General features: G+C 38.4%; 4 protein-coding genes across 9 annotated transcripts in view; all 4 read left to right on the top strand.

Annotated features, from left to right (window-relative positions):
- The first annotated feature begins 10937 nt into the window (after positions 1-10937).
- LOC132699682 (peroxidase-like protein 3) lies at positions 10938-12549 on the top strand. Its single transcript, XM_060666530.1, has 3 exons — positions 10938-11810; positions 11867-12282; positions 12342-12549. The coding sequence occupies exons 1-3, from the start codon at positions 10938-10940 to the stop codon at positions 12547-12549; spliced, it is 1497 nt and encodes a 498-aa protein (XP_060522513.1).
- Positions 12550-18131: 5582 nt separating this feature from the next.
- LOC132699490 (chorion peroxidase-like) lies at positions 18132-22109 on the top strand. 2 transcript variants are annotated; one of them, XM_060666239.1, is made up of 8 exons: positions 18132-18576; positions 18637-18923; positions 19639-19799; positions 19854-19986; positions 20048-20274; positions 20333-21315; positions 21369-21784; positions 21844-22109. In XM_060666239.1, the coding sequence occupies exons 2-8, from the start codon at positions 18916-18918 to the stop codon at positions 22049-22051; spliced, it is 2136 nt and encodes a 711-aa protein (XP_060522222.1). In that variant the 5' UTR covers positions 18132-18576; positions 18637-18915; the 3' UTR covers positions 22052-22109. The 2 variants fall into 2 exon arrangements, with proteins under 2 accessions (XP_060522222.1, XP_060522221.1); XM_060666238.1 differs by lacking the exon at positions 18132-18576 and having other exon boundaries at positions 18878-18923; positions 19636-19799.
- A 9020-nt stretch (positions 22110-31129) lies between these two features.
- LOC132699685 (chorion peroxidase-like) lies at positions 31130-34390 on the top strand. Its single transcript, XM_060666534.1, has 7 exons — positions 31130-31170; positions 31903-32072; positions 32127-32259; positions 32337-32563; positions 32622-33604; positions 33658-34073; positions 34133-34390. The coding sequence occupies exons 1-7, from the start codon at positions 31163-31165 to the stop codon at positions 34338-34340; spliced, it is 2145 nt and encodes a 714-aa protein (XP_060522517.1). The 5' UTR covers positions 31130-31162; the 3' UTR covers positions 34341-34390.
- Positions 34391-41103: 6713 nt separating this feature from the next.
- The window catches only part of LOC132699217 (chorion peroxidase-like), a 17701-nt gene continuing 7929 nt past the window's right edge, over positions 41104-50875 (top strand). For 4 of the 5 annotated variants that reach the window (XM_060665812.1, XM_060665810.1, XM_060665811.1 and 1 more), the window contains exon 1: positions 50813-50828. Coding sequence is in view for 1 of the 5 variants with exons in the window: in XM_060665814.1 (XP_060521797.1) it covers positions 41282-42295; positions 50681-50779 (1113 nt within the window). In the remaining 4 variants the exon portion in view is untranslated. Of the gene's footprint in view, positions 42296-50680; positions 50829-50875 lie in introns of those variants that run through there. The other variant, XM_060665814.1, reaches the window with a different exon arrangement.

Below are 50875 nucleotides of genomic sequence, written 5' to 3'. Positions count from 1 at the left end.
TCGTGGGCGCCGTTCTCATGGCGCCCGTTATGCCAATCTCTGCAGTCTGTCAAGAAATAGCCTTGCTGCCGCTCTTTTGGTCCCCGGCCACCATGCCACTGCCCCATGCGTGAGCATAGGCACCACCATGGTACCATAGATCCACTGCATGATCTTCGGCCCCAGGCCCCAAGTGCCCCCTACCGCTCTCCGGTACGCCCACAGAGCTCCAAAGGCCGACCTGGTCCTTGATCTTATATGTTCCTCGAAGGTCAACTTAGAGTCCAACCATACGCCCAAGTACTTGACACTTCCGCTTGCAGAAAGAGGCACCGCATCCATCGAAATGTTGAGGTTGCACTCCATCTTCCTTTTCCTAGTGAAGATGACCATCTCCACCTTGCTAGGATTGACAGCCAACTTGCTGTCCAGGCACCATTGTGAGAATCTTGCCAATGCCCCGTTCAGGAGCCCCTGCATCCTCCTCACGTCCGTCCCCTGCGTCATTATCACAAGGTCGTCTGCATATGCCTGAGCATAGACCCCGTGTTCTTCCCTCAGAATATGCAAGATCTCGTTCACCACCAGGCACCACAGGAACGGGGACAAGACCCCGCCCTGTGGACAACCCCGTGATGAACCGATGGAGACCTGCTCCCCACCCAGTCTTGCCTCGACCCTCCTGTCGGTTAGCATGGAACGGATCCACCTTACAATGGCCGTCCCCACTCCAGTAGTCTCCACCGCCCTGCAGATCGAGTACAGGGCCGTGTTATTGAAAGCCCCTTCGATGTCAGCGAACACGCACACCGACAGCCGTCCCGAGCCCATACCCACCTCCAACCTGGAAGTCAGATGGTGAAGAGCTGAGCCCACAGACCCGCCACTTCGGTACGCATGCTGAGCTGGCTCTAAAGGGGCCTCCAGCTCCACCCAGTCCCTCAGATACCGGTCCACCAGCCTCTCCAGAGTCTTCATAATGAAGCTGGTGAGGCAAACAGGCCGGTACGACTTCGGGTCTGTGTAGTCACTCTTCCCTACCTTGGGAACCCTGCTGTGTCTCCACAGCTCGGGCCCGTACCCCCTCGCAATGGAGGCCCTGAACAGGTCCATCAGCGGGCTGGTCAGGAGACCTCCGTCCCTTTGCAGCAGAGCCGGAAATACTCCATCCCCGCCCGCCGACTTGAAGGGGCCAAAGCTGTCAATAGCCCACCTCAGCCTACTATGGGTAACCACCCTCCTTGCCGTGGCGTAGTCGCCTCCAAGACGACCCCCGGCTTCAATATTCCCCCCTGTGTCCGGATCAGCAGACCCTGGGAAGTGCGTGTTCAGCAGCTGTTGTAGTGTGTCCGCTGGTCCCGCTGTGTAGCCACCGCCGGTCCTGCGGACCACCCCCAGTCTTCCCGCAGGGTCACTTCTGAGTACCCTAAGGAGCCTAGCCGCGTCCGGTGTATTCATCACTCCGTCGCAGTAGCCCCTCCAGGCCCTCCTCTGTCCGTAGTTCTTTTTTGTACTGTCTGCGGACCTCCCTATAGAGATCCCAGTCCGCACCTTGGCTGCTGCTCCTCGCTGTATTGAACAGCCTCCGCACTTTCCTCCTGAGACGCTCCAGGAAAGAGCTCCACCAACGAGTCCTTCCCGCCCTATGCTCCTCTGTCTCAGGGCAACTATTCTCGAACGCCCGCATCATAGCGGAGCTGACTCGGTCGGCGGCCTCGTCAATCTCCTCCATTGTGCGGTGTTTCCTTAGTAAGCCCCCTAGGCGCCAAGCAAGTTCCTCTCTATAGAGTTCCCAGTTTGTTGCCCGGGGGTTCCTAAATCTAACGGGTTCCCGAACACCCATCTCCAACCCAAAGGTGATGTCGCCGTGCCGAGTGGGGGATCTGACCAGAATTGGAACCAGGTCCCTGGACGCCTTATCCCTTAGGAAAAAGGCCTCCAGCCCCATGGTTAGAATACAGGCCCTGGGACCGCCCTCTAAGGAGTCGACACTATGCAGCATCGATCCTTCCAGAGATAAGCCCCTAACCCTTGATTTTACAATCCAGGGCTCTTGGATCAGTACAATAGATGTACCGCCCGCCGAAATTTTCCTGCATAAGTAGGCCGTTGCAGCCCTGCTGTGTTGCAGGTTAGTCTGTAATATCCCCGTGAAGATGTTATTGCGGGAATACCACCTGCGGGTCACGATGCTAGCCTCAGCCCGAATCCGAGCCCGAGGTAGCACCTCCCTCCGCTTCCGCTTCCTGACTGGTGGACCCTGATGGGATTCCCCGGTCAACTTCCATCTGAGATACCTCCTCGGTTCTCGCTTCCTCGGAGGGCCCTCCGGAGGTCTCCTCCACAGAAGCCGTGGGCGCCGCCTCTCCGACAGGCCCGCCAACCTCCATGGACGAGCCCTCCTCACGTGAGCCCCCCGCGGCCACCTCATCCCCCTGCGGCCTCGGCGCCGCCAGATTCACTTTTACCTGTGTCGCCAGGCAGAAGAGAAGTGAGCCCTTAGCCGTGATGGCGCTTGCCGATTTCTCGTCCACGCCCACCACCAACCTTGTGCCCCTTACATCCTCCGTCCTCTGCCAGGACGGCAATCTAGGCCATTCTGAGCTGCCAGGCAGCGGACTAGTGCTTCATTCGAGACACCCGCCCCCAGGCCCGGAATCCATATCGCCGCCCTTCTCAGTCTCAATCCTTCCGGATCGACCTCCACCAGGTTTGCGAGCCCCCAGGGCCTGACGTTAATCAGCTCCCTGCGAACCCACTCCCTGGTTTCTTCATCCATCATCTCGATCAGGATGTGGCTCCTCCACAGCCTAACCGAGCGTATCCGGGGAGGGGTGTATTGCCCCCCCTGCATGATATACATGCTTATGCGGAGGTTAAGAGACCCTATGAACCGCAGCAAGTCCTCGGAAGACAGGTCAGTTTCCTGTCCTCTGAGGCCCACCACCAGTTCAGGCCCCCCCGCCGCCGCTTGTGCATAGGACCGAGCCCCCCTCTCAGAGCCCCCCGGGACGGCCCGCCTTTCCCGGGCCTAGCTTTCGCCGGGCCACGTGTCGGCCGCCGACCCCCGGCAGGTGCCCCAACCTGGGTGGTCTCTCCCATTTTTCTTTTCCGCTTCCCGCCTGCCGTTTCCGGTGTGCCCCCTATGGAGCCCTCCGTTGACGGCGTGGCAGGATTCCTGGGCGCCGGAAGAGAGCCCGTCTGCGGTTCCGAAACCGTCACCGCGAGTCTCTTCTTCTTCGCCCTCCTTTTTTCCGCCCCACTCCTATGTCTGGGGCGGTGTGTCATCGAGGTGGTGTTCCCGGTTTGTACCGAGCCCTCCACCCCGCTGGCGACCTGGGGATCCTGTTCGGATCGCCCTTGGAGGGGGCCTTCCTGAGAACGCCCCTGCTTGCTGGAGCCCCCCTGGGTCCCCTCCTCCTTCTTCATTACTTCGCATTTCAGTTTTGGTTCCATAAAGGTCCCACGAGTAGCTAGGGAAACATAACGGTCCACCTCTGCAGAGCCCCGCATCCAGAGGTAAGGCTTCCTTCCCCGAGGTGCGCCCGGTGCCTCGGGGTTGGGATCGGTAGAGACTGATCTTCTATTCAGCCATGCATCCCCTAGGCCCGACCCCCCAGTAGGATTTAGGATTTTTATTGAGGTTTACTCCTCTTGGTCCAAGTGGTGAAGTTCAGACCCCCCGCGTAGCGTGCCCACTCGTCGAGCCGGCCCCGACGCCTGGTTTATCAACCGACTACAAGTCAGTTGGCACCGTTATGCCCTGTGCAGGCCCTTAGCCACGACACGACAGCTGGGCAGGGTGAGCTGGTCCACGACTGGTTATTTGTCAGCCCTATTGGATTTTTACCTCCTCAAGCCTCCTTATTCCCAGCCACCCAGGCCCGTGAGGGCCTGGGCTCCCCCATCCGCCACCCGGGGGACGCGCCTCATGGATTGCTCAACCACAGAGGAGTATAGGATGTAACAAGTTAACAAATTGCTTCAGTCCCTCGTTAATTAAACTTGTGACTAAAGTATTGTTTATCAAAATGTACCCAAAAAGTAATGGTCATAAAAAATTATAACAGCTTTATAAACTTCCTTAGATATTCGCTTCGCTCGTGTCTACACTACTTTATGACCAAAGTGTCGTTTATAAAACTTGTTGCTTGTGGACTAAGTGACTTAAATTAGAGTTACTATTGTTAACTTTGTTCTTGTTTTAATTCATTTGCTCGGTACTAACACCGATGTTACATATGTTTCCGATTTAGATTAGGAAATTTCAGTCAGGAATGTTGTGTAAGCCATCGTTGATACACACTATTTCACTTTTAACATCTGAAAAATTATCTGAGTTAAAGGTTAACAATTAATATACAACAACTAATGTAAGGTATCAACGGTGTCTCTAGCATCAATTGTGAAGAAACTTGTTTAAGAAAGCAAATTGCAGTTGATAAATTCCGAAATGTTGAAGAAGTCCGCCATGCTCATAGCAATAACTGAACTATCAAAACTTTTAATTTAAATGTCAAAACTTTTGTTTTTGTCATCACGCTGGCAGATTCAAGTATCTAATACCATTTTCCTAACTAACCAAACCTTTTCTAATTTAACCGGCCCTATATCTCTTACGGTTTCCATGCTACCACATCCTTATATGGGACACACTGTTTACGGGGATTGGTTCACTTGTGATTTTTTTGTTCCCTTCAATATCCAATCTCTAGTTATGATTAAAAAAATTAAGAGTAAAAGTGCAAACTAAAATTCTATTAAATTTAAAATTACAATATATTTAGTTGATTATTAGTATTGTAGGTGTCGGCATTAACTCTTGTAAGTAAGGGTTGATTTAAAAAACACACAGGATTTGTAATTTATGACATGTTCTATTGTTAGGGTTACTATAGGTACTTGATTTTAATAACCAATATTAAGTACAGATTATATATTATCAGCGATCGAACTACTACTGTAGTTCTCTCGTCTAGGATACTTCAAAGCGATATCAATCTAATCTAAGAACGAATTTCAATTTACTACTTAATATAAGGCAATTTAATAAGAAAACAATATTAACCTTCAAGAAAAAAACTAAACCATTACATAAATATTAATGTCACTATCACTTTCACTTTCTTTTTTCAAAGTTGTTTATTTGTTTCTCAGAGGATTTTCGCTTGCAAGAATGCTGCTTTCAGAAAAAGTCAGAACGTAAATCTCCATATTTTTGGAATCATTTTTTAACAACCCGTCTAGCGGCTTAAATAAATCCATAAAAATAAACCCCCGTATTCATCGAAAAGATAAGGATTATAGGAAATTCTTAAGAGAGGATTGAATTATTTGTTTGCAAACCCCATGAGAAAAAGTTTTTCACTACTACTTTATCGGGATGTGGACCAATACCAACTTTATGGTAAAAATAAGCAACTCCTTTGGAAGATGTTTGTTAAAGGTTCAATACCCACTTATAATGAACTAAACAAATTCCATTTTGAAACCTAGTCATTTTTGGAAAGTAGTTGGCAGTATCAGTAGGAAAACTGTTTTTGGAAGACATTGCGGGCTCTCTCATGTATTGAAACATCTTGAACTTTTCCAAATTTTTCTGGCATGTCCGAAATATTAGGTATCACAAGGAGATTTTCAGATTGACTGTATAGTGCGTTAGCGTTCGACTTGACTGGTTATTTAATGATGTTAAACACATTATTATAAAATTTCAGTTTCAGTTAATAGGTAATAAGAGAAGAATTCGATTTTATTTGAATAAATAAATGTAGTATTAATTGGACATTTTGGGAATTTAAATTATTATTAGATTTGGTTTAGATTATCTTAGGATTTAGTAGAATTTCCAGAAATTAACTAGAGCACCATGTTGGGGATTAGTGTTTGCCAGAGTACGACTTCTGAAAATCGAAAACCCAAGTCTATCGAAGACCTGTACACACTAATATTTCCGATCGAAGTCTTGCTTTTATAGAAGGGATGGTCCCTAGTACTGCTGGTCGGCTGTACTTATGGCCTTGACGAAATAACCTTGAGGAAAATGGACGACAACCCCGGAATTAGGGCAATGAAGTGAGGAATTGAGAAAATGATCGAAGTTTCACCAATCACAGTCTTAGCTACATTAAACTTTTAAACATTTTGGAAAATAAATATTCTGCCTCATCCGAAAGGATGGAAACAAGGTTTGATAAATGTACTTTAATATATTTTTGACGTAATTACAGGAAACTTTGATGCATCTGATGGTGAGTGCTTGAGCATCTTATTAAAACCTTGCCGCGCAACCAAAACAAGTGAGCAGCATTTTTAAATCAAAATTCTTTATCTCTTAACATTCTCATAAAATTTAACCAAACATTGCAGCAAATGCGACAAAATGAAAAACACTTAAAATAAAAGGTGCTCCTAGCAACGGTGTAATGAGCAGATTGATATAGAATGCTTGTATCGCTTGTATAGCGTTTTGCAACGTCATTATAAATAAAATTTAAAAAAAATTAAAAAAATTAAATACAACTTTTTTTGCAAAAAAAAATAGTCATAGAGTTTAATTTTTTTTTGCCTAAGCTAGAATATCATTATCATAACAATATCATCTTTGTTCGTTCGTTTAAGTGTCAATCATATTAAGATGAAAGCTATTTGAAGTGTATTTTGGTGGCCTTGTTTGTAAGAAAAGTTCCACGTGTAGTAGTGCTTGACATATTTCGTTTTTTTTTAACTTTTTATGATACAACGTGACATTATTTTGTATTTATTCATCTTACCGATAGTTTTGCGTTTATTTCGTTTTCGTGTTGAACGATAAGCAATATTCAATCATATTGAAGAGTATTCATTATTATTATATATTTTGATAAAGAACTAAAATTAGGTTTTAATAATGGCAGGTATAATGAAAATATTCCCAAAGATGTGACATTATTCCAACTTTTAATTTTTTTCTGATATTATAGGTTCATCCCTTATTAAGCAAAAACTAATCTACGCAAAAGAATACAATTTAAACTAACTTTAAAATGGTATGAACTTCAGTTATCTGGATTATAAGATTATTTTTCAAAAAAACTGATTTATCATTCCAGAATGCGATTACGTTCCCTGGCGGACATTTCAGACATTTAAAAATCCCAAATTTTTACAATTGCTTTTCAAAATAGCGACAGGTGGCCTTTTTAATTGACCGTCTGGAACGTATCGACAATTTGCAATCAATAATATATCCTGTAAACTACCTAGCTGCTTGTTAATAGTTAATAGTGTTAAATAAATATTATAAATACCAAACCTAATAAAATTATTAATTGTCAATCATCAGTGAATTTTTATTGACAAACATCTAAAAAATTATAAGGCAGCTGTATTTTGGAGTACATCTGAATGATATAAATACAATTAATTTTCTTTTAAATACAGCCATATATGTAATACATAATACATCCATATTATGATAATACATGGGTGCCACAAAAGCATAGAAGACCAACCGGACAATCTAATACTTTAGGAACATTCAAAGCTTTGGGTGTTATATTTGAGGTACCTATTGGAAATTCAACACGAAATAGCAAAGAACTTACTTAACCTAAGGTTATTTATTATATATTATTTGCATAAGATTCTTTTCTAGTTTTTGTATCTACATTTACTCTGTATGTTTACGAGGTTGAAATCTAAGAGTAAAATTTATTTACTAGGGACAAAATCTAAATTATCAATGTTTCTTCTTTTCTTTTTCCTGTATTTTTTCTTTTTTTTTTTGATTCTACAAAGGTTATTAAAAAATGCAAAGCTAGAGTTTTAAGTTGTCGAAGTAGTTTATAGTTTAGCTAATAGTATCCGTGGGAAGTATTCAGTATGTATGATCTTTCTTCCACTTGGGGGGTCACTCTTGTCGAATGAAAACTGTATTTGTTATCTTCATGGGATGTATTGAACTTGTTTTATAACATTGTATTTGTATTTTATGACAACGAATGCTATATAATAATACTAATGAGTTATTAGTCCGCTTTAGATTGATTTTCAGATACGCTCAAGGAATTTCATAAATAAATAAAAATGCGGCCATTTTTTGTGCATATTAATAATGAAGATAAAAATAGCATGAGGCCTAGGCCGCATAAGATACGTCCGACTTCCCCATGACCCGTTTACGAACTGTCAATGGTATGAGCGGTGCAAAATCCTATTTTTGACTTATGTTAGAACAAATTTTGGACTGACGAATTGGTGTAAGAATTGTCAATGGATTGGAGAATTATATCTGCAACCGCACAAGCTCTCGGTCATGTTTATATATATTATTTTGTATGTTGTATCCCGAACTGTCCTTAAATCTTGCCCAAAACCGAAAAGTTGAAACTGAAAACTATTCTGGAACGGTTCACAAGTAAAAAGAATAACTTATTTAATTATTATGACGGCATCGTTCTCCTCATTTTGGACACATTGTGTAGGAATATATTTGTGTGTGTAGGAATATATGTATATGATTTCTGCGGTGTTGATGACCATGTTGAAAACTTTAGTAAATTGTAAATAAAAATGGACCAGATTACACTAACAGCACACGCGCCGCCTAGTTTTGGCTAAGATGAGTTGAGATATCGACTACCCAAAAACATTTTGCGAAATTCACAATTATCTCGATGAGATTAAAAATATTTCAATATATAAGACCGACTTTCGGCTACCATTTCAAAGTTTGGTGAACTGTTCAACATTGCCGAAGCAAAGCAGTTATGATGAGGTGAGAAACTTATTTATATTTGACTATTTGCTTTTAAAAAAACTTTTTTTCACGTGCTTAATAAAATATCCTTTTCCAAAAATACTTTCATAAAGACAATTTTGTGTAAAAATGATCTAAGTTTTTCGTTTAAAATGACAGATGTAGACAAAGCTTTTAACTGTTACTGCATCCATCCTCAGTTGACCGTTGTAACCCTCGGTCGGATAGCGGACTGAGCGGGTGTTAGTACGGCCCACCGTCTTGCCGAGTTATTCGTGTACGGTTTCGTGTGTGTGTTTTTTTAGATGTTTTGCCATATTTTATTTACTTGTAGCCCTTCCTTTCCCTCGTTAAAATTGTCTTTTTGTTTACATAATTCGATGGTCTCTAGATGTAGTTTTGTACTATATTGTTTCTAAGTTGACAATTCTTGCGTGTTTTTAAATCTGATGTTGTGATCCCCGTTCGAAAACACGTGCTTCGCAACCGCCGATTTCTCTACTTGTCCCAAGCGTGTAGTGACCTACGTTTCGTTGTACCAATATAGAGGTCTCCACAGGAACATGCGATTCTGTATAGCCCGGCTGGCGTTGTATTTGTCTTTTGTGTTTGAAAATTTATTTTATATTATGTTTCGCCATTATTTTACGCCTCCGATGTAAGGAAGATCGTCCGGTGGCGTTTATCTATTTGGTTTTTTCGGTCGTATGGCCCGTTATAGTTCATTAGTGTGGTAGCTATTGATGTGGAAAAAAACGCTTAAGTAAAATATCTCCGCTTATACTGAAATAGAAATTGTTAGAAATCAATATATTAGGTACATTATTAAAATAATACATTTTCCAGTCCAATGGAAAATTTCTGTTGACAAGCCGTTAACATAAATAACAAATACTTTAGATTTTACATTATTTGATTTCTCCCAGCATTGCCTAAGATATTTGGTAGAATCCTTTATCAAAGCCTTACGACTTTCGTAAAAAAAGTTCTATTCAATTCTAATGTTATGTCAAGATGGCAAGTTGAACCTTAACTCGGATAATACAGATTGCTTCCATTTGTAAGTCTAGTAGTTAAATACGTTGTCATTATTATTACATAATTTTATTTTTGTACATATTGAATATTTAATATTGTTAACCCTAGAAGCTCGCTTGACTAAATAACATTTAGTACAGAAATGCCGAAACAATAATGGAAACATGGAAGTATTCGTATATGTCAGTCTAAAAAGTTGTTAAAATATAAAGAGTGATAACATCAAATCTTAATTTTGGAAAAATTACACAACACTGTTCGCAAAGTAGACGTAGACGTAGTTGTTTTCTGATTTTGCCTTTTCTTTTGAACTGCCAAATGGTGAAATTTTAGCTGATATTTTTCAAAAATTAAATGCTTATTTGTAGGTTTGGCGGTCCCTCGTTGTGGGCGCTCTGTATCTTTTCCATCATAAGCATAACATTCGTTCAAGGCAAGAGCAGTCTTATAAGTGACGATCTCCTCAAGGATGCGGTTTCAAAAGCCAAGGAAACTCATTTGGAAAGGATGAAATTGCAGTATCGTGTTTGGGCAGCAGGTTAACTAAAGTTTTCGATTCTATCGAGTATATTTTCCTACGGTAGTATTACAGGTGCTGGTCTTGATCCAAAATCCCATCAAGCAACAGCTGCAGCATTTGGCAAAGCAAATCAACACGCCATTCGTTTGGCAAATACGTCACTGCTTTACGAATTGGCTTCGAAAGAGATATTAAACGCACTGGGGTGAGTAATCATGAGATACTGTTAACTGGATTGGTTTAACAATCAACACTCCATGCTTAGGCACACAAGAAGGCCAGAAATTTTATCAGAACTAAAAAAATTAGACGTATCTGATCTGCTTCCCGCTACCAAATTCGCAACAGACACCAACTGTAGCGACTCAGGGCCATGCGATGAATCTTCGCCATATAGAACTCAAAGCGGGTTCTGCAATAATTTGGACCAACCTGATTTGGGCACTAGTTTGTCTAATTTTAATAGGTTATTGCCTAGTGATTACGAAGACGGTATGGCTAATCGATATAAATTTGTATTGGTTTCCTAAATAATTGTTGTTAAATGCAGGAATTTCCGAGCCAAGAATAACGGCGGTTAGTGGAGATCCACTACCAAATCCCAGATCTATTTCTACAACTGTCCACCCCGATGTTTCCCATTTGAGTACAGAATATACGATGTTGATTATGCAGTTTGCACAATTTTTGGACCACGACATTACCTTAACACCCCTAAATCAAGGATTTGCAGAATCTATTCCATCCTGTAGACCCTGTGATAGTAAGCAGACCGTACATCCTGAATGCAACCCCTTCGAAATACCTCCAGATGATGACTTTTTCCCTCAATTCAATAGTACCACCGGCGAACAAGCGTGCTTCCCTTCCATGAGAACGTTACAGGGGCAAAGTGATCTAGGCTCGAGAGAGCAAGTTAATCAAAATACTCCGTATTTGGATGGATCAGTGATATACGGAGAGAATAATTGCGTCCTCCAAATGGTTAAAGGAGAGAACGGAAGATTAAACGCGTCAGATCTCGGGGATGGATCCAAAGATTATTTGCCCAGAACTACTACTAATTCGGAATGCAGATCGGCTTCAGGATTATGTTTCTATGGCGGAGACGGCAGGGCATCGGAACAAGCAGGCTTGACAATGATGCACACGATTTTCTTGAGAGAACACAATAGAATAAATGATGCTTTGCAAGTTTTAAATCCATCCTGGAGCGCTGATAAGCGCTTTAATGAAACTAGAAGAATAGTTGTTGCCATCTTGCAACACATCACTTACAACGAATTTTTACCGAGGATTTTGGGTGACGATCAGTTAGACGATTTTGGACTTCGGCTATTATCCGACGGATTCTATGAGGATTATGATCCGACTTGCAGCCCAGACACGCTTACAGAGTTTGCGGCTGCCGCATACAGAATTGGTCATTCACTTCTGCGAGCTAGAGTTCCCATGTTAGACAACAATTTCACAAATGTGGATCCTCCACTTCTATTAAGAGATTCGTTCTTCCAAACTGACAGACTTTTCGCTGTAAGTAGTTTGTAGATAAGTTAAATTATTCTGATTAACGGTTACCCTGTTTCCAGCCCAATATCATTGACGATATAGCCCGTGGTATCAGTTCAACGCCAATGGAAGATCTAGATCGATTTGTTACGAACGAAGTTACAGACCATTTGTTTGAAAATACACAAATACCTTTCACTGGAGTAGATTTAGTTGCTTTAAATGTTCAGAGAGCAAGAGATCACGGTATTCCTCCCTACAATGACTATCGCGACTTCTGTCTTGGAGACCGTGCCGATACTTTTGATGATTTATCAGACACAACCGATGCGGATGCCATACAACAATTGCAACAAGTTTACCAGAGTGTGGACGACATCGACCTGTTCCCCGGTGGATTGACCGAAGCTCAGTTACCTGGTGGTTTGGTTGGGCCAACTTTTGGTTGCATAATTGGTATTCAGTTTGGTCGTTTACGACAATGCGATCGATTTTGGTATGTCACCGTCAATACAAATATGCTGATATGTTAATCCAAATGCAAATGTATTTTAGGTACGAAACCGCAGATCCTGTAGTAGGATTCACCGAGGAGCAACTGGCTGAGATACGAAAAATTACATTTTCCAAATTGATATGTGATAATATTGATGGTAATAATAACATACACGCCATTGCTTTTAATATACCGTCGGATTCATCAAATCCGAGAGTACCATGTGATTCACTTCCAGCACCCGATCTTTCGGCTTGGCAAGAGTAATTGTTGTAATTATGTGATTGTTGTAATTATGAGATTCATTAATAAATAGTAACACAACATTCTTTAACGTGTGTTCGTAAACTCCTTCGTAATAATATGAAATATTGCAAGCTCCCAAATAAATTTACGATATAAGTGTTTGGTGGGTTTTAACGTAGGTACACGTTATTTGCTGCGCTGATTCTTGTTCGATTGATTGGACTGTATTTTTCGAATAACTTTATTTTTTAACTTTTACAACTTAACAAACTTTTACAACTAACAAACAAAGGAAAAAACATATGAAAATGAATAACGAAGCTTAACGTTTGCTAGTTTGCGTCTCGCGGTCTCTCTTAAGTGTCGGCAGCGCCGATCCCTTTTTTGCAGGCAACCTTTTTTTTACGGTGCTCGCGATGTTGCCGTTGCTGGGCAGTTTTGAAGATTGACCAGTGTTTATTTTGCAAAATCCATTTCAAAATATCTTTTTCGGAACATTTCGACATTTTCGATTTTGTGTGCGTTGCTACTTTGATTCTGTTACATGGGGTATCAAATCAATCAGTTTCTTATACCAATTACAACATGCCGTATTCTCTACAATGTGTGCTAAAAGTTTTTGTTTGTTGATGGTGGGCCTCATATGCCTTTCTGCAGAGCCTCAAAATAGCGTTGTGTTTCACACGGGCAAAAATTGCAGTTGTGGGAAAAAAATAAAAGTCAGTGGGGTTCTCGAGTAAATAAAGAAGTTAATTTCGTTAAACTCAAGTTCTCAATGTACCTATGCTCTTACAGTTTTGTACACATACACTACTGCTACTCGAAAAATGCGGGATAGTTTTGAAAATGTATCATGGGCTAATTTTGCGACTGCAATACAAACAATTAAACTCAAAACAATTAGTCTTGAACTGTAAGAACATTTGTTTTCGAATCCTTTCGTTTTTATCACCCAACGCACCAACTAAATATCAAGACTTAGTGGGTAGTTTAAGAATGTTAGAATCGATATTTTTTAATGTATGTTTGACTTCTCCCAAACACGCATTGACTGTGAACCCGAATCGATTAAAGCTAGAACATTGGTGTTTACTGCTCCCATATAAGATTCGATCCTCGGTATCTTTAAACCGTGTTCATTAAGTAAAAGTAAGAAAGTGGTTTGATTGCACACTCCTCAGCCACCCGATACATTTGTGTTCTATGTTCTCGGAACGTGACTGTTTTACGTTGCGGTAGACCCATTGCCAGAAATTTAGTGCCAGTTACTACAATAATCGGCTAGATCCATTTTCGTATTGCAAAAATTTTAATTTTTGAAATAGTTCACCCCTCAGCAACGTTCTAAGAACATGTCTTTAAAAACAACTAATTAAATAAAATCACTTTCTTATTAGTAGCGGGTTTGATGTATGAAGAAACATATCTAGTAATCGAGTAGTTTTACAGAGAAATTCTTTTCCAAAACTTGACAAACGGCAGTGCAGAAAAATATTCGTCCAATAAATCGCACCATTGCTTGTGTCGTTGCTTTTATCCTGGGATTGAAGACATGGAGCGGATAATTCCCAGAATATTTTCTTAGTTCAATAGTTGTTTACTATTGGACTTGGACGACACGAGATAAAGAATATTCTGCGACTGACAAGATATTACAACGTTGTCACTACCTATAATCTTTTCGCGCATAATTACAACGCAAAAGTAGGTTTTCCATAACATTGTAGATTATTACGACTTTTAATCACCCTTCGCTATTCAGTACCACCGATCATATGGCTCTTTCCCGTAATACGCACGAACCATTAGAAAAAGAAAATACTGCTCGCTCACGAAAAAAAACTTCTATCCGACTAAGGACTGTAAGACGCATATTTCTTTTAAGTTAAAGTCTGTTCATAGATAGATATAAGAAAGTGACTAACTGATACGAATTAAGGAAAGACCCGGGCAAGCTGTAAGAATGAAATATGGCCGAACAGGTCCGTACTTTGCTTAGAATTTAATTATTTGTGGTTTTGTTAGGAAAGATATTTATGTTTAAATCTAATAGAAAATTACAAATTATTTTTATTACCTACTTAAATTACTTAAAATTATTCACATAATATATCCGTATCGCTATCGCTATCATCGCCTGTTCTAATTATTATTTGTTCTATATTATTTGCAATATGGATATACGATTGTTCTGCTTTTTCTATATGTTTAGCAGAATTTGCCTAACTTTGTGGAGGGATGTTAAAAACTTCGGTTTCTATAAGTTTGAGGACATTGGAGTTGACACGGGGAAAAACATTGTTAAGACAAATGGCAGATTTCAGTTGATGCCAAACATGTTCAATGGGATTAAATATACAGTGGCAAGGTGGAAGTCTTAAAACTGTATGCCCTAGATTTTTTGCATAATTATTACAGACGTATTCTTTTTGTAGTTTCTAGCTTTGTAGAACCTCAATTAACTGCTTTTTAGTATAATCTTCGTGAAAATAAATGTCGTTATTATACATTTAGTTTTGGATTGTTGCTTTTGTGTCACAGGGGGAAGGGGTTTTAGTCAACTGTCTACTGTGATAACTTGCATTGTCCATTACAGTGACGCTATTAGGGGGAATGTTTGGAACTAGCTTGTTTTAAGTAAGTTTAGCCACGTAAATAATTGGCCTTTGTTGTTCTCTGTAAATCCTAATTTTTTCTACATACTTCAGACGCCATTTCCGAATTCTAAAAGATTCCATGCCTTTTGTAAATTTTTTAAAATGTAAAAAGCATGTGTTGATGAATACACTTCCATAAGGTAGTTCTGCCACATTTAACACCGGTTTCATTTTTTTCAAGCCTCCTAATTAAGATATCTAATGTAGGCACGCTTTGTTCCTCGTATAACTGGTAAATTTTACGCCGTATTATATCTTGATCACTTTCATCTACACTCGTTTCTTTTTTTCCTCGCTAAAATGGGATTATTCACAATTTTCCATACATTTGATGTTGGAATTTCGGTCAATGTCGCCATTTATTCTAAACATGCTTGCTTGCTGGCACCACATTCAATAAGAGTCAAATAAACATTGTTTATAACTTACTTAGTCTCAATAGAATAGTGTTTTCTACATTTGGGCGGGAGCATCTCCTGAGATATACTAGACTCGCACATATTTTGCATAATTCGCACACGATTATTTACGCTGTATCGCACACGAAATAAAAATGATTACTAATAGATTTAACTAAGTAGTATACCAAACCGAAGAATATTGAAGACAGGTAGGTATTAAATTATTTTCTATTACGGACCACAATTTTACCTGAACATAAATTCCGAAACTTTAGGTAATAATCTTGTTGCATTGTATGTTAATGACCACCCTTGGATAATCCCATTCAAAAGCAATTGGTCACTTTCTTATATCTATGAACAGACTATACCCTATAAAATTTTTGTATGAACAAGGAAATAAGCCTGATAGTCAGATGTTTTCTTAAAACCTCAGTTCTCGCCCTTCGCTCTGTCAAAATATCCGTTAGTAGAATATAGTAGATATATATTAGTATAATAAATATAGTTTTGGGATGCAGTACCATTTTAAGAAATATCTTGCAGGCATTTCTCGGTTAACCCTGCATTCAAGTGTTGCTGGTTATTGTTTGAATTACGTTAAATTGCGAAGACTTTTAACGGTCAGTGTTCTCGCGAGTACAGTACTTGAATTTCATAATGCTTTAGTCTTATTGTTCAGAATATCAAAGTACCAAATGATTAATTGATCGATTTTATTTTTAATTTATAAAATATACCCAAGGAATTTGATTAAATATTAGTGTGTCCTCTCTTTGAATAAAATTATTTTAAACATTGTTGCCTTGTTGGTTGAAAGTTGGTTGGGATCTCTGTCCAGTATATTATGGCCTTACTTGGTATGGTACGTGGTGTGTTCTACCCTTCAGTATATTAACATATGTTGTTTATTGCACTGTCGCGTATTGCTGCCCTTCAGGGTTGGTGCGGAGACTTCCTCTGTCTCCTTAGTATATATTGCATGATCGGAATAATCAGCACTTGTAATTGAAATAGGTACTATGTGTGTTCTGCCCTTAGTACCAATAGACTGATGTGGCTCTGTCCTTCAGTATATTATGACTTGTTACTTATTGCACTGTCACGTGTTCCTACCCTTCAGGGCCGTTGTGATTATTCGCGACAGGATACTTCGCGTGTGTCCGCCCTTAGTATCCATTGCGTGATCGGAATAATTAGCACTAGTGATTAAAATAGGTACTATGTGTGTTTTGCCCTTAGTATCAATATACTGATGTCGCTCCGCCCTTCAGGATATTATGACGTGTTGGTTGTACTGTCGCGTGTTGTTGTCTTTCAGCGAAGAATCACTAGGGATTGAAATAGGTGGAATGTGTGTTCTGCCCTTAGTACCAATATACTGATATGGCTCTGTCCTTCAGTATATTATGACCTGTTACTTGTTGCACTGTTACGTGTTGCTGCCCTTCAGAAATGGTGTGATTATTCGCGACAGGATATTCGTGTGTCTCTTCCCTTAGTATCTACTGCGTGATTTGAATAATCAGCACTAGTGATTGAAATAGGTACTATGTATGTTCTGCCCTTAGTATCAATATACTGACGTGGCTCTGCTCTTCAGTATATTATGACCTATTTTATTTGTTATGTTTATGTTTATGTTTATTGCACGGTCGGGTGTTGGTGTCCTCAGCGAAGTATCCATTGTACGATGGGAATAATTAGCACTAGTGATTGAAATAGGTACTATATTTGTTCTGCCCTTAGTATCAACATTAATGTTAATTATATATTAAGTTTATTTAGTTATTTTTAATAATCTTTTGGTACTCAGGTTTTTTTTTTTCTTAGTTTCAGATGCAAACCGTGTCATCTCGCTGACGAACTGATCAATTTTCGTTTTGACGAAAATAGTTACCCTCTCTTGCAGGACTTGTAAGGTAAGAAAAATAAAACACGGAAGATTTTCACAAATGCAATTTATCGAATCTAAACTCCAACTTTTTGTTCCTTGAAGCTGTATAGGGTTACGAGGAATGCATATACCTAACTCAATCAACAACTATTTGTGTTAAAACCATAAGTTGGTCCATTCTATTGTTCGGCCTGCGTACTCGATATTATAACGCAAACATGGAATACAGCACGCACACACAATTATTCTAAATATTACAATTGTCTGTTTACTCCGACTCCGTCTTAATTAAGTACACTGTTCATTGCGTCAATCGATACTTGACAAAGACTGGCTTGTTGCGCGCCATATGGTGTGTTCCACACGGATAAAAGTTGCAGGTGTGACAGCAAAATAAGAATCGGTGAATTCTCGAGCAAATCAGCACGTTTTTTCCATTAATCTCAAATTCGTAGTGTACTTATGTACTTACACTTCTAGACACATACGTTACTTAATAATATTTGAAGTCGAAAAATGCGGGAGAGTGTGTACATTGTTTCGGTAACAATATTCTAATATTATATAGGGTGATTCATACTGGATTGGACATGTATGGTTAACGAGGCGTAGAACCCTTCTTGGTCGTTTACATAAGCGAGGACGATTTATCGATCGACATTCTTTTGCCAAGCACGTGTACAAAAAATTCGTTTTTATCGATATTGCACGGCATGGATCCATGGACCGTCGAAATAATAAACGATAAATCGACTAAAGCGTTTGAAATATGAGAGGAAAGTCAGAAAGACAAAAACAGAAGGCAAAAGTGGCACAGGAAGTAAAATTGCAAAAACCACTGAAGACCTTGTAAACACTGCAACAGACGGTGTAGCGTAGACAGATGCGACCGTCAATATCCAATAGTAGTTGACGAGCTCTCAGAATCATCATCTCAAAAGTAACACATTAACTAACTCGCAACTAAAGTACCAGACATGGATCGGGGCTGTAGATAAAGAAAGGGATGTCTAAAACTTGGGATGTCTACATATTTAATTCTTGTGCTACTTTTTAGTAACAATATACTAACAAGAATCTCTTACCTAGTTGTGTAAGTCATAACAAGACACGTAGCACTAACCATGGTGTTTTATACCTCTCGTATTTTCAGAAAGAGAGTACTAACGTGACGTACACGTTGAACGATACGAATAAGTTTGGTGGATTGTAAATAAAAGAGGAGCAAGTTTCCAAACTTCCAAACGCGTACGCGCCATTTTTTTTTGGAGAATTGAGATGAGTTGAGATATCACTTTCGTAAAACACTCTCATGGTTCAATTATCTCGATGAGATAAGAAATTTGGAATATATAAGGACTATTTTCGGATACCATTTCTAAGCTTAGTTAACTGTCCACATTCGTGATACATTTGCGAAACTAAAGCAATTATGAAGAGGTAAGAAATTATTATTTAAATGTTTACTTGACAAGCTATTCCATATGATTGAGAGAAAACTCATTAATATTTAACAAATTTTACTCCTGGCTAGCTTTCTAATACCTGCTCGTAACTTCTTCAAAAATAAATAAATGACCACAAGTAACCAATGTACCAGAATATCCAGAGTATCTAAGAGCCTGAAATTATTTTCGCAATAAAATGTTTGAATGAAATATGTTTTGGATGAATTTAAGTTATTTGCCCTATGGATTGGTTAAATCCAAATACTCTCAATTGGGAAAGTAAGTGAAAATAGTAATTTATGCTCATTCTCCTGCGTATCACCTCAACTAGGATAATTTGGTACCAGAAGTCGTTGTTAATTACCAACAATTCTTATAAAATTAATATTTAATGCGTTGTATTAATATTGAAAATAATTTATAGAGAGGCTTATAAACCAACAAACGGAAATCTAAATATACACAGATCCCAAAATATATCAAAATAAATCTAAACAAACAGATTTGTTCAATAATTGATAGCACGTTAGTTGAATATTAGACAAAAGAGGATGTTAAAATATTACTGTATTTAAAATGCATAAAGATGTCGTATTTAATCCATCGCTTCGGAAGGTTTGGGTGTTCATTCATAAAAAAATTAATGTTGAAAATATGTTATAAATCGATCAAATGAAAGAAAATAATATTTGTTTTATATTAAGCAGCTGCTTAGTGTGGGTACTCTGTATCCTTTCCATTATAAACGTGACAGCCGGTCAAGACAAGAGCAGACTTATTAGTGAAGATCTTCTGAGGGACGCAATATCAAAGGCCAAAGAAACACATTTGGAAAGAACGAAAATGCAGTATCGTGTTTGGGCAGCAGGTTAGCTAAAATTTTTGATCCGTCTGAGCATATTTTCCAGCTTTAGTGTTACAGGCGGTGGTCTTGATCCAAAATCGCACCAGGCAACAGCTGCAGCGTTTGGCAAAGCAAATCAACATGCAATTCGTTTGGCAAATACGTCGCTACTATACGAGTTAGCATCGAAGGAGATTCTAAACGCCCTGGGGTAAGTAAAGGGAAAGATATTACCTATTAAATTGGTTTAACCATCAACAATCCGTGCTTAGGCATACAAGGAGGCCAGAAATTGAAATTGAACTAAAAAATATAGACGTATCTGATCTGCTTCCCGCTACCAAATTCGCAACAGATACGAATTGTAGCGACTCGGGACCATGCGATGAATCTTCGCCATATAGAACTCAGAGCGGATACTGCAACAATTTGAATCAACCTGATTTGGGAACTAGTTTGTCTAATTTTGACCGGTTATTGCCGAGTGATTACGAAGACGGTAGTACTTATGGATATAAATTTTTATTGCTTAATTGAATGATTATTGTTTCACACAGGTATTTCCGAGCCAAGGATAACGGCAGTTAGTGGAGATCCACTACCAAATCCCCGATCTATTTCTACAACTGTCCATCCCGATGTTTCGCATTTGAGTAATAATTATACGATGCTGATTATGCAGTTTGCCCAATTTCTGGACCACGATATCACCTTAACACCCCTGAATCAAGGATTTGCGGAATCTATTCCATCCTGTAGACCCTGCGACAGCAAGCAAACCGTACACCCCGAATGCAACCCTTTCGAAATACCTCCAGATGACGACTTTTTCCCTCAATTCAATAGTACCACCGGCGAACAAGCGTGCTTCCCTTCCATGAGAACGTTACCGGGTCAAACTCTGCTTGGTTCCAGAGAACAAGTGAATCAAAATACTCCGTATTTGGATGGATCAGTGATATATGGTGAAAATAACTGCGTACTTCAAATGGTTAAAGGGCAGAATGGAAGATTAAACTCATCAGACCTCGGAGATGGATCCAAAGATTATTTACCAAGAACTACTACTAATTCGGAATGCAAATCGGCTTCAGGATTATGTTTCTATGGGGGAGACGGTAGGGCTTCCGAACAAGCAGGTTTGACGATGATGCACACGATTTTTTTGAGGGAACACAATAGAATAAATGATGCATTACAAGTTTTAAATCCATCCTGGAGCGCTGATAAGCGATTCAATGAAACCAGAAGGATAGTTGTTGCCATCTTACAACACATCACATACAACGAATTTTTACCGAGGATTTTGGGTGAAGATTCATTGGACATTTTTGGACTCAGACTATTATCCGACGGATTCTATGAGGAATACAACCCATTTTGCAGTCCAGACACGCTTACAGAATTTGCGGCTGCCGCATATAGAATTGGGCACTCGCTTCTGCGAGCTCGAGTTCCGATGTTGGACAACAATTTCGCAAATGTTGATCCTCCGCTTCTGTTAAGAGATTCGTTCTTTCAAACCGATCGGCTTTTTGCAGTAAGTAACTTTTTAAAGTAAAATTATTTGTGTTAAATTTAAATTGCCTCCAGCCAAACATCATCGACGACATAGCCCGTGGCATTAGTTCGACGCCCATGGAAGATTTAGATCGATTTGTTACGAACGAAGTTACAGACCACCTGTTTGAAAATACAAGAATACCCTTTACCGGAGTGGATTTAGTTGCTTTAAATATTCAGAGAGCAAGGGATCACGGTATTCCACCCTACAACGACTATCGCGAAATTTGTCTTTTCGAGCGTGCTGGATCGTTCGATGATTTATCAGACACAACTGACGCGGATGCTATACAACAATTGCAACAAGCTTACCAGAGTGTGGACGACATCGACCTGTTCCCCGGTGGATTGACCGAAGCTCAGTTACCTGGTGGTCTGGTTGGGCCAACTTTTGGTTGTATTATTGGTATTCAGTTTGGTCGCCTAAGACAATGCGATCGATTTTGGTATGTTTTCCTCAACAGAAATGTAGTAATCGATAAATGCAAATACAAATTCATTTTAGGTACGAAACCGCAGATCCTGTGGTAGGGTTTACAGAGCAACAACTCGCTGAAATCAGAAAAATCTCATTTTCGAAACTGATATGTGACAATATTGACGGAAATAATAATATACACGCCATAGCTTTTAATATTCCGTCAAATTCGACAAATCCAAGGGTGCCATGTGATTCTCTTCCAGCTCTGGATCTTTCCGCTTGGCAGGAATAGTTTATTTAGCAATTAATTTTTTATATTAGTTATTTTGTATTGAAATTTATAAATAAATAACCGCATAACAACAAATTTGTTATCATCTTTCGCTACTGCTGATTTTTATAGAACTATTGGCAAAAATACTTTTGGGTACTCTTGGACTTCAGCAAGGCGTTCCATAAGCTAGATCATAGTGTACTTCTTAAAAAGCTTGAGTATTTTCGGCTGAGCCATTCGGCTGTGAATTTTTTTAAAACTTGTTTCGACAGCCGATGCCAGAGAGTAGTGCTGGGTATATTTAGTTTTATTGCTACTAAGAAAGGAGTACCACACGAAAATGTGTTGGGACCGTTATTATTTTCAATATATACAACAGACTTTTTGGTTCAAGTCAAATATTGCATTTTATAAAAATAACGTAGACTAAACTACTTCTTTATAGAGAGAGCGTCCGTTACCATTATACTTTTAATATAATTTTAAATAATCTTAGGTTAGTACCTGTAGACTTCTTGGTAACTATGGAATTATGGTGAATGTTAATATGAAGACCATGTCGCAACATAATAAAAGAAGTCATTTCTTAAAATGAAAATGCATGTTTAGGAACATTCTCACGACGAACATTCGACTAAAACTGTGCGATAGTTTAATACTATCGAATTTGACATATGGAGAGATTGTTTATTGGCCGTGTCTTACTTTAGAAAATAAAGGATGTCTGCAAAAAATTCAGATTTCTTGTTTACGTTATTGCTATAATATGATTATCATAAAAAATATAATAAGTCGTTTATAAATAAGTTCAAAGATGTATTGTCAATGAGAGAATAAGTACCTTCATTAACTGTTTAAATAATCAAGTTTCTTTTTTTTTTTATTTATATATGATTCTTAAATTAAAATTCTTACAATGTTTTCTTAAGGGTGGTTAGATGAGCAGCTAAGTGTCTTATTTATTATATAACATATCCCCAGAGTACCAATAATTTTGAATTAGATTCAATTGAATCAGATGATATAAATTTGTTTTTTAAGTCGATTTTTACAAAAGCTACTTAAGTACTACTATTACATATTAGTTCATTAATCGGGTTCATACAGGTTCATACGGTCTTCTAGCAAAAACTGATTTGAAATCGTAGGAAAAGACTAAAGGCAGGCAGTTTCCCTTTACCAATAAATGCTTGAAAATGAGCTTACACTTTCTCACTCAGTATGCAATGTAGAAATTCTACATTTTCAATTGCTTTCGAGAATAAATTGTGACGGAAAGTTTGCAAGTTAATTTTTGAGATATTTTACTTACTTAATTTGATTAAGACTATTGCCGGTGGCAATTATTTTCAGTCAGCTTAGCGGACGTACAATGTTTACTGCGTTTATTTCTTTTATTATTTCCCGTTTTATAAGTTACCCATGATTTATTAGACATAGTGTACGTTGTAGGCACTGCAGAAAGAAATACTCTTTTAGTCTCCACTTTAATTGAAAATTCACAAAATAGTATGAGGCAATTTGTTAAACACTAGAATAAAGAAACAATCCCATGAATGCCTGCAAATGTACGGTTTCACTCATCCCATATTTAATTATTGCAATTTTTTGAATGAAAAATTACTACCGAATCACATCTACAGCTTCTGTAGTTAGGCCTGAATTCGTTTTTGGAAAGGTTGGCTGATTTTGCTGCGACAATATGTGGTATCAACATGATGGAGCAAAACTATGCCCAGCAGTTTTTAAATGAACAATTTCATAATCTCTGTATAGGTAGAGGTGGTCCAGTACGTAACCAACAATATCCCTCGACTTGACAAAAGCAGATTTTTTCTCGTGGGACTATGTAAATCAGAAAGTATATCAAGTTGCTCCTACAACAGACAGCAACGTTTTCAAAGCATTACTACAGATATGTCAGAAAGCGTATCATTTCAAAGAAGAACACGTGGATGTGAAGTGAACTAAATTGAATTGAAAATGTTGCACGACTGTAAAGCTGATTCTTCGACACATCAGATGTACAACTAATATTATTTTTTGCTTGTAGATCCTTTTCAATCTGGTAACTTTGGTTAAAAAATTCTTTCGCTATCTCCTACCGTGTATGGACTTTGTTGGCTCATCTATATTAATGAGGTACTCCCGCTGTTTAATGGCTTTATATTATGATATAATGCTTACTGGAGTCATTTATATTTTGCTAAATGATGACCAAATTGATAAACTAAAAAATTTTTGATTGTTCAATTTTTTTCCAAAGTTTAGAAAAGAGCATTCTCAAGTGTTCTTAACGTAGTTACTATAAATCCAACTTACATTATGACAATGATTGAATGCTAAGAACGCGTAGAAGACAAAGATTTGAGTATTATATTAAATGTTCTTATTGGAAATTACTTTTTCTACAATCCTTAACAGAAATATAATACTAACTCTAATTTCATGACACTTAAGGAAAACTAAGGAAATTAGCCTATAATTGGATGAATAGTCTAGAATGCAATATTCTTTCTCACTGGATATTGAACGCACCCCTTTACCGCAAGTTCAAATTATTATTATTTTTTTAAATGATGATTAATTATGTTCTATAGTCACCTTATAATGAATATTAATTATAAATACAGTTTTATGTTTGTATGTTATATCCCGAACCGAATCGTCTAAAACCGCTATTAGAATTTTTAATTACAGATCACACTGTTGTACCCAATCGGAGGAGTGTACATTTTTGCAAAACAACATGAATACATTTATTGACATGACAGTCAGAATTGACAAACGTCAAAATTTAAGCCGTACGGTAAAATCTTCGAAAAAATGACGACCCTTTCAAGGATGCGATTTTAAAAGGGGAACAAACTCATTTGGAAGGATGAAAATGCATTATCGTGTTTGAACAGCAGGTGGGCTAAATTTTCTGACCGTTGCTAACCTATTTTGTGGATGGTTGTATTACAAGTGGTGGTCCGAAAAAACAAATAAACACGCAATTGGTTGCATCAACAGGTTACTCCTTTACGAATTGGTTTCGAAGGAGGAGTAAGAAAAAGTAGGTAAACAAGAGAGTTGGGATGAACTGAATCATTTTCACAGTCAACATTTCATGCTTAGGCACACAAGAAGACAAGAAATTTTATCTGAACTAAAACATATAAAACCATCCGATCTGCTTTCCTCACCGGATACTGTAACAATTTGGTCCAACCGGACTTGGGAACTTGTTTGTCTAATTTACTTTAATGCAGACCTGTCTTTGAAAACTTAACAGAGGTAAAGTACACTTAGCTCCAGGAAACAATTCAATCAATACACTCCCTATTTGGATGGTTCAGTGATATACGGTGAGAATAACTGCGTACTTCAAATGGTTAAAGGGCAGAATGGAATATTAAACTCATCAGACCTCGGAGACGGTTCCTAAGATTATTTGCTCATAACTACTACTAATGTTGGAAGGGCTTCGACTTTTCGCTGTAAGTAGTTTGATGAAGTTAAATTATTCGTATTAATATTGCATTGCTTTCAGCCGAATATAATTGATGATATAAGCGGGGGTATCAGTTCGACGCCAATGGAATATCTAGATCGATTTGTATCGAACGACGTTACAAATCAGTTGTTGGAAAATACAAGAGGAAACTTTATTGGTGCGGATTTAGTTGTTTTAAATATTCAGAGGGCAAGGGATCACGGTATTCCTCCCTCCAACGAAAAAACAAACAAGAAACAATGAAAATCAGTTACCTCGTAGTCCGGTTGGGCCCACTTTTGGTTGAATTATTGGTCATTGTATATGTAATTTAGGTACCAAACCGAAGATCATAAGGTAGGATTTTCGAAGCAACAACTCAACTCAACTCAACTCAAATACAAGAGTGAAATGAATTCGTTTCCAGCACCATTGCAACAGAAATACAGCATTGGTTATACATTTTCCAAAGATAGTATAAGCATAATTTAACTTTGCACAATATCCCTCGGATTATTACAAACAATAAAGACCAAAACAGATTACAATACTATACTAAGGTAAGGAATTAAATTGCGCGCTTAAAATTTGCTCTCGTTTTATTTACTCTTTTTGGCTGTTCTAGTGGTTCATTCAGAATAAATCTTGTTTCTGGAGCACGTTTTTGCTGGAAATGCTTAAGTGAAATTAAGCAACTTTAAAGTTTGTCGCTAGTAGCTCGGAGTTGTGCATTGACTCCGCAGCGAAAACATCAGAGAAAAACATCTCAGAAAAAAGGCAGGAGAAAAAAATGGGGGAGAAGCAAGAGCAGGCATCTGCTTTCGAACTAAGCGACATCTAATGATACAGTGAAAATGATACCTACAGTTTGTACAAAAAATAATAGACTAATCAGTGAAAATTCTTTCTATTTATATTATAGTTGTACACGATGGACTCGGAAAAAATATTTAAGCAAATATCTATCTAATAATATTTCAGGAAGCACATAATTACATACAATATTCGATCGACACAAATGTATAACTCATTATCGCCGAAATTGACGTAATTATTAAATTTGGACCCATGGAAAAAACTGCACTGAATGCAATATTTTTCTCCCGAGCTCGTCGGGAGAATAACAACGATTGTAATTTCCGATAGACGTAAAGCAGACGGTGGTTGCGTACTTTTTCTATGATCTGTAGTTTTTAGGTCTGGCTCGCAGCCATGATACCACAAATAAAGATATGATAGATCGCCCTTTTAAATTCGTCCGCCGCGCGCATGACGTCACGCGTCAAGAGCAATATACCATGATAGATATCAAACATGCAACATGATTACGATTGGGGCAGATATCAAACGACTTTAATGACATTTGGATTGATGATAAGGAATTTTCCACATTTCATTATCCAAACCTCGCTAGGGGAGGATCAGTAATCTCATAACTAAGCAATAACAAAATATTCACAAATTTACAAAACATTAAGGAGGAAAAATAATTTTTCATAATTCAAAAATAGGTTTTTAGTAAATACATAATATAAAAATTATATAATATAACTTATGTAATCCTTGAAAAACATTTTTATCTCAAACTTAAAAATGGAGGTGTTAATTAATCCTGAAAATCAAATACTTTTATGTAAAACGAAAAAAAAAAAAAGAAAACTAACATCATCAGAAGAAGGGTCTGCCCGTTTGCGCCCAACTCTTTTGAATGTTAGGGAACCGAAACAGCATCAAATCCACACACAATGCCACACACAGAACACCGCATTTTCATAAATAATAATTATTCCAAACCACCAAAAAGCACTGAAATTCTACGAAAACAGAAAATACAAAAAACAAACAATGAATGAATGGTAACGAATCCGCCCAAACAAGCTCTGCCTGACGTCGATGACGTGGCCCGTCGGCTCCGCCCATATGCTCAATGTTATATCTTTGTTTGCTATATCATGGCTCCCAGAGGTATGTAAGGAAACTCGCATCACAAAATGACATTTTCTGCAGGCTCTATCGGTATGTAATTGGATATTTTAAATAAGGTAGTAGAAAAATAAAAATTACACCTATCTACATATATATCGTACATACATATTTCGTAGTATTATAGCAAAATGCGTGATGTCAAGAGATGCATTTATAAGACAATTTGACTAATGAAATTAAATTTAAGAATTGGCTCTAAAAAAACAAAATAATAGAAAAACATAAATATTTAATAATGCGAGATAAAGCGTAGCGCACATTCTAGTAGAGTATACCTTACATTATAATTATAGTATAAATTTTGACTTCAGTAGCCTAGATAGCTTATTAAACCAAATGTTAAACCCATCAATACATCAATGGTTATTAAAAAGGTATGCGTCATTACATAAGTTTTTCTTAAAATTGGTAGGCGGTGTAGGTAGACAAAACACCGGCGAGTTGCTTGAAGTTCGTTTAGGAACATGTAAATTGCATCAAGAGCTCAAAACAGTCAATTTTGGATTTTATAATGTTGCATAATAAAATAACGACCAAATAATTTCTTCGACATTTTATCAACGGAAGATTAAATCTTTCCAAAAGAAATGACCGCTCAGAACCCCTCACCGGAAACACAAAATCGATTTCACAACACTTTTAAAAAATTCTATGTATACGCTGCAATTGTTCTATATATTTAACATAAGTAGGGAATCAAATAATACGACGGTACTCTAGCTTGGATCTAACATAGCTATTGAATAGTGTTATAAAAGCATCAATATTAGTAAACTCTTTGGTATTGCGGAAAATTAATCCCATTATTTTGGTACCCTTCTATTCAATGTGGGCCGCAAAAGAAAGTTGAAAGTTATAGAGAATACCAAAGTCCTTGAAAGATGTGCAGTAGGTAATACATCATAAATTAAAAAGTGTGGAATGGCATTTATATTGATTCAAAGGAAAGGAAAGGAATGAAACAGCTCTAGATTTTCAACAAACAACACAAGAGAACTTGATATCTTTTCAATTGTGTCGTTTCGTCCAGACGTACTCTGCTCGTAACCAAAAACATACTAATACGTAAAAAACATTAGTGTGTCGCTGAATCCTAAAGCCTAATGAAGATACCATAGTCTATTCCATAAAAAGCCTTCGAGAAGTCGGTATAAAGGATATCGACTTGGGTTCGATTATCTAAAGCCTGACCTATATACAGCGGAGTACATGCTAAATTGGTGACTGTACTTCGACTACTAAAGAACCAATGCTCTCTTCCGAAGCAATACTGTGCACTCATAAATAGACGTTTTAAAGATAGGTAAGTGTGATATCGTTCATGTTCATGTTCATCTGGGAGACTGTTAACGGTAATCTGAGAGTTAAGGTTCATTTTGTTTGTAAACGTATCCTTTATAGTGGAGCCAATGTAAAAAGATTCAGCGAAGGCGTTGACAATTTCCTGGGGATCAGAATACTTCGCCACCAGAACATTCCTATTAAAGTACAATAGTGCCCAATCGGTGCCAATGTTTGTATAGTAGAGTAATGGAAAATTAATTATTCAAAAAATGTATCGATATTGTGTTAAATTCACTGGAGAGTTATCTTCTTTATTTTTATTCATGGAAAGGTTTATACTAAATGTTTTTAAAATTGTATTGCATTGCTTCAGCGAGAATTAACTACAAAGATCGTTACGTTTAATGACATTTATTTGACGTAACTGTCTCTCCTGTACTTCACGAATGGACTCGCTGACAACATCTCACGTTTACATGATTTTCTGGGAACCGGTTACTCCGTGCACCACTGTTTGCGCCCGGCCTAATAAGCAGCCGATTGCTCATATCACGAGATGCGGATCCACTCTGATCATCATCTATACCCTTTTCGAGTCAAGGAGTCCTCCGAGCAAGCATTACATGTACAAGTGGTCGATTTTGACTTTTTCCACACAGCCGCTTGTCTATTGAACTCTCCACTTGACCGTCCTATGTGAAACTTGAAGATGTAAACACAAAACGAGATAGTCGTTAAGCTCAATGCTTTTCGAATTCGCCAATCATCATGTTGGCTTTTTCAGAGCTTACATGAAACTGGCTCGCAACTATGGGTTCTTCATTGTCACCAGTCATCTCGAATATATTTATGGAAGACTTTGAAAAGAAAACACTCGACGCCTTTGATCTAAAAAAAAAATTATGGAAACGCTACGTTGCTGATACTTTTATTTGGTCTCGTGGTCAAGAACCGCATTAGAGATATTAAGTGTTCCATGAAAAGAAAGACCACCACAACCTTCTTAAAAAATATAATATCAAAACCAGATTTACCACTTTCCAAAGATCTCTCAACATCTTCGATCCGTCAAAGACAAAATTTCGTTTGAGATCCATTGGAGAGACAGGACGAAAAATATCAACTAGACTCAAAGAACAGCTTCAACATTACGACAAATAAACATCAGCAGCTGCCGAACACAAGCACGAAACCGCATGTAATAAATTCTTCCACCAACGAAAAATCTCACAATCTATAGTAATCTATAGGCAACCAAACAATCTTAACCCTCATTCAGGGCTTTCACATTTCACGAAGATAAGAATCAATCATCCGAGGTCTTTGGTAGTCACTAAACTCCTATACGTCTATCTGAGTTGTAGAGACCAAATATGGTTTCATATGGCCAAAGAACTCTTTCCCAGTCTCCATCAGCCCAATCGATGTGTTCTCTAGCAAAATTTAACCCTGCTCTACGAAGCTTTAGGGTCAAAGCTGATCATCGCGCTGGGTTTCTTGATCTGAAATCAGATTCAGCTAGGCGTCGATGAACAGTATGAGTAATCTTGGTGTCATAAAGCAGAGACTCTTAAAAAACAGTCTTGAACTAGCGTAGTTATGTGATGTCTGCCTTGACCAGGTCTTCTTAAGTGCTGACCTGCCTCCATGTAAAACTTTCAAGTCAGTACGAGCAGTTAAAGAATTTCATGCCTCCTTCCCTTAGCTCTGCACCGAGCCAGTTTCAGTTAAGCTCAGAAGTAGCCAAGAGGATGATTGGCGATTGACGATACTTATTAATATGTCAAAATGTGCATGCCAAACTTCTAAATTCAATGTATATGTTATGTATAACGACATGTAATTATGTAATTACATAGCGAAATAATAATTCTTTACGCTGTATTCGGACGTTTCAAAGACCATAAGCCTACAAGAAAATATATGTTTATTAATTATTCAGGTGATTTTCATTTTATCCCACGTCGTTGCCTGTCAGAATAAAACATTTTGAAATTTAATAGCCAGCAAGATGACGCGCCAATGTTATTTCAACCATTAAATCACTATATATTTTCAAGACATTTTCTGTATTGTAGTTGTAGTTATAGCATATTAATAATAATAAATAATTTTATAAAATAAATAACAATAACTAAAGACAAAAACCCGCAAAACGCTATGAAACTGTAAATCTCAACCACTAATTTACCGTACTTACACGCGCCACTTTATTTAGGCTTATTGAGTGCTAATTTCAGATTACGTAAAACAATTCGCAAAATTTCAAAAGCTATCTTGATCAGATTAGAAAATTTGGTATATATAAAGCCGGTTCTTGGCTACCAATTCTAAGTTTCGCTAAGCCAACTTTCCGATACATTGGCGCAAACAAATCAATTATGAAGGGGTAAGAAATAAATGTTTATATTTAACTATTTGCTGTCACAAACACTTTTTCTTCACATATATATTGAACATTATTTTTTCACTAAGTTTACATTGTGCTAATGTCTACCTAAGATAATTGAAGATACATTATGTCCTTGTTCCTACATCATTGGGTATATACAAGGTATCCCAAAACATAGTGTAAAAGAAGTATAGAGTGAATAATTATATTAACACCCAGTATACCCAGTTGAAAAGGCGCCAAATGCTTGTTCTATAAGGCTCCTAATTTCATTTTGGGCCATGTGCTACAGCCATGCCCAGAATGGCTGTATACATTTATGGCAAGTTTCTTTTGAAATGCAGTCTTTGAAACCAGCCTCAGATTTTAGACGACTAGTCGATGAAATAATAATAATAATATTTATCAGACACTGAGGCTAAGGATCACTGTAAAATGAAACTATGGATTTATTGGGCTTTCTGTGGGTTTTCTTTTAGCTAGCTAATTGGTCAAATTTTGCTTCAGTAGACACTTTATGGGCCCCTTAGTATGGGCCCTTTCTATCATTTCCACTCTAAACCTGGCAGACACTCAGGTTTATATTGTGCCATAGTATTTTCGAAGTAGCGAAAACGAGTTCGCTAGTGATTTGAGCCTAATTTCTGCAGGACGCTTTCATTTTAATTTTTGATTGCCCAAATGGCGAAATCATGCTTCAATGAGCAAAATTGTAATGATCATTTGCAGGTTTACTGGTCCATTAGTGTCGGCTCTCTGTATCCTTTCCGTCATAAACCTAACAACCGCTCAGGGCAAGAGCAGCCTCATAAGTGACGATCTCCTCAAGGATGCGATTTCAAAAGCCAAAGAAACTCATTTGGAAAGGATGAAAATGCAGTATCGTGTTTGGGCAGCAGGTTAGTTACATGTTCAGATTCTCATGAGCATATTTTTCGACGGTAGTATTACAGGTGCTGGTCTTGATCCAAAATCACATCAGGCAACAGCCGCAGCTTTTGGAAAAGCAAATAAACACGCAATTCGTTGGGCAAACACGTCACTCCTTTACGAGTTGGCTTCCAAAGAGATATTAAACGCCTTGGGGTGAGTAAACAAGGAAGCTGGTATAAACTGAATTGTTTTCACAGTCAATATTTCACATTTCACATTCAACATTTTAGGCACACAAAAAGACCGGAAATTTTATCTGAACTAAAAAATATAGACGTATCTGATCTGCTTCCCGCTACCAAATACGCAACAGACTCGAACTGTAGCGACTCGGGGCCATGCGATGCATCTTCGCCATATAGAACACTAACCGGATATTGTAACAATCTGGGTCAACCTGACTTGGGAACTAGTTTGTCTAATTTTAGGCGATTCATGCCAAGTGCTTACGACGACGGTACGGTTTATGGATATCAATTTTTATTGCTTAACTAAATAATTATTGTTCCACGCAGGCATTTCCGAGCCGAGGATAACGGCAGCTAGTGGAAACCCACTACCAAATCCCAGATCTATTTCTACAACTGTCCACCCCGATGTTTCCCATTTGAGTACCAATTATACCATGTTGATTATGCAGTTTGCTCAGTTTTTGGACCACGATATTACCTTAACACCCCTGAATCAAGGATTTGCGGAATCTATTCCATCCTGTAGACCATGCGACAGCAAGCAAACCGTACACCCCGAATGTAACCCTTTCGAAATACCTCCAGATGATGACTTTTTCCCGCAATTCAATACTACAACCGGCGAACAAGCGTGTTTCCCGTCTATGAGAACTTTACAGGGGCAAAGTACACTTGGCTCCAGGGAACAAGTCAATCAAAATACTCCCTATTTGGATGGTTCAGTGATATACGGCGAGAATAACTGCGTACTTCAAATGGTTAAAGGGGAGAATGGAAGATTAAACGCGTCAGATCTTGGTGATGGATCTAAAGATTATTTACCAAGAACTACTACCAATTCTGAATGCAAATCGGCTTCAGGATTGTGTTTCTATGGCGGAGATGGTAGGGCTTCGGAACAAGCAGGTTTGACGATGCTGCATACGATTTTCTTGAGAGAACACAATAGAATAAATGATGCCTTGCAAACGTTAAACCCATCCTGGAGCGCAGATAAGCGATTTAATGAAACTAGAAGGATAGTTGTTGCCATCTTACAACACATCACTTATAACGAATTTTTACCGAGGATTCTGGGAGACGGTCAGCTGGACGATTATGGGCTTAGACTATTAGATGATGGATTCTACGTGAATTATGATGAGAATTGCAGTGCGGATACACTTACAGAATTTGCAGCAGCTGCTTATAGAATCGGCCACTCGCTTCTGCGAGCTCGAGTTCCAATGTTAGACAATAATTTCACAAATGTGGACCCTCCACTACTATTAAGAGATTCGTTCTTCCAAACCGACCGACTTTTTGCCGTAAGTAGTTTGCTGAAGTGAAATTATTCGTATTAATGTTGCATTGTTTTCAGCCGAATATAATCGACGATATAGCCCGTGGTATCAGTTCGACACCAATGGAAGACCTAGATCGATTTGTTACAAACGAAGTTACTAATCATTTGTTTGAAAATACAAGAGTTAACTTCACTGGTGTCGATCTAGTTGCTTTAAATATTCAGAGAGCAAGAGATCACGGTATTCCTCCCTACAATGACTATCGCGCGTTCTGTCTTAACTCTCGTGCTGACACCTTCGATGATTTATCAGACACAACCGCTGCGGATGCCATAGAACAATTACAACAAGCTTATGAGAGCGTGGACGACATTGATTTGTTCCCCGGTGGATTAACGGAAAATCAGTTACCTGGTGGTCTGGTTGGGCCCACTTTTGGTTGCATTATTGGTACTCAGTTTGCTCGCATAAAGCAATGTGATCGATTTTGGTATGTCACCGTTTTTAGAAATATTATGATAATTTAATTCAAATTCATATGTATTTTAGGTACGAAACCCAAGATCGTACGGTAGGATTTTCGGAGCAACAACTGGCTGAGATAAGAAAAATTACATTTTCCAAATTGATATGTGATAATATTGACGGTAATAATAACATACACGCCATTGCTTTTAATATTCCGTCGGATTCATCAAACCCGAGAGTGCCGTGTGATTCGCTTCCGGCGCCGGATCTTTCTGCTTGGCAGGAATAAACATTTATTGTAGCCTGTATATATATTTTTTTATTGATTTACAAATAAAGACTCCATAAAACAACCACACGTTTATTGACTACTCCTTAATCATGCGGAAATTCGAAGTTTACTGTTAACCGTTTACAGTGAGTACGCCAACAACATTTTACATAATATCCCATCTGTATGATTTAAATGATATTTTCCTTAGTATATCTCTTCGTCTCGAACTATTCAATTAAAGGGAACAGAATAAATAAAACAATAAAAAACAGCTTGGTCCTGGGGGACGCCGTTATTACGTAATGGAAAAGTGTATGGATTTATAGGAAATAAAAATAACATGTCTTATTATAAATTATTAACTTTTTAAATAGATATTCATAACTGATAATCCGAATTTAAAACAACATTTAAAAATTAAAAAAAAAATATTTTCAACTCGGCGTTGCTTACTGAGATTTTTTTTCTTTTAGGTTTAAGACTTGACACTATTAACGGAAAATAACACGTAATTCATAAAAACAACTTTATTAAAAATTATCAAACGTTCAAAAGTCAATCTAGCGTCGCGTTCTCGATTTTTTTTTGTTTATTCGCGTAGCACTCCGTCACTAAGTTACTGTTTGTTAACATCCAACCGGGCCGCGAAATTATCGATTTCCAACGCATATAAACACCGCACTGGACGTTTCAGCTTATCACCGGTACCTGTCTTTATTTCGCGCGCTCTTACTTTTCCATCTCTCACGAGCTTCCAGGTCAAACGCGGTCTGTCCTGGTCTTGTAAAAGTACAACATCTCCTTCTTTGATTTCGTTAGACTTTGGATTGTCGATGTAATGAGCAGAACGTAACTGTTTCGAATAATCCATTTACCACCTTTTCCATATCTTCAAAATCTCTTTCTTCTTGCGCTCTCCTTATCCAATATGTCTCGACATTTTCAATTTCTTTTGTTCTTATGTACCCTGTAAATCTTCGTTCCTTATCCTTGGTATTCGCATTAATTAAAAATCCGTATACAAAAGCTACTACTCTTAAAGCCTTTTCATAACTGCTAAATTTGTCCAAAGGAAATATTTCTTTTACTATATTTTGGTATTCGTTATTTTCATTATCGACCTTCTCTCTCATTTCTGCTAAACAAGAAACTACTGTTGTCTCTTCATTCTTCAAATCAAAATGCTCGTCCATTGGCCAAATTTCTTTGCTTGAAGATAACCATGAAGGTCCATGAAGCCATCGTTACGATTCTTTCAACAATTTTGACGCTTGAGCTCCTCTAGTCAAAATGTCCGCAATATTATCTCTACCAGATTATTTTACTCGTGTTTCGTATTTCTCGTACCCGATTTTGAATAAATGGTTTCCACTTATATTCCGAGTATATAAATATGTTGGTTGTGTTTAATTTGATATTGTCTATAATATACTTCTGCAACCTTGCTGCACATAAGGCTGCGGTTATTTCTAACTTTGGTAAAGTGTTTGGTCTGATGGCGCGACTGGATTTTTGGCCATTAAAAAATTGCAATCGTTATTATAAAAACGTTTTAAATATGCTACGGCTCCGTAAGCGTGAGGACTGGCGTCAGCGAAGATATGTAACTCTACGGGTTCTTTTCGGTCAGGTAAAATACAGCGAGTGAAAGCGTAGTCGTTTAAGTTAGACACATCTCGCATCCATTGGTTCCATTCCATTTGGCAACGGTGTATCCCATTTAAGGTTTTTCTTCCAAATTTTTTGTAAAAGTAACTTTATTGTTATAGTACATCCGCTCAATAGACCAATTGGATCGAACACCCTTCCAATAGTTTGCAGAATTATTCTTTTTGTAGGTTCTTTAGCAACGTTAAAATCATTTAAAATTCTAGGAACGTCAGTTGCTAGCTGATCGGTAATCGTAAACCAATTTACTCCTAAAACCTTTCTTGGGTCGTTAGATTTTCTCATATTCATCTTTGCTTTAGATAATATGTTTTTGGAGCGTTTATATACTTCTAAAGCGACATCTTCGTTATTTACCGATTTTACAAAGTCATCTATGTAAAAAGATTCTAATAAAGATTTTCCAAATTCACGATCCGGTTGGTTTAATAAATATTTCCTTAGGGTCACTGCTAGCAAAAATGGGCTGGAAGTAACTCCAAATGTCACTCTACACATTCTATAAGTGTCAAACCTCGGGAACTGATCGACAGAAAATATTTCGCCTTGGATAGGATCCTTGAACCACAAAAAGCGATGATAATCTCGATCGTCGTTACATAGAGATCTGCAAGAAAGCCTTCTCGATATCGGCTATCAACGCAATATTACCAATTCGAAAGTTTATCAAAATTTTTAGTAAGTCTGGAACTAAATTTTCACACGCTATTAATTTGTCATTTAAAGAAGGCTTTCCGGGTGCATGCGCACTCGCGTCGAATACCACTCGCACTTGAGAAGTTTCTTCATCTCGTCGGTAAACCGGTCTATGCGGTAGATAGTACGTTTTATTATGTTTAATATCTCTCTCGTGTACTAATTCAGAACAACCTAATCATTCATATTCGCGTATTGTTCTGTCGTATTTTAATAAAGTTCCGTTTTTACACAAATTATTTATCAAACTTTTTGCACGATTAAATGCACCCGTGTAATTTGAGTCTGAAACCTTATCGGATTGCCATGGTAAAGTTACTTCGTATCTATTGTCCTTAAAAATCAGGTTATTTTCCATAAATTTTTCGGTAAAATTTTCTTTCACTTTAACTTCCGAACCGTTAATGCCAATCGTCTCCAAGTCCCAAAATCTTTTTAAATTTGAATAACTGTTTTCATCTGACTCCGTTTCTGTATCACCGTCGATAATTTGCGAATGCAAAATAGTCGCAACATTAAAATTCACAGTAAAATCGGGAACCCCTTCGATAGATTCTCTTGCAGCGTGAATAGTTCATCCTACTTTAATTTTCTTGTTAATGTACGCGTTCCACCTGTAACCAACATCCAATAATTTTCGCTACCGATAAGCAACGATATTCCTGCTGCTTCTAAAGGCATTGTCTGAATATCCGCTAATTGATTTTGTTTTGCAAAATCTTCGATAACTGGATCGGTAAGAGAAGGGGGGTTAATCGAATCGAAGCATATTTCGGGAGCTTCAATTGCATGTATTGTAATTAACTTATCCGAATACTGACTCTTAACAACAACCTCAACTTTATTGGACAGTTTGGCAACACCGCGTTGCGAACTTCCGAAGACACAAATTGAAATCTTGTGCTTTCCGATAATTGGTAGGTTGAGTTGCAGGGAAACACATTGTCTTATATAAGTTAATTGGCTTCCTGCATCAAAAACCGCCCGTAATAATATTTATTCTTTATCTTCATTCGATTTTACAAAGACACACGCAGTTTGTAGATACACATTTTTGAGACGTCCTGTAGATAATACAGTTACAGCTGTTTGTTCTTTAGAGCTGTCGTTACGTTCATTTTGACTTTCATTTTTTGTTTTTGGTTTGAATGAAGGGTCGCATAAGGCAGTAACACGTCGCCCTTTACACTTTTTGCACGTTATGTCTTTTGATTTGCAAAATTTTAACCTATGATTTTGCCTAGTACAACGAAAACATCTGTTACTGTCCTGCAAAAGTTTCTTTTTATCCGTCAAACTAATATTAGTACTTAAACAATCTTTGGTTAGATGATTTTTATTTTTGCAAAATACACACTGTTCGTGAGTCACACTTAACAAGTCCTGAGCTGTAAATGCTTCATTATGGGTTGATTTAAATCGATTTCGGGTGTCGTTACGCGTCGAATGTCCCGAATTTTTTTTCGAACTCACGTGATTTTTATTGTCTGTATTTTCATTAGTCTGAGCCTCCTCCAACGCATCAACTTCTAGTTTTATAAAGTTTATTAAATCTGCGATCTGTTTTTTATAGATCACTGAGCCCAGCTCTGCGTTAACCGACACATTTGAAGATTCAGTTTAGTTGAAAAAATCTGTATTTTAATTTTATTAAACTGAACTCGCAAATTGTACGGTAAAACCTTAAAAATCATGGATTTGATGCATCATTATATGAGTTTTCACTAGACGTTAAGCCCGGAATCGTTATAGCCACCTTACTCGTTAAAAGCGGCTTCAAATAAGTAAATTTGCAGTTCACACTTAGTTCAGGGTTATTATGTATAGCTTGACTGTATTGCTCCCAGAAAACTGGCCATGCTTCCAGGTCGCCGTTGAATTTTAATAAATCAAGTTTGGGTAATCTTACCGATTTCTGATTGGTTTGAGATTTTACGTTACCAATACCCATTTCTGGAATCGAAGAGATATCCTGAGGGTCTCGCATGTATCCAATTCCCACGTTCTGCAGCTGCTTTCCGTTCGTTCTGCGTTTTATAGCCACTTTCAAACTTGCAATAACATCCATAGCGTTAATGTCATATCCTGTCACTTTGTCACATTCCATTTCGATGAAATTGTCCGCTAACGTCGGCAAGATTTTCGCGTTCAGTTCGTTTAAAGTCACTCTTAAAAGTTTAATTTTTTCACACAAAACTGAGAGTTCGTCCGGTGAAGATTCTGCTGAAATGACGGCCTCATCTCCGGCCTTGCACAACTTCGTTAAATGCTCGCGATAATTTTTACGTAAAGACACGTCGGTTTTTGATTCCATTTTCCAAATAGTATTTCGTTCCACGTTAATTCCAATACTCAAACAAACACTTCCTGGATTTCGGCACCAAAATGTGGAATATGTCGTTCAAATAAACACCGGATTCGTTACTAAGTGTTCTCTAATGTTTAAATATTAAAATATAATGGTGGAAAATGGAAAATAACACGTAATTCATAAAAACAACTTCAAAAGTGACACACTAAAATTATCAAACGTTCAAAAGTCAATCTAGCGTCGCGTTCTCGATTTTTTTTGTTTATTCGCATAGCACTCCGTCACTTACTGTTTTTTAACAAGGGTGAATGACAAAGAAAAGAATACCAATCACTGCCAGGCTCACTCTAAAATTTGGACATAATCGGCAATTTTTAATTTGTAGTCTGGTAGTTATCTAAGCGAAGTTGAACCTTCAATCTGAAAGCAATTCAAAATTGATTGCCGTTTCGGAAATGTAACCTATTATTTCAATTACATATACCGAAGATACATCAATATTAAAGAAATATCATATTCATAATTTTTGAAGGCTAAAGTTGTGAATATTTTTTTAATTACATATAATTAAATACCAAAACCGATTAAGTACTCGGCGCTCTTTTTAGGGCTCGCACCACCAATAATTAACAGTAATTTGTTATTAATTGTGTTAAGATTTAAAATAAATGGTCGCAATGTGATTATGCCACTTTTATTCGTGTTTTTTGGATGAATGGCGATATAAAAGATATCTTAATTAAAAATTTAGCTTTCAATGCAATTGCGGCCTCTAAATATTAAAAATTGATAAATTAAACATAAGTAAACACTTACTGAAAACATACAGCTATATTAAAGTCGATAAAGTGTTTTTTATGTACAGTGTATCCGCGGATCGGGAGCCAAAGGGAGAACAAATCTATATCATTCATTTTACGACCAAATGCTTTACAAAAAGTTCTGCTATTGAAATATGAAAATGCTTCAAGAGGGAAGTACAGTTTTAACAAGATTTTTATAAAATAAATTTGTTTATAAACCAGAATAGTGACCTGCACAACACTTAAAATAAAAATTTGAATATATTAATATTATTCACCTCGACACACTTCATAAATTTACCGTACACTTTCGAACGATGTTCGTGGGTTGTATGGTTGGGTTCGACTCTCTTAACGGCCGTCGTCGCGTGCGGACGTGTGTCGGTGCGCTCCCAAATAATCTTTTGCGGGCTCCTGCCCTGTGCCGTGCCACCCCTTGTGCTGCCGGTTCCGGAACAGTCGCGTGTGTCGTCCCTTTGTGTTGTGTGTGTTCGCGACTGTCCCGAGGGGCATTTCGGGCAGTTCGGGGATTGTTCGGTGTGGCGGGCGATTGACCTTGACTGGAAGCGCCTTGTGGCAGTGTTTTGCATCCGGCGCGGAGAGGCCCGATTTGGGTGATATTTACATTTTGTTATTCTTCTATCCTTTTTTTTCTCCTCTCCGCCGCCCCCCCTATACCGGGGCTTTCTCGTAATTACCTGGCGCCCTCGCCCCTCGAGGGGGTCGTACCAATCCGGGAGTGCAGTGCGGGCGCTTTCTGACTATTGTTGCGGGGGTGGGTCGTTGGGGGATGCTTCTGTCGCGCCCGGCGGTGAAGCTTCGCTCTAAGTCCGACTAGGTCGCCGGAGCTCACTTTCTTGATAATTTTCACCCTCGACAGCTCCGCCCCCTGGTGGGTTAGAGGGTTGAAATTTTGGGGGGTTGCTGTCCGCCCTCCTGCCAACCACCGCGCAAGGCCCCTACGAGTCACACCCCCTGTTTTACAGGGGGTCAAAAATCGGCTAGCTACCTTTGAACTTTTACTCTTGCGAAAAAAATTTTTTTCCGTAGGTGGCTGAATTTTTGGCCAGGCCTGCCTGGCCCTACAACTCCTTAGTTGACGGGGGCGTTCTCAATTCCGACTCCCCCTTCTTATTATATAGGGTGTCCAAAGTCGGAATTCTGTTTGGTGCTCCTCCACCACAACATCCGGGCACCTTTGCGTCTCCACACTACATCTTTCTTCGGGGACCCCCCCTTCATCCCCCCCCCCCCCAAACAACTGCCCCCCCTTGTTTGTGCGACTGTCGGCGCGGCCGTCTCGGCGCGGACGTTTGGAGAGCGCTTTCGTCGTACCGTTCGCAGTTTGGGGTTTAGTGTCTTGTCTTTGCTTCCAGTCATAGCCAGTTGGGTCCCTACATCCTAAGGGACCCTGCCGACCGGCACGTACATTTGCACTACTTTGTCTTTCGCGCGTCTTTGGTGCGTGTGCGTGGCGCATGGCGTCTCAGGGTCGCTTCCCCTGCGAGGGGTGCGGCCGTGGTTATCTGACGGCGGCCAGCCTCGCCCAGCATCAGAGGCGGTACTGTCGCGGCCCTGTTGAGGAGGACCCTAGCGGGTGTGGGGAGTGTGGCCGGGCCTTCGCCACATATGCTGGGTTGCGGCAGCCTATGCGCCGTGCCCACCCGGACGCCTACAACAGGAGCGTCGAGCTGGTCGATCGCCGGAGGGCAGACCCTGTCTCAGAGTTGGAGCGCTCTGCTATATGCCCGGCGGAGTTGGAGTACGGTGGAACAGCAGTCAACAAACATCTGGCTGAGAAGTTCCACCGTACCGTGGATGTCATCAAGAACTTCCGCAAGCAGAAGGCATACTGCTCTCTGCGCGCCCGGCTGGAGGCTGAGCAGAAGGAGGCTCCCGACCACCCAACCCACTCCCCCGCTCGTTTCGACCGGCCCTCGCAGGCGAGCCCATTGCGTCTGCCTTCACCGCCGGCGCGTCCTCGTAGGGGTGCCAGAACCCGGAGGATGGCCGTCCGCTTCGGATCGGGCTCTATCACCGACGACCAGTCCGTCAGCCCGCCGCCTCGGAGGGACGCCCCATCGCCGTCCCCGCCATCGGATGGTGGCGATGCCGTGTTCAGGGCTGGGCCGTCCTCCTCGTCGTCCGCGTCGTCCGCTCCCTCCTCCGCCGCGTCTTCTCCCGGCGCCCCGGCTGCCCCGCCTGCTGCCGCCGTTGCGGCGAATGATGCCCTCTCCACCGAAGCCGCACCGGGTGGCGCCGAGGCCATCCGCGAGTACATCTCTGGGCTAGCGGCCCAGGAGGGCGTCTCCGGCACAGTCAAGGAGATCGTCGGCAGGATTACCAATGGCGTCGGCGACGCGGCCGCTGCGTTGGAGGAGCTATACCTTGCCTTGTGGATGCCCGTCGAGATAGGCACATCGCGGCAGCGGCACCTATGCGCCCGGGCGCGCGGCGCGCACATCGGTTTAAGCGATAACAGGAGCTATATGGTAAGGACAGGTCTGCGCTCGCGGACCTTATCGTTCGCGGCGTGGACCCCGGCGCCGTGGGTGTTGTCCCTCCAGAGGAAGAGATCCGCGCGCACTACGAGGCTGTCTTCGCGGGGGCCGCCCCAGAGGACAGGCAGTTTATATGCACTCTTTTAATATTTTCGTATCATGTGAAAGACTAAAAACCTTCTGGCTCTAAAGCACTAAGAAATAAGACGAAATATTCAAAATCTTTGTTTGCTTACCACATAATTTGGATAATTAGAGCCCAATCAAAACGATTTTGTGAAGATACGCGTCCATTTGTGGAAGATTTAGAGTCATGGATACAAAAAACAAATCTATGAAATCATTGGTTTTCAAGGAAATTTTCATCTATCCATAAACAAAACTCTAAATGTCCCGTATCTCATCTCCATTTTTAAGTGTTAAAATTGTGTGTAGTTCACTATACTATAGTCTTTCTACGACCTTTAGTTTGGATACAGTTTTGCAAAATAACACTAATACATTTAGTAAAATGACCGTCAGAATTAACAAACATCAAAATTCAAGCAGTGAAAAATATCTCCCAAAACATCCGATTGCTCACAGACACGTGCGGTAATTTCCCGGAAATGTCCGAAGTGACTCGAATCCGTTGAAAATGAAACTGATGCGGTAAGATGACAAACACTTTCCGCACGCTGAACCGGTGTATAATTAAGTACTTTACAGAGGGGACTAGAAAATAGTATATTATGCAACAACGGCACTTGAGTCACGAGTTTACTAGACACGAGCGGAGCGCAGCCGAGCGAGTGTTTAATAAACGAGTGACTTAAAAAGTTTACCGAACGTGTTACATACTATACTTTTCTACGACCGTTAGTGTTTGGGCACATTTTCGCAAAACAACATGAATACATTCACGGACATCAAAGTCACAATTGACAAACGTCAAAATTCAAGGTGTGGGAAATATCTGCGAAAACATCCGATTGTTCCCAAATCCGTGCGGTAAAATCCCGGAAATGTCCGAAGGGGCTCGGATCTGTGGGACACGAAACTCAGGTGGTAAAGTGACGCTAGATCGGTGTGTAATTAGGTATTTTACAGACGGGAGTAGAAAAAGTTAATTTTGGGTTATCCACAACTGGCCCATTTGCTAATGTTTTTGCGTCGTTTCCATAGTATTTTAATTGGTACGGAAACCGTTTTTATTTTTTTTTTTCAAAAACAAAACGCTTTACAAAAATAAAGAAAAAGTTGGAAAAAAGTATTTTAGATACCTTAAACTAAAAAAAAATTTGAATATGCAAACAAACAGGAGCTGTTCGTTCGATAGCTCAGAGTGGACTGTGTTGCATAAATGAATCTCCTTTCCGTAAAAAAACTTCTACTATCTAACAAACAACGACAAATTTTTGCACTCACTCATAGCAACAACAACACTAGGGATGATGTTTACCCTTCAAACAATTTAAACTTTCTATTTTCTCATCCAAACTAATCCCTTAAAATTTCGCACACAAGTCAATTGGATCCCTCTCGCTGTTACTTCAAGTACGTTTTTCTCACTGTCATTCACAGTACCAGCAAAAGTATTACCTTTCTTTCCATAATTATTTTAAAATTTGCCCTTATCACTATCAGATTTTGCGACCTCAATTTTTTATAAAATTTCACACGTATTTTTAAAAAATTTGTTTAGATATCCCAACTTAGGCTTGGTACCTATTGGATTCCCAGTCCCTGCGCGTTACACTATCAAATTTATTTGACATGAAATAAATGATCAACGGGTCCCAATTATTTACATATATTTCTAGGGATTTAATAGCGCGCAGATGTTTTGTTATGTTGTGATGTAAAGGTTTCTGGAAAATTAAATTTTTGTTTTCAATCTTTCCAGTTAATATTTCACTGTAATTATTCGGAGTCAGTTCTAATATATTACGATACATTGATTTGACATAACATCTAGCGCGTAAATGAAGTACAAAAGCATCCTCATACATTGGATTTTGATCTACCATTGCTTTGAAAACCTCTTTAAAATCTCCATGTCTCGATTGAATTTCTTAAAACTCGTTCTAATTTTCTAATTTTGCGCCAGCGAACTAAAATTTAATTCGCTAACAGGATTATCTGAAATTTGCCTGTATTAAGTTAGTGTACCCTTTTGAACTACCAGCTTACGTTTGAACATTTTTATTTTTTCAACAGTTTCCGCCATACTGATTCAATAAGGGAATGAATAGAAAGGACATACTGCACAAGATGGAACAGACTTACAGTTTTTGAACTTTTTGACGGCTCATCACTAGATATACCCTCAACAAACGGTATCCACAAATATAACTTGTCACTACAAATCGATTTTTAGCCTCTTTTGCCAGTGTCACCACTATAAATCAGTCACTACACATGTTAGCCCTTTTGGCTCTTATTGATACACGTTAAACTGCTCGAATGCAGGTTACTAGGAAATTCTCGCAATACGCTCGACGACGATAAATATAAACCGATTACAAGTATTTTTTATATTATTATATATTATATTTTTTTTAACGTTCCTTCGATAGCTCAGGTTGGACTATATTACCGTATAAATTGGTTTATTTTTGACTATTATAGCGGATAGTACATCATCACCAGAACTTACGCTTAGCTCAATTGACCCGTCTGTATTTTTCAGCCGATCCCATGTCGAAAGTTCTTTTTATCTATACCGCCCGTTGCCACTGCACACAGTGTTGTCGATATTACGCGCCCACAAATATTATCAAATTAATATAAATTCGTAAACATATAATGTATTTTCCTATAAATATCTATGAAAATTTAATTGCATTAAAAGACGTCAAGTCAAGAACAAAAGTTTATGAATAATTAATAAAAACAGATTATTTATAAAAGTTTTAACACCCTATATCTGGAAAATAAATCAGGTTAAGACATATGTCTGTAAGAAAAAAGTCTTAGTTTTACCTGAAAACCCAATCTTAACAGTTTAACCCTGGGTCACCCTGTATAGTTTATCCAGGTTGTAACTGAAGTGAACTAAAAGTTATTTTTTCTGAGTGGTATTCGGGGTTCCAATGACTGAAACAAAGCCATCATAAATAACAAAATGGTTAACAACTAAATAAGTCGCTGATGAAACGCGTTTGCGAATAACAATTAAAAAAAAAAGCAAGATAAATATAAACAAAAATCCAATGAATTCTGTCTATGTCGCTACTCGCGCAAAAGTCAAATTTGCGTTTTAAAAGGACACAATGATATTCCACGTCCTGAGTTACTGTGGCATTGCAGTTTTCACTTAAAAAGTTTACAAGGATTTTAATTTTTATATAAATTGAACTACATCAAGAAACATTGCAAAAAGTAATATCTAGATCTATACATAAAACTAGATCCATATCGACACTTAAAAGAAAAAGAAAAACCCATTATTTGATCGATTCAAGTGCTGGTTTTAAGACTGTTATTCAGAAATATCTAAAAAAATGAACGCCGGACGGACTCTGGGACAATGTGAAAAGATATGAATCTAATCTGCGATTGATGTTTAAAACCCAATCAAGACACGTGTAAAATATATGCAAGTTTTATTAAGACAAAACATAGCTTCTGGAAAAGCGATTGAGATCTAACCGGACAATCTAATACTCTAAGGGCATTCAAAAATTTGGGTATTCACGTTTTCGTACTCCACTTCAGATCAAAATTTGAGAAGACTAGGATCTAACCATTGGCACAGATAATTTTGCAGATTTTCAAAATTTCGAGAAATGAAAAAATTACCAAGCAATTAGCAATTACCAAGCAATTCAATTACTAACTAAAATGTTTATGCTTTCCCCAATTTAATCGTCTTCCAATCTTTTCGGTAATCAACTTGATTTTGTTAAATAAAGTCCTGGATTTCTACCTCGGATTTTAAATGCTTCTGATATCGAAACACTATAAACCATAATTCATGTTCATTGTATATGTATATTATAGAGTATAATATGTTTTATTTTCTCGGCTTTATCCAGTTCATGCCAGTTTGGCACTAGTACTATACCTTACTTCTATCCGCAATTTTCGCTAGTCGCAAGTTTGGTTCGCTATAACTCTCAAAGTGTTGATATTAATTATGCAACTTTAATCAGTAGTTTCATGTTTGTGTTTAAATTGATAGGCTATTTTTTTGTAGCGTGAATTTCCCATAATCAACAGTAGCGGATAATTATTTTCCTGCAGAAACCAAAATTCGTGTATACTTGTTTAGGGGTAGAGTAGAGGATTTTTCAAAATATTAACCCATAACTTGCCTACCCACGACATATAAAATAATTAGCAGAAAACAACCCTGCTCAATTTTTTAAACTCTGGGCAGAAAGTTTGTCTACGCCGTAAGAATTACAACTCAAATTACGCAAAATACTACCTACTTCTTCGGGGTTAGATATTTTAAAACATAATGAGTTCGAGTCGTCAAGCACTTTTGGTTCAAAACAATATATTTGATTCTTGCAGTTATTAGATATAGTTTATAGGAAACTTGGACAGACAAGTGTAGAGGAATTTATGTGGCTTTCATATTATATGCTGTAGAGACATAATTCTATAAAAAAATATATAAATCATTCGAAAGCCGTTAAGTTTGATGATCAATTTACTGAAACGATTTCCGGACATCTATGTATACAATATTGATCTGTCGTTTTTTGTCCAAATTTTTTAAGTTATAATGAGTACTATAGACAAAGTTAATAGAGGCAGTCTCCTCCATGAAACTGTGTTAATTTCTAAAAGGTCCTGCGAATAGGTTAATCTAGGAAAGAAACCGTTTTCCGTTGCAGAAGTCAATTTTTACACCACAAGCGGCAGGTTTTTTTCTCGTTTTGGCCGCATTAGCACACGCCACTGCTGCCATTAAATCAAATCATTTTCTACGATACTGTTCAGATAACAAGCAAACTGAGGATTTTTTTGGTGCGTCTGTACGCAGATCTAAACCCAAGCATTCAGGTTTTTGAATACGCACACATTAACGCGATCATAAACGTTAGTGACCGAGAGGCCTCAACAATAAATGCAACAGCACAGTGCGCTGGGAACAGCGCCACCCATTTCATGCGCGCTTCATGCGTTATTTGCGGAGTTTTTTGAGCTTCGTATATTAACAATATTTACGCGAACTGAACCAAGTATTTTAACAATCGACGTTTAATAAAAGCTAGTAGTGCAAGTACGCGTCGATTATATTCTTGTTCTTTATGTCATCGTAGTTTCTGTATATGTGAATCGTTAAAGGAGAAAATAATGACAGAAAGTCGAGAACTTCATGAGAAAACGTTAAAAACTTCTTGCTTGCTTCAATAGAGCAGAGATGACAAAAACATTAGATTTTGTCACTTCGATTTAAGTATGGAGGACCATATTTATCATAGGGAAACTGTCCTCTTCAATCCTTATTTGAATGTCAACATCTAAAAATGTGCATATCAACTATTGGTTCGATAAGGCGAGAGTTATTAGAAACCAGTAAAAAATTTTGAGTTGCTGACACGACCGTCAATAATTTGCAACTGCAGAATAGGCGTAAAATTAAAATGTTTAACCCGTCCAGCAGTAAACGCGTGCGTGCGATTAGTGCTCAGCAAACAAAAAAAATCTAAGATCCCAACAGTTTCCCGCCTTCCGGTAGCAGGAGATTCATTCCCTCACGCCGTAAAACCACCCCCCAAGGGTAACCTCACGGTTATAGTAAACGTTCCTGGAAAACATAGTTCTCAGCGGGAAGAAAAAAAATAGTCCAGCGCCATTTTTGGCAGCGATTATCTCGCAAATTCTTAAAGTGCAAACACAAAATGAACAGAATCGAAATTAAACAAAAGCTCTTTCTATAAAAGACAAGACAAGAAAAGTGTTAGTAGTCATATAAAAAATAATTTAATTTCTCACAATCCTTGAGGTAACGTTCTAGGTCCGTTTTTTTAGTTTTCCCGCGTAGGTCTACTCCACTAATGAAGTATAACTTTTTAGTCATCTGAATCTACAATGTCGTCCATCTTAACGGTATTTAAGCAACTCTGTCCATTACAATTAGAGCAAGTTTTTGTGCAGCATCAACCAGCTTTCACACAGCTGCAGGAGATGAGTTGAGAGTTGTAGCTAGCGGTTGAGTCTTAACCACTGGCATTAGAATTTAGTTAGTTTTTCTCTAGCCTCGTTCAGTTCTTCCGCAAAGTATATCCGCAGAAATTCATTTCGACGTGATGCGCATAAGAATTTGTTGAGTAATCCTACCAACGAAGAGCGTTTTTTTGGTCAACTGATGAACACATTAATATCACCAGGAATTTCTCCTCTATCTGCTAGCTGCAACAATTATGAAAAGCCCGGTGTTGTTGGACATGGATCGATTTGCTTAAACTCATTATAGGCGTTTCTCCGCCGGACAAAGACATTCGCTTTTCGAAAGATGTTCAAGGAAATATTAAGGAAATTCAACATGGTTGCGACATTACCCTTTTTGGAAAATCATAGACCATAAATTTAACAAATGCATGAAACTATTTACAAAAGATGATATGCCAGAGCTGCAGAGAAATTTGCAGCAGCACTTTGCAAGACACCCCGACATCTTTGAACCTCTAGCGGTTCATTTTATTTACTAAATTACTTGCTAAATCGAGCCACCAATATGCAATTAAATATATGTCATTAAACAACTTATTTTCATTTTATCTCACTATTTGTCGTGGTGAAAAATTTAAAACTTTAATAATCCGCAATTTTTAAATATCTTCTTTCGAAATAGCTAAAGGAATACATTTTTATAATTAGAAATGGGCACAACAAAACTCACCGACCAAAGCTATAAACGAGATGTATATTCGATATGACCTATACCTACTATACTATATATCAAATTGTGATGTCATCGATAGTTTCATTTTCGGCACGCTTTACACATTTTTTAATAAGTAAAGATTAAGACCTATTTTGTAGTTTATAAATTAAGGCGCTTGTCATTAATTTCCTGGCGCTCTTTTTAGATTTTCGACACTTTGAGAAAAAGGCGCAATAGTTGCATGTCATTTACGTATAATCTTTTCTGACAGTGCTGAAAAATTTACTAGATGTAAAATGAAACCCCAAACTCCAAAGAGCAATGTGCCGTACTTTGAAAACACCACACGCGCCACGTAACTCAGGCCTATTGATCTAATTTGAGATATCGATTACATAAAATATCTCGCAAATTTTCAAAGATTTTTTGGAATTTGGAATATATAAGGTCAATTTTCGACTAAGATTAATATGTTAAGCTGAGCCGTCTTTCCGATACATTTGTGGAAGCAAAGGAATTATGAAGAGGTAAGAAATTGTTGTTCATATTTAACTATTTGCTTTAACTAATTTTGCGAAACTATAATATTATTTTCATTTTCCTATATCTTTGGGTATATGCGAGGTATTCCAAATTATGGTTCAAAAGAGGAATAAAATAATTATATTAGCACATACTGAAAAGGGGTTTTTCTTTGAGAGCGAGCCTCAAATGCTTGTAGATGACAAAGCCATTAAAATCATATTTATTGAATTAATGTAACAGCAAATTTTAGTTGCTGAAAATAAATAGTATATTATGCAACAAGTGCGGTAAACGGCATTTGACCCACGAGTTTATTTTACACGAGCGGAGCGAGTGTTTAATAAACGAGTGAGTTAAAAAGTTTACCGAACGTGTTGCATACTATACTTTTTCTACGACCGTCAGTTTTTGGGTACATTTTCGTAAAACTCGAATACATTCATACATTCACTGACTTGCCTGTCAGAATTGGCCAACGTCAAAATTCAAAGCGTGGGAAACATCTCCGAAAATATCCGATTGCTCCCAAACCCGTGCGGTAAAATCCCGGAAATGTCCGAAGTCGCTCGGATTCGTGGGAAACGAAACTGACGTTGTGCTTCCCGCACGCTAGATCGGTGCGTAATTAGGTATTTTACAGAGGGGAGTAGAAAAAATAATAAAACGCATTAAAATGTAAATTTCTTATTAGCTTGGGACTATTAATATAGACCTAGTTCATTCTTGAATAATTTAGTTTTTTTCAATATGTCTGCAAGGACTCACTGTAAAATGATTTTAACATCACAAAATTATAGTTTTCTTTTTGCTTCAATACAGACTTCTAGGTTTAGCTATCTCTTGGTATTGGGGTAATTTATAATGGGCCATAGTATTTTCGAAGCTCGCTAGAGTCCAATTTTCTTTCTTTCCTGATTACCAATTATTTTTTTAAAATATTTCTTCTGAACTTGAGACTAAGTCTCAAGGTGGTCTAAATGGCGAAATCTTGCTCCAATGAGCAAAAATGTTGTGATTATTTTCAGTTTTATGGGGCCCTTGGTGTGGGCGCTGTGTTTCCTTTCCATTATAAACCTGACAGTCGCTCAGGGCAAGAGCAGCCTTATAAGGGAAGATCTCCTTAAGAAACTCATTTGGAAAGGATGAAAATGCAGTATCGTGTTTGGGCAGCAGGTTAACTACATTTTCTGATTCTCACGAGCATATTTTCCGACGGTAAT

The sequence above is a fragment of the Cylas formicarius genome, unplaced genomic scaffold, assembly GCF_029955315.1.
Source record: "Cylas formicarius isolate icCylForm1 unplaced genomic scaffold, icCylForm1.1 PGA_scaffold_3__17_contigs__length_32017465, whole genome shotgun sequence".
In the NCBI taxonomy this organism is placed as follows: domain Eukaryota; kingdom Metazoa; phylum Arthropoda; class Insecta; order Coleoptera; family Brentidae; genus Cylas; species Cylas formicarius.
The sequence above is the reverse complement of the archived record's forward strand: the minus strand, read 5'-3'. Positions and strand labels throughout refer to the sequence as shown.

Coding starts and splice junctions, on each gene's coding strand:
- LOC132699490 (XM_060666238.1), top strand. Junction 19,800..19,853: donor GTATCGTGTTTGGGCAGCAG/GTTAGCTAAAAT, acceptor TTAGTGTTACAG/GCGGTGGTCTTGATCCAAAA. Junction 19,987..20,047: donor GAGATTCTAAACGCCCTGGG/GTAAGTAAAGGG, acceptor ATCCGTGCTTAG/GCATACAAGGAGGCCAGAAA.
- LOC132699685 (XM_060666534.1), top strand. Junction 33,605..33,657: donor AAACCGACCGACTTTTTGCC/GTAAGTAGTTTG, acceptor CATTGTTTTCAG/CCGAATATAATCGACGATAT. Junction 34,074..34,132: donor AAGCAATGTGATCGATTTTG/GTATGTCACCGT, acceptor TATGTATTTTAG/GTACGAAACCCAAGATCGTA.
- LOC132699682 (XM_060666530.1), top strand. CDS start 10,938: ATGTTGATTATGCAGTTTGCACAATTTTTGGACCACGACATTACCTTA. Junction 11,811..11,866: donor AAACTGACAGACTTTTCGCT/GTAAGTAGTTTG, acceptor CCCTGTTTCCAG/CCCAATATCATTGACGATAT. Junction 12,283..12,341: donor CGACAATGCGATCGATTTTG/GTATGTCACCGT, acceptor AATGTATTTTAG/GTACGAAACCGCAGATCCTG.